The 67,716-nt window shown below is 39.1% G+C and overlaps 3 protein-coding genes across 4 annotated transcripts in view; 2 read left to right on the plus strand and 1 right to left on the minus strand.

Annotated features, from left to right (window-relative positions):
• Window positions 1-6,202: 6,202 nt before the first annotated feature.
• LOC131532375 (uncharacterized) lies at window positions 6,203-32,976 on the minus strand. 2 transcript variants are annotated; one of them, XM_058763957.1, is made up of 8 exons: window positions 32,889-32,976; window positions 31,287-31,331; window positions 30,538-30,867; window positions 15,407-15,451; window positions 14,657-14,985; window positions 7,630-7,674; window positions 6,879-7,208; window positions 6,203-6,327 (listed from the first exon to the last, which is right to left on the minus strand). In XM_058763957.1, exons 1-5 carry the CDS (start codon window positions 32,953-32,955, stop codon window positions 14,759-14,761), a joined length of 714 nt encoding a protein of 237 aa, XP_058619940.1. In that variant the 5' UTR covers window positions 32,956-32,976; the 3' UTR covers window positions 6,203-6,327; window positions 6,879-7,208; window positions 7,630-7,674; window positions 14,657-14,758. The 2 variants fall into 2 exon arrangements, with proteins under 2 accessions (XP_058619940.1, XP_058619941.1); XM_058763958.1 differs by lacking the exons at window positions 6,203-6,327; window positions 6,879-7,208; window positions 7,630-7,674; window positions 14,657-14,985; window positions 15,407-15,451 and adding an exon at window positions 20,298-20,947.
• Window positions 32,977-46,657: 13,681 nt separating this feature from the next.
• syap1 (synapse associated protein 1) lies at window positions 46,658-57,876 on the plus strand. Its single transcript, XM_058764400.1, has 9 exons — window positions 46,658-46,928; window positions 48,147-48,265; window positions 49,267-49,333; window positions 49,426-49,499; window positions 51,231-51,370; window positions 51,455-51,609; window positions 52,659-52,717; window positions 53,354-53,480; window positions 57,077-57,876. The coding sequence occupies exons 1-9, from the start codon at window positions 46,796-46,798 to the stop codon at window positions 57,202-57,204; spliced, it is 1,002 nt and encodes a 333-aa protein (XP_058620383.1). The 5' UTR covers window positions 46,658-46,795; the 3' UTR covers window positions 57,205-57,876.
• Window positions 57,877-59,269: 1,393 nt separating this feature from the next.
• The window catches only part of fbxl5 (F-box and leucine-rich repeat protein 5), an 18,941-nt gene continuing 10,494 nt past the window's right edge, over window positions 59,270-67,716 (plus strand). Inside the window, exons 1-4 of the mRNA XM_058763679.1 lie at window positions 59,270-59,420; window positions 61,837-62,052; window positions 63,994-64,089; window positions 66,567-66,750. Of these exons, the coding sequence (XP_058619662.1) occupies window positions 59,337-59,420; window positions 61,837-62,052; window positions 63,994-64,089; window positions 66,567-66,750 (580 nt within the window). The 5' untranslated portion in view covers window positions 59,270-59,336. The remainder of the gene's footprint in view (window positions 59,421-61,836; window positions 62,053-63,993; window positions 64,090-66,566; window positions 66,751-67,716) is intronic.

Consider the following 67,716-nt stretch of genomic DNA (forward strand, 5'->3'; position numbering starts at 1 on the left):
TTTGAGCCCACTGAGTCTGGGTTACCTGAAGGGTTGTTAGCTTCCCCTGCCTTGGTGCGAGTGATTGGTGGTTCAGTTTACGTGCCGGTGGTCAACCTAGGCACATCTGACGCCCCTACTCTTTCCACGCAGGGTACTAGGTAGTCTGGGTAGAGTGCACGTCGTTAGCTTGCCAGCAGGTGTTACTGAAATTAGACCCACTATAGCAAATGCTTATTCTCAAGCCACCCTAGCAGCTAGTTCTACAATTTCAGAGAAGATTGCAGCGGTAGATCTGACTGCAGTGCCAGAGTTGGAACAGGGCAAGGTAAAGGCCTTACTTAGGAAGTATCAGACAGTGTTCTCTGAACATGATGGTGATTTGGGATGTACAAGTCTCATCTCTCATGATATCCCATTGTTAGATAATGTGCCAGTGCGACAACGACATCGCCGTGTACCCCCCTCGGAGTATGAGGTTGTCAGGGCCCACATTAATCAACTGCTGGAGTCTCAGGTAATCAGGGAAAGTTGTAGCCCGTACGCTTCTCCAATTGTGTTGGTAAAGAAGGACGGTAGTCTACGCCAGCATTGACTACCGCCAGTTAAATGCCAAGACTAGACGGGATGCATTTCCTTTGCCTCGGATTGAGGAGTCACTGGATGTGTTGACAGGGGCCTGTTGGTTTTCCACCATGGATCTAGCTAGTGGGTATAACCAGGTCCCTGTCACAGAGAGGGATAAGCAGAAGACCGCTTTTTGCACCCCATTTGGCCTGTTCGAATGGAACAGAATGCCTTTTGGGTTGTGCAATGCACCCTCTACCTTCCAGCGACTTATGGAGAGGTTATTTGGGGACCAGCAGTGCCAGTCGTTACTTTTATATCTAGACGATATTGTGGTGTTCTCCACCTCTATCGCTCAGCATATGGAGAGGTTGGAGGTTGTTCTAGGTCGCCTGGAAAGGGAAGGGCTAAAAGCTAGGTTGGAGAAGTGTGCCTTTCTCCAGCAAGAGGTGAGGTATTTGGGTCATGTTATTTCTTCCAGGGGAGTGGCAACCGATCCTAGTAAGATCGAGGCTGTGGCCCAGTGGCCTTGTCCCTCTAGTGTCACCGAGTTACGATCCTTCCTGGGTTTCGCCAGCTATTACCGGCGGTTTGTAGCAGGGTTTGCCACGTTGGCTGCCCTCTACATAAGCTGGTAGGGAGTTTGCTGGTGTAAAGGGTAAGCAGACCGGTAGAAGCTTTGCCTGTGCCTGGAGTGAAAGATGTCAGGTGAGCTTTGAGGGGTTAAAAGGAAAACTTACCACTGCCCCAGTGCTTGCATATGCAGACTTTTCTAAACCCTTCATCCTGGAGGTGGACGCCAGCCATCAAGGTCTAGGGGCAGTCCTTTCCCAGGAAAATGAAGGTAAGGTACGACCAGTGGCATATGCCAGTCGCAGTTTAAGGCCCACTGAGCGCAATATGTCCAACTATAGCTCTATGAAGCTGGAATTCGTTGCGCTCAAGTGGGCCATGACAGAGAAATTCTGTGAATATCTGTTGGGCAATAAGTGTGTGGTATTTACAGACAATAACCCCCTTAGCCACCTGACCTCCGCAAAGCTTGGTGCGACTGAGCAGCATTGGGCTTCTCAGCTGGCGGCCTTCGATTTTGAGATAAAGTACCGGTCAGGTAAGAGTAATAAAAATGCAGATGCACTTTCACGGAGGGACCCCCGGGAACCTAGTGTGTTGGATGGGTTGGCCCCAGGCACTGCCATTCCTGAGTCATTATGGCCGTTAACTGGGGTGGATCCTGCTGGAATAGTGACCCAATGTGCAGTGTCTACGCTTCCTGGTTATTCAGTCGATGAATTGGGTTCGTTGCAGGCAGCTGACCTAGTTATCCAGGAAGTTTGGAATTTTTGGAGACGGGGTACCCGTCCGGGTCCTGATGAACGGTGCCGAATGACTAAGGCAGCCTTAATATTGCTCCGTCAGTGGGATCGTTTGGTGGAGCGAGATGGTATGCTTTATCGCCGGGTCCATTGCCCTAATGCTAAAGAGGAAGTGTTGCAAGTAGTATTGCCTGTGGTCTTGAGGTCAGAGGTGTTAAGGCAATTGCACCAGCAACACGGACATCAGGGCAGAGAGCGCACCATCGAATTGGTGAGGCAGAGGTGTTATTGGCCAGGAATGTCCTCGGATGTGGCAAGTTGGTGTCAGGAGTGTGCTCGGTGCCAGCAAGCTAAGGACACCCAGCCGCTGGCTCGGGGTTTTATGGGGCGGTTATTGTCCTCTAGGCCAAATGACATTCTTGCGGTGGACTTCACTGTTTTGGAGCCCACAAGCTCTGGCATCGAAAATGTTTTGGTGATGACCGACGTTTTCAGTAAGTATACCCTGGCTGTTCCGACAAGGGATCAGCGGGCCGAAACGGTGGCCCAAGCCCTGGTGACAGAATGGTTTTACAGGTTCGGTGTTCCGGGCCGTCTCCATTCTGACCAGGGTAGGAATTTTGAATCCTCGTTAATACGGCAGTTGTGTGAGTTCTACGGTGTGGAGAAGTCCCGTACTACTCCTTATCACCCGGCCGGTAACGGCCAGTGTGAACGTTTTAACCGCACTTTACATAATCTGTTGCGCACTCTGCCAGTGTCCAGGAAACGAGATTGGGTGGCTAGTCTTCCCCAGGTGGTGTTCAGTTATAATAGTACTCCTCATCAGGCCACAGGGGAATCGCCACACTTTTTGATGTTTGGTCAGGAGCCACGACTGCCCATTGACTTCCTTTTGGGGAGAGACCCCCAGCTAAGGGAGGGTAGTGTGCATGATTGGGTCCTGGAGCATCAAACGAGGCTACAGGTGGCCTTTGCAGGTGCACGTGAACGGTTGCAGGTCATGGCTGATAGGCGCAAGGCCCATCATGAACAGCTTGTCAGAGATGAACCACTGGTGGAGGGCCAGCTGGTATACCTCCGTAATTATGGGGTAAGGGGCTGCCATAAAATCCAGGACTTGTGGAGCCCAGTGGTTTATCAAGTGACGAGGGCACCCAAGGAGGGTGGTGTGGTGTACGCCATTGCACCTGTAGCTGACTTGGCCAAGGTAAGGAATGTGCATCGTTCACTGCTGAAGAGTCGAGTCTGTAAGGATACTGTGGCCACTAACCAGGGCAGTCCCTTACATAACCAAATTGTGGACACATCCTTATTGGCTGAAGAAGAGGATGAGGAAGACCTGCTAGCTTGGGTACAAGAGCGGGACCAAGTCGATGTTGATCTAGGACTTGGTGGGCTGGCATTGGAGATGGAACTTGGTCCACAGGAGGGGGTGAGTGGCACGGGACCAGTTCCTGCTATTGGGCCAGGACGACAGATTCCAGCTAGAGATATAGCCAGTTCACCGGAGTTGCGGCCTGAAGGCCTGTTTAGGGCCGACGAGGTTGCTTTACGTAGGCCGAGACGTGCAAATGCGGGGCAGCATCCAAATTTATACCACCTGCCCCGGTCAGTGGGGGACGGGGGTGGGGCCTCTCTGCAGCAAATGCATGGTATGGTGGCAGGCATCTTCAGGCCTTGGGATTAGGTAAGGACGATCTAATATTAGGATCATCGGGGCGACGATCCGTGAGTGGGGGGGTAGATTGTAGTGGGATGAACAGTGGATGCGTTGTTTCTTTAAATATGTCACAAATGCATGAGTTGTTCAATCAAATACTTTCACGGGTGTATAAAAGGGGGCTTTTAAGGCACCGTTGTGTTCGAGCACCGATTGTGCGTCACTGCCCTAGACCCGCCCATTCCGGTTTTTGACTCTTCCTGTCTCATAGGTATGTGTTTGCTAATTAGTCAGCATTGAGAGGTGCGCTTGAGGTAATGTTTTCTTTTTATTTAGACCTTAGTTTTCCGACGGATAAATGTCATAGTGGTTGGTTGGCGGCTGCCCTTCTCATTCAACGTGCTTTTGTTGTACTCTGGTGCCTGTTCGCCGTGTTGTCCGTCTGTGTGCGCGACCGGACTCGTGGCTATAGCAACAACATGAAGGTGGGTGTAACAACCGTAGTTGATGCGTGGTATTTTATGTGGTAAATAATTTTGCTTATTCCTTTTAGGAGGAATAGTTTAGTTACGCGGTCCCGCGCTGATCTAGGATTCACTTCTTTCAGTGCAGCCTGCGGGGCAACAGTCCTTGATGCTGCTGCTTTGTTGACGTTACGTTACTGCTGGAGATTTAATCCTGCTCTTCGGGGCGGCGTTGTTTATCGCTCCCCTTCGATAGACCAGTTTTTCTGCGTGTAGTTCTCATTGTTGTTGTCTTATTCATTTCTGTTGGTATTTGTTCGTTGCTGCATATTTGTTGAAGTTATTTTTCTAGTTAGTAATTTATATATTGTTTTGTTGTTCTTTATTTTGTATTCACTTTTTGTTTTGTATAATTGTGTTATGATTAACTTGGTTTTGCTTGGATTTATTGTTTACTTTGTGTAAAGTTGGATTAAACATCCGCTTTTCATTGGATGGTATATTTTTACCTCATAGTAGGTGTTTTTTTGGTTTTCTTTTATCATTAATTGAGCAATTGTATAATTTGTTATCATTATTTGGTTAATTTTGTCTTTTGTTGCAGGAACCGAGGCTTTCAGGCAGGCCGCTAGTTGGCCCTTGTGTGCGGTGGTGGGACCATCACGGAGTGTAGTGTGTTTGTGTGGTTTTGTAGTGTGTGTGTGTGTGTGGTGTAGTGAGATTTGGGCACTCGGTGGTAAGCCTCGGTTTCCTCTTTCATGTTTTTGGTTCTTTTGTTTGTGTAATATATTCTGGTCTGTAGCTAAAAGTTTTTAAGGTTAAACCTTTAATGTTGAATATTAATATTTAATGTTGATATTGAGAGTGCTTGAATATTGTGAAATAAAGCTTTTGTACCTTTGGTATCCACATCTCCGGCCTCGGTTTCTGGAACCACATTCCTGTGTGCCCTTTGTAGGTGATAAATTCGTAAATTTTCCCTGTTTTACAGGGTGGCGTAGTCAGCTAAATTTAAAGTGTTCCTTTCCAATACGCTTCTGCCACAATTAGTTAACAACATTAGTAAACATGAACTAAGAATGAACAATACTTCTACAGCATTTATTAATCTTAGTTAATGTTAATTTCAGCATTTACTAATGCATTATTAAAATCACAAGATGTGTTTGTTAACATTAGTTAATGCACTGTGAACTAACATGAATAAACAATGAACAAATGTATTTTCATTAACTAACATTAACAAAGATTAATAAATAGTGTAATAAATGCATTGTTCATTGATTGTTCATGTTAGTTAATACATTAACTAATGTTAAGAAATGACCCCTTATTGTAAAGTGTTACCATTTTTTTTCCAATGTTACACCTGCTACTTTCAAGTATCTCTCAGCTGCTTTTATTATGATTTTAATTCTCTCCGTTCTGCTTTCTGTTTGAGCAGAGCACAGACACCAGACTGAGGGAACACAGGGCTTATAAACAGGAGTAAACTAGGTGATTAATAACACACGGCTGGGGACTAATGATCCTAAACGAGGACAGGAACAAACCAAATATGGGCACGAGAGGAGGAGAAACACAAGACACAGGAAGACAGGACTGACAGAACCGAACTCATATTTAAACACGGTCTCCATGCTATGCTACACATATCTATCCTTACAAGTACAATTTTGGCTGTATTATTTGTGTCCCCTTCAAAAATCCCCCCCTACTGTTCAAATCAACATTTGTCCAGGTTGTAAAATGTCAAATCCCTAAGAAACGTAATAATATTTGTTCGTGATACAAAACCCAGAGTCATCTACTGGACTGGCTGCTGAGAGGAATGTCCACTGATCCCTGACCTGCACCATCACCAGCATTATTTCACTTCCTCTGTAGGGAGATGAGAACGCTGAGATTTAAATCACAATCAACAACCATTGCACATAAAAGTATCATATAAACCAAAAAAGAGAATGGGCTTCTTAAACCAATCAACGTTAATAATTATTATATTTATAATGAGTGAAACATTAATGATCTACTTTGACTTTAAATGAAGTCCTTTCTGAGCTAAATATCTCAAGGAAACTTTCACAAGTCTTTCACAAATTCCCCAAAAACAAAACTGGATTGTAAAATGCAAAGCCTTAACTGATAAATAAGTGTTACAATATTAATACAAAAATAGAAGTGTTGCCCAGTTTTCCTGTGATAATACTTGCCTTTGTGATGACACCGATGATGGCCTAAATCACTGCTGCAGTCAACAATACAATGGCCACTGCGATTATGATCAAATATTTTAAGCTGATTGTCCGGGAAGTCTCTTTGCCTTCGTTAGGAGTGTCTTCAGGATTTTCCAGTGATCCCACAGGCAATAAAACAGATATGACAAATGAATGAACATATGGAGATTCTTGGCTAATGGTACTGGACAGTTGCTCTGTATATAACAAAAACTACAAAAACAACTAGAGACACTAAGTTCTTCACAAATTTTGAATCTCATTTTATTAGATTAGTATTAGGAGTAGGATCTTGTGATGGGCTTGTGGTTTCACTCTAGTTTAGAGGGTTTAATGCGTTTAATCATTTAATAATTTCTATTCTATTCTATTCTGTTATTATACTGTCTTAAAGATATGGCCAAGTTTGCTCATATTTATATTTAGAAGTTTGGTGAACTCTGACACAGTTCAAAGATTAGTCAACATTCATTGAATTGTATATACTCCTCAACAATTGCGTTAGACTGTAAGATCTTTCAAAAACAAAGTATTTTTTTACTGGTACTTGTTACATTCACCCATCAGTAGCCTACTAACCAAATTGGGTTCTACTATCATATCAGTACTTTTTTTTTTAACAACACTGTAGATTGTATAGAAACACACTAACCGTGGACCGTGACGTTGAACAATTTCTCCTTTGCGTTGTCATCGACGTCGATATATGAGACAACGTAACATCCCTCATCACTGACTCTGGCATCAACGAAGGTTACGGACAAACCCTGCGTGTCAGTTTTGATGGAGAATCTTTCAGATTCCTTGGCGGAGCAGCCTCTGTTCTTCTCTTCGGGGGAACAGTAGCGGATAATGGGATCTTCTGGCTCGTTTTCGCAGCTTTTTTGTAATTTCACTTTGCTCACATTCCCAGGTGTTTTGACGAATAGGGTGACGTGTTCTCCACTTTTTACCTCCACTCTCTCACTGTCACGCACAACACCTGATAAAAACAATGATACTTTGTACTTTAAAAAACTGATTGACACATATATTCACACAGTGGTGTAGTCTAGTTTTTTGTAGTGAGCATACCGTGATTTTTCCCTCCCTCACCCGTCCCAAAGCGACACCCCATAAACACTACTCACTAATGTGTACAGAATGCATCTACATGTAACTGACAGCATTCTGAAAGACTGCTTATGTGATATCAACATGTCAATTTATTATAAGCAACACAATACAGCCAATAACATTTACAGCTGGGGAGGCTGGACTGATTTTCTACTGTGTTAATCATCTAAATCAGCCAGTTAAGAGCTACATTTTTCCTGAATATGGTCCCTTGAGCACAGGTTTTATCAGCTGGCAATTTTCAATGCACATTTAAGAGTGCCTGTTTTTAAATTCCCAAGCCTCACCTTCAGTCCATGAGGCTGTCCAGGAGTCCTCATCTCTCTCATCATCTGAAACAAGGAGATATTCAGTTTAACTGCTGTACACAGACACACACATATCTGTGTTATCGCTCCCTTCTCCTGCATTCATTGATCTGCACACTAATGTTACTGAAGTTATTAGCTAGTTATGTTGACCTGAGAAAGTCTCTGTGAAAGATGCTTGGGACAGTTGACTGATCTGTCGCTGCTCCCCGGGCCGTAGCTGGGGTTTGCGGGGCCCCGGTGCAGGTTGTAGGCTACCTGTGGGCCCTGTTTGAAATAGTTTAAAATGTGTTTGTTCTATACATTTATTTGTGCTATTTACACAACGTTTAAGTTTTTTCAAGTTTGAAGGTGTCCAGGTACAGAAACTGAATAATCAAATATAAAATAGCATTCCATAGTCCTCACTGTATAAATTAAATATAGATCAATTCTTGTTAAACTACAAAGTAGTTCAGTAAAGGGCTGTGAGTGATTTTCTCTGATTAAGGACACCGACAGCAGCTAGTAAATTAGACGCGATCACTTTAAGAGACAATGCATCCACTATAATACACATCCGATTGTTTTCTCAACTGTTTATGTTCACTTAAGTTTACGTTTGCTCTCTATGTGCTGTTGTAATGTTTGTGCAAGTCAATGAAGAGGCATTGTGTTCAGACACCAAACCAACACCTGGACAGTGTAGATGATGAGTATTCCCGCATTAAGTCAAGTGTTTCCTAACGGATGGAGAGTCGGACTTGTAACCCGAAGGTTGTGGGTTTGAGTCTCAGGTCCGGCAAGGATTGTTGGTGGGGGGAGTGAATAACCAGTGCTCTCTCCACTCTCTATACCATGACCGAGGTGAGACCCTTGAGCAAGGCACTGAACCCCCAACTGCTCCCTGGGCACCGCAGCATTGGCTGCCCACTGCTCCAGGTGTGTGTTCACTACTGTGTGTGTGCATGCGTGCACTTGGATGGGTTATATGCAGAGCACAAATTCCGAGTATGGGTCACCATACTTGGCCACACAGCACTTCCCTTTCCCCTTCTTTGCATTATGAGTAATTTGGTAATTAATTTCTACATATCAGGTAAGTGCTACATTGTAACTACATTTGACATTGATAGTTTACAATAGGGGTGGGCGGATCGATCCTAATATCAATACCAACATTGGTATCGGTATCGGATCGATACTAACCTGATTAGATCGATACTTTAGGTTAATTTTCTCTTCTCTACACTTCATACATTGCTTAATACATTCAACAACAAAAAAAGACATATCTTTGTGTTTATATACCGCTCTTTTCACATCTCGTATGCAAACATTACTGATCCTCCCCTGCTTTAATGTTTTGTTATGCCATTACGTGACTCATCGGCTCCAAGCGCAAGTGGATATTATTGGCTACAGCGAGAGATGGAACTGTAGAAATTCGCTACTGTGGCAACAGCACCAAACTTATTCATTTTTTTCAATGTGGAAGTAAGCTTTTTTCATAGACTGAATGTGCGTGACTTCCACTTCATTAGGCACGGTAAAGAAATCATGAGAAAAATAACAGTGTAATAAACGGTCAAATTGTTTGTGCTATCCACCGTGTGTTTATAATTATGACAATTCAATAAAATAATATGGTAAGAAACACTAGTTTGCAATACAAGCAACCCATTAAATTTAGGAAAACGCTTAACATGCATGCACGTTGCGTTCATATCCTGGGCTGCTTGCCTGCATATAGTTTGCATCATCAGTATACTGAGTTGGCCTTTCAATATTAATTTCTTAATGCATTAGGTCACATTAAAACTCTTTTCTATGGGAGGAAAATGATTAACATGAAACTTTATGCATTGCTTTCATATTCTGGGCTCCTCTGCTTGCAAACTCCTTTCAGAAAGGCAAATAATATCCACATAGCTTTAAGGTGAATGTAATATTTTAGTCATATCAACATAAGTTATTGTTCATTTTCAAAATGTAATTGGTCATTTAAATGTATGTTATCGGCGATACTTGCCCTGTATTTACTTGGTATCGGATCGATACCAAAATTTGCAGCATCGCACACCCCTAGTTAACAAGTTTTTATGCCTTAAAGGGATAGTTCACCCAAAAATGAAAATTCTGTCACCGTGCCCTCACATCGTTTCAACCCTGACTTTCTTCTGTGCAACATGAAATATAATATTTTGAAGAATGTTGGTGACCAAACAGTTTTGGTGATTATTCACTTCTGTTGTCCAAAATGGGGGGAAAACACTGATATTTCTCATATCTTCTTTTATGTTTCACAGAAGGAGGTTTGGAATGACATGGGGGTGAGTTAAGTTTTTAACCATCAGGCATTTTAGATGCACTCACAAATACAAATACAAATACAAATAACAAAATGAATGTATCACTGTTTAAAGATTATTTCCACTTTACATATATAACCCTAACTGTGAAGTGACTGACAGTAGGTCAAATCTAAACTAATGTAAACACTGCTGCAATGCTTTGTAACACACAAATTACCAAAACGTATAACAGTAAAAACACAAAGCACTAACCTGCACTTGCAACAAAGTTGCTGAGACAAAGAACAACCAACAATAAGATGATTTGCAGAGACCTCATTGTTATTGCCTTCAGTGTATCTTAATCAGGGTTCAACACAGGAAATAAGACAACTTCTGTCTGCACAAATTATATATGAGGTCCAGCCCACAACTTCTGGTATCACTGAGTTCTTAGTCAGCAAACCTCAAATGAGTGAAGTCATACCAATACTTTCAAAAGACATTTCCAAGAGTTGCTCTTTTTAATTGTGCAAATTGTTACAAACAGGTACAAACAGTCCTCAGGATCAATCAGGCTTCAGCTGACAGTGATGGATTCACTATAAATATTAGGTGGCAGGAGAGAATGTAAAGCATGCATCATCAAATAGACTTAGGTGAATATAGGACCACCACATATTCAAGTCAGGGTCAATTAAACAGCACAGTCTTGTCAAACACCTGTCATCGGGCCTGTACAATAGGGCTTTGGGATTTTTTTCAAGTAGCCTAATCTTCACCTGAACAAGAAGGCCATAGACCCTAAAGACAACTGGCCCATGCATCTTGACAGCTCCATTGCAGTTGATTTAGGATTCAAGGAACTTTTATTGTCATACCAGCTCACATTTTACATGTTATGGTACGAAATTAGGACTCAAGTCCCGGTTTAAAAGCCACAATAATATTAATATATAATAATTAAATAATATCGCACCTACAATGAGTAAAGTATTGCACTTAAGGTGGATAAAATGTTTGTAGTGCAGGTCAGTGTGCGTGCGTGTGTGTGTGTGATGAATAGCAATCCATGTTGTAATACACAGCTCACTGTTGCTTGTGCCATTAAACCAAACTGGGTCCAGAAAGTAAAGTAAATGGCAGGATGTCTTCAAATTTTGATGTAGATATGGACCATTAATGTAGACAAAATGACCAAAATAACCTGATTCGAATCTGTGAACAATGATGACTCACAAGAAAGACCAAGCTTCACTTCTCTGTTTGATGTTATGTTTTGGTGATCAACAGCATAACCACAGATGTCTTCCACTCGTCTTTGAATAAACATAAGAAATGTTTTGGATCGAGTCTGGCCACTTTATATTTCATTGATGCTTCACACAATCTCATTTACATGACTGTCTCTGAAAGTGAGCTCTGTCTTTAATGTTATCTTTTGTTGTTGTTGTTGTTGGTCTACAGAAAAGCAAACACTTCCGATCACTGTGTCAGTGTATAAGTACATGGCCATGGCCAACTGGACCACAAAACCTGTCGTAAGGGTCAATGCAAATTACTTTCCATTGATGTATGTGGTTTGTTGTGATAGGAGAATATTTGGCCGAGATACAACTATGTGAAAATCTGGAATATTGAGAAAATCACCTTTAAAGTTGTCCAAATTAAGTTCTTAGCAATGCATATTACTAATCAAAAATTAAGTTTTGATATATTTACGGTAGGAAATTTACAAAATATCTTCATGGAACATGATCTTTACTTAATATCCTAATGATTTTTGGCATAAAAGAAAAATGGATAATTTTGACCCATACAATGTATTGTTGGCTATTGCTACAAATATAGCTGTGCTGCTTATGACTGCTTTTGTGTTCCAGGCTCACATATATATGAGCTATTAATATAATACACCAGTGTAACGCTACAGTAGGTTTTGTGAGGGTTATGATCGCTACATAATGCGATTGAAGCCTCTTGTGTTCACCAAGCCTGCATTTATTTGATCCAAAATACAACAAAAGCAGAAATATTGTGAAATAGTTTTTACTATTTAAATTAACTGCTTTCTATTTGAATATATTTTAAAAAGCAATTTATTTCTGTGATCAAAGCTGAATTTTCAGCATCATTACTCCAGTCTTCAGTGTCACATGAACTTCAGAAATCATTCTAATATGCTGATTTGCTGCTCAAGAAACATTATTATTATTATTATAAATTTTTAAAACAGTTGATTACATTTTTTTTTTTTTTTTTCAGGATTCTTTGGTGAATAGGAAGATCCAAAGATCAGCATTTATCTGAAATAAAAAGCTTCACACACTGGCGAATAAAATCTGAACATTTATTAGCCAGTGGCTAATATTATACACTATTTAGTCTCCCAGGGTGAAGATTTAGTCGCATATGCGAGTGATTTACTGGCAATGTGCTACCAAGTTCGTATTTATTCTTCGCTGCTCTAAATAGTGGTTGCTTGTGGTAACACAGCACAACTTCCTGTGTTTGCATTCTGAGCAGAGAAGAATTGATTTCCGATTTGCAGTGTTAAGCAAGCGCGTATAACTACAGGTGCTGGTCATATAATTAGAATATCATTAAAAAGTTGATTTATTTCACTAATTCCATTCAAAAAGTGAAACTCGTATATTATATTCATTCATTACACACAGACTGATATATTTCAAATGTTTATTTCTTTTAATTTTGATGATTAGAGCTTACAGCTCATGAAAGTCAAAAATCATCTCAAAATATTAGAATATTACTTAAGAGCAATACAAAGAAAGGATTTTTAGAAATCTTGGCCAACTGAAAAGTATGAAAATGAAAAGTATGAGCATGTACAGCACTCAATACTTAGTTGGGGCTCCTTTTGGCTGAATTACTGCAGCAATGCGGCGTGGCATGGAGTCGATCAGTCTGTGGCACTGCTCAGGTGTTATGAGAGCCCAGGTTGCTCTGATAGTGGCCTTCAGCTCTTCTGCATTGTTGGGTCTGGTGTCTCTCATCTTCCTCTTGACAATACCCCATAGATTCTCTCTGGGGTTCAGGTCAGGCGAGTTTGCTGGCCAATCAAGCACAGTAACACTATGGTCATTGAACCAGCTTTTGGTACCTTTGGCAGTGTGGGCAGGTGCCAAGTCCTGCTGGAAAATGAAATCAGCATCTCCATAAAGCTTGTCAACAGAAGGAAGCATGAAGTGCTCTAAAATTTCCTGGTAGATGGCTGCGTTGACTGTGGACTTCAGAAAACACAGTGGACCAACACCAGCAGATGACATGGCAGCCCAAATCATCACTGACTGTGGAAACTTCACACTGGACTTCAAGCAACATGGATTCTGTGCCTCTCCACTCTTCCTTCAGACTCTGGGACCTTGATTTCCAAATGAAATGTAAAATTTACTTTCATCTGAAAAGAGGACTTTGGACCACTGAGCAACAGTCCAGTTCTTTTTCTCCACAGCCCAGTTAAGATGCTTCTGACGTTGTCTCTGGTTCAGAAGTGGCTTGTTAGCCCTTTTCCTGAAGACGTCTGAGCGTGGTGACTCTTGATGCACTGACTCCAGCTTCAGTTCTCTCCTTGTGAAGCTCTCACAAGTGTTTGAATCGGCTTTGCTTGACTGTATTCTCAAGCTTGCGGTCATCCCTGTTGCTTGTGCACCTTTTCCTACCCAAATTCTTCCTTCCAGTCAACTTTGCATTTAATATGCTTTGATACAGCACTCTGTAAACAGCCACACCTTTCAGTAATGACCCTCTGTGACTTACCCTCTTTGTGGAGGGTGTCAATGTTCGTCTTCTGGATCATTGCCAAGTCAGCAGTCTTCCCCATTATTGTGGTTTCAAAGAACAAGAGATACCCAGAATTTACACTGTAGGGATGGTCATTTATTCAAACTCAAATGTAAATATTCTAATATTTGGAGATACTGATTTTTGACTTTCATGAGCTGTAAGCTCTAATCATCAAAATTAAAAGAAATAAACATTTGAAATATATCAGTCTGTGTGTAATGAATGAATATAATATACAAGTTTCACTTTTTGAATGGAATTAGTGAAATAAATCAACTTTTTGATGATATTCTAATTATATGACCAGCACCTGTATAGGTCTTGTTTAAAAATGGTATCGGGTCACTACATGGGTTCAAGTACTCGCCGATACCGATGCCAGCATTTTTTGTGGTATTGGTGGAATTTCTGATTAAGGAAGACAATTAATAGCAGACACCAGACTCAGGGAACACAGGGCTTATAAACAGGAGTAAACTAGATTATTAATAACGCACGGCTGGGGACTAATGACCTAATGATCCTAAACGAGGACAGGAACAAACCAAATATGGGAACGAGAGGAGGAGAAACACAAGACACGACTGACAGAACCGAACTCATATTTAAACACGGTCTCCATGCTATGCTACACATATCTATCCTTACAAGTACAATTTTGGCTGTATTATTTGTGTGCGTTTAATCATTTAATCATTTCTATTCTATTATATTCTGTTATTATACTGTCTTAAAGATATGACCAAGTTTGCTCATATTTATATTTAGAAGTTTGGTGAACTCTGACACAGTTCAAAGATTAGTCAACATTCATTGAATTGTATATACTCCTCAACAATTGCGTTAGACTGTAAGATCTTTCAAAAACAAAACAAAGTATTTTTTTTTACTGGTACTTGTTACATTCACCCATCAAACACACTAACCGTGGACCGTGACGTTGAACAATTTCTCCTTTGCGTTGTCATCGACGTCGATATATGAGACAACGTAACATCCCTCATCACTGACTCTGGCATCAACGAAGGTTACGGACAAACCCTGCGTGTCAATTTTGATGGAGAATCTTTCAGATTCCTTGGCGGAGCAGCCTCTGTTCTTCTCTTCGGGGGAACAGTAGCGGATAATGGGATCTTCTGGCTCGTTTTCGCAGCTTTTTGTAATTTCACTTTGCTCACATTCCCAGGTGTTTTGACGAATAGGGTGACGTGTTCTCCACTTCTTACCTCCACTCTCTCACTGTCACGCACAGCACCTGATAAAAACAATGATACTTTGTACTTTAAAAAACTGATTGACACATATATTCACACAGTGGTGTAGTCTAGTTTTTTGTAGTGAGCATACCGTGATTTTTCCCTCCCTCACCCGTCCCAAAGCGACACCCCATAAACACTACTCACTAATGTGTACAGAATGCATCTACATGTAACTGACAGCATTCTGAAAGACTGCTTATGTGATATCAACATGTCAATTTATTATAAGCAACACAATACAGCCAATAACATTTACAGCTGGGGAGGCTGGACTGATTTTCTACTGTGTTAATCATCTAAATCAGCCAGTTAAGAGCTACATTTTTCCTGAATATGGTCCCTTGAGCACAGGTTTTATCAGCTGGCAATTTTCAATGCACATTTAAGAGTGCCTGTTTTTAAATTCCCAAGCCTCACCTTCAGTCCATGAGGCTGTCCAGGAGTCCTCATCTCTCTCATCATCTGAAACAAGGAGATATTCAGTTTAACTGCTGTACACAGACACACACATATCTGTGTTATCGCTCCCTTCTCCTGCATTCATTGATCCGCACACTAATGTTACTGAAGTTATTAGCTAGTTATGTTGACCTGAGAAAGTCTCTGTGAAAGATGCTTGGGACAGTTGACTGATCTGTCGCTGCTCCCCGGGCCGTAGCTGGGGTTTGCGGGGCCCCGGTGCAGGTTGTAGGCTACCTGTGGGCCCTGTTTGAAATAGTTTAAAATGTGTTTGTTCTATACATTTATTTGTGCTATTTACACAACGTTTAAGTTTTTTCAAGTTTGAAGGTGTCCAGGTACAGAAACTGAATAATCAAATATAAAATAGCATTCCATAGTCCTCACTGTATAAATTAAATATAGATTAATTCTTGTTAAACTACAAAGTAGTTCAGTAAAGGGCTGTGAGTGATTTTCTCTGATTAAGGACACCCACAGCAGCTAGTAAATTAGGCACGATCACTTTAAGAGACAATGCATCCACTATAATACACATCCGATTTTTTTCTCAACTGTTTATGTTCACTTAAGTTTACGTTTGCTCTCTATGTGCTGTTGTAATGTTTGTGCAAGTCAATGAAGAGGCATTCTGTTCTGACACCAAACCAACACCTGGACAGTGTAGATGATGAGTATTCCCGCATTAAGTCAAGTGTTTCCTAACGGATAGAGAGTCGGACTTGTAACCCGAAGGTTGTGGGTTTGAGTCTCAGGTCCGGCAAGGATTGTTGGTGGGGGGAGTGAATAACCAGTGCTCTCTCCACTCTCTATACCATGACCGAGGTGAGACCCTTGAGCAAGGCACTGAACCCCCAACTGCTCCCTGGGCACCGCAGCATTGGCTGCCCACTGCTCCAGGTGTGTGTTCACTACTGTGTGTGTGCATGCGTGCACTTGGATGGGTTATATGCAGAGCACAAATTCCAGTATGGGTCACCATACTTGGCCACACAGCACTTCCCTTTCCCCTTCTTTGCATTATGAGTAATTTGGTAATTAATTTCTACATATCAGGTAAGTGCTACATTGTAACTACATTTGACATTGATAGTTTACAATAGGGGTGGGCGGATCGATCCTAATATCAATACCAACATTGGTATCGGTATCGGATCGATACTAACCTGATTAGATCGATACTTTAGGTTAATTTTCTCTTCTCTACACTTCATACATTGCTTAATACATTCAACAACAAAAAAAGACATATCTTTGTGTTTATATACCGCTCTTTTCACGTCTCGTATGCAAACATTACTGATCCTCCCCTGCTTTAATGTTTTGTTATGCCATTACGTGACTCATCGGCTCCAAGCGCAAGTGGATATTATTGGCTACAGCGAGAGATGGAACTGTAGAAATTCGCTACTGTGGCTACAGCACCAAACTTATTCACTTTTTTCAATGTGGAAGTAAGCTTTTTTCATAGACTGAATGTGCGTGACTTCCACTTCATTAGGCACAGTAAAGAAATCATGAGAAAAATAACAGTGTAATAAACGGTCAAATTGTTTGTGCTATCCACCGTGTGTTTATAATTATGACAATTCAATAAAATAATATGGTAAGAAACACTAGTTTGCAATACAAGCAACCCATTAAATTTAGGAAAACGCTTAACATGCATGCACTTTATGCTCATATCCTGGGCTGCTTGCCTGCATATAGTTTGCATCATCAGTATACTGAGTTGGCCTTTCAATATTACTTTCTTAATGCATTAGGTCACATTAAAACTCTTTTCTATGGGAGGAAAATGATTAACATGAAACTTTATGCATTGCTTTCATATTCTGGGCTCCTCTGCTTGCAAACTCCTTTCAGAAAGGCAAATAATATCCACATAGCTTTAAGGTGAATGTAATATTTTAGTCATATCAACATAAGTTATTGTTCATTTTCAAAATGTAATTGGTCATTTAAATGTATGTTATCGGCGATACTTGCCCTGTATTTACTTGGTATCGGATCGATACCAAAATTTGCAGCATCGCACACCCCTAGTTAACAAGTTTTTATGCCTTAAAGGGATAGTTCACCCAAAAATGAAAATTCTGTCACCGTGCCCTCACATCGTTTCAACCCTGACTTTCTTCTGTGCAACATGAAATATAATATTTTGAAGAATGTTGGTGATTATTCACTTCTGTTGTCCAAAATGGGGGGAAAACACTGATATTTCTCATATCTTCTTTTATGTTTCACAGAAGGAGGTTTGGAATGACATGGGGGTGAGTTAAGTTTTTAACCATCATCAGGCATTTTAGATGCACTCACAAATACAAATACAAATACAAATAACAAAATGAATGTATCACTGTTTAAAGATTATTTCCACTTTACATATATAACCCTAACTGTGAAGTGACTGACAGTAGGTCAAATCTAAACTAATGTAAACACTGCTGCAATGCTTTGTAACACACAAATTACCAAAACGTATAACAGTAAAAACACAAAGCACTAACCTGCACTTGCAACAAAGTTGCTGAGACAAAGAACAACCAACAATAAGATGATTTGCAGAGACCTCATTGTTATTGCCTTCAGTGTATCTTAATCAGGGTTCAACACAGGAAATAAGACAACTTCTGTCTGCACAAATTATATATGAGGTCCAGCCCACAACTTCTGGTATCACTGAGTTCTTAGTCAGCAAACCTCAAATGAGTGAAGTCATACCAATACTTTCAAAAGACATTTCCAAGAGTTGCTCTTTTTAATTGTGCAAATTGTTACAAACAGGTACAAACAGTCCTCAGGATCAATCAGGCTTCAGCTGACAGTGATGGATTCACTATAAATATTAGGTGGCAGGAGAGAATGTAAAGCATGCATCATCAAATAGACTTAGGTGAATATAGGACCACCACATATTCAAGTCAGGGTCAATTAAACAGCACAGTCTTGTCAAACACCTGTCATCGGGCCTGTACAATAGGGCTTTGGGATTTTTTTCAAGTAGCCTAATCTTCACCTGAACAAGAAGGCCATAGACCCTAAAGACAACTGGCCCATGCATCTTGACAGCTCCATTGCAGTTGATTTAGGATTCAAGGATTCAAGGAACTTTTATTGTCATACCAGCTCACATTTTACATGTTATGGTACGAAATTAGGACTCAAGTCCCGGTTTAAAAGCCACAATAATATTAATATATAATAATTAAATAATATTGCACCTACAATGAGTAAAGTATTGCACTTAAGGTGGATAAAATGTTTGTAGTGCAGGTCAGTGTGCGTGCGTGTGTGTGTGTGAGTGTGATGAATAGCAATCTATGTTGTAATACACAGCTCACTGTTGCTTGTGCCATTAAACCAAACTGGGTCCAGAAAGTAAAGTAAATGGCAGGATGTCTTCAAATTTTGATGTAGATATGGACCATTAATGTAGACAAAATGACCAAAATAACCTGATTCGAATCTGTGAACAATGATGACTCACAAGAAAGACCAAGCTTCACTTCTCTGTTTGATGTTATGTTTTGGTGATCAACAGCATAACCACAAATGTCTTCCACTTGTCTTTGAATAAACATAAGAAATGTTTTGGATCGAGTCTGGCCACTTTATATTTCATTGATGCTTCACGCAATCTCATTTACATGACTGTCTCTGAAAGTGAGCTCTGTCTTTAATGTTATCTTTTGTTGTTGTTGTTGGTCTACAGAGAAGCAAACACTTCCGATCACCGTGTCAGTGTATAAGTACATGGCCATGGCCAACTGGACCACAAAACCTGTCGTAAGGGTCAATGCAAATTGCTTTCCATTGATGTATGTGGTTTGTTATGATAGGAGAATATTTGGCCGAGATACAACTATGTGAAAATCTGGAATATTGAGAAAATCACCTTTAAAGTTGTCCAAATGAAGTTCTTAGCAATGCATATTACTAATCAAAAATTAAGATTTGATATATTTACAGTAGGAAATTTACGAAATATCTTCATTGAACGTGATCTTTACTTAATATCTTAATGATTTTTGGCATAAAAGAAAAATGTATAATTTTGACCCATGCAATGTATTGTTGGCTATTGCTACAAATATAGCTGTGCTGCTTATGACTGCTTTTGTGCTCCAGGCTCACATATATATGAGCTGATAATATAATACACCAGTGTAAAGCTACAGTAGGTTTTGTGAGGGTTATGATCGCTACATAATGCGATTGAAGTCTCTTGTGTTCACCAAGCCTGCATTTATTTGATCCAAAATACAACAAAAGCAGAAATATTGTGAAATAGTTTTTACTATTTAAATTAACTGCTTTCTATTTGAATATATTTTAAAAAGTAATTTATTTCTGTGATCAAAGATGACTTTTCAGCATCATTACTCCAGTCTTCAGTGTCACATGATCTTCAGAAATCATTATAATATGCTGATTTGCTGCTCAAGAAACATTATTATTATAAATTTTTAAAACAGTTGAGTACATTTTTTTTTTCCAGGATTCTTTGATGGATGATCCAAAGATCAGCATTTATCTGAAATAAAAAGCTTTTGTAACATTATAAACACTATACCATTCAAAAGCTTGGAGTCAGTATAATCTTTTTATGGGGGGGGATTATAGAAATATTATATACTTTTATTCATCAAGGATGCTTTAAATTGATCAAAAGTGATGATAAAGACAGTTATATGTTACGGATGGACTCGGACACGAAGGTGAGTGATTAACAAATATAGATTTATTAAAACAGGTGAGGCACACTGGTGAAAAGGTAATCTTGTGAATAGGTGAATAGATGATCTGGAGGTGAGCTTTTCGTGGATGGGTGATATGGTGCTGATATATCTTTCTTATCCACAGCGTTGCTAGAAGACAGACGGGGGAATCCACAAAGACACTCAACCACTCTGAAGACGGGCACTCTAGGAGAAGAGGATGACACAAGGAGGAAGAGATACAGCAGGTAAGTCAAACAAGGTAAGTTAATGCTCTTGGAAGGATATAGCTTTTGATCTTGGATACAGCGATGTCGGAGTCCACGTTGCATGAACGAGATCGGACAGTGTAGTGAGTGCTTGATGATCCTTTAGTAGTGAGTGATGATGAGGTCGTGATTTGGTGCAGGTGTGCGTGATCAGAACTCAGGTGAGGTGGAACGCTGCGATTGGTGGAGTGAAGGGCCTGACTGATCCGTGACAGTACCCCCCTCTCCACGGCCCGCTCCTGAGGGCCTACCTCGGCGTCGTGGTGGTCTACCCCTGCCTCAGGGTGCTGGGCGATCTGGGTGCGCAGTATGGAACTCTTCAAGTAGTGATGGATCTAAGATGTCTTCTCTGGGTACCCAAGAGCGTTCCTTAGGGCCGTAGCCCTCCCAGTCAACGAGGTACTCTAGTCGGCCACCACGACGCCGGGATTCCAGGATTTCTTTGACTTGGTAGACTGCGCCTTCGTCTAAGATTTGTGGGAGAGGGGACTCATTCTCGAAGTCAGGCCCTGCGGAGAGAGGTGGAGAGAAGGGTTTTAGTAGTGAGACATGGAACGTAGGGTGAATTTTGTAGTGAGGTGGCAATTGGAGGCAGGGTTGATACGTTCCTGGATAGTGAAGGGGCCAACGAGTCTGGGACTAAGCTTTGTAAGGAATTAAATTATTTCCTTTATGAAAATAACTCCTCGTGAAGCCAAAACTTAGGAACTCTTACAATGCAAATGTCAGGCCACAAAACAAACTCTTCAATCAGGCTTTGATCTCTTTGTGAAGCCAAACACCCAGAAACCCTTACAATGCAAATGTCATGCCGCAAGACAATAAACTCTCTAATCAGACAAGAAGATCTGAGAGAAAGACCATTTGGTCCACTCACCCATCCTTCCCCCCTGGACTCATGGTACTGGTCACTGAAAGAACTCAAGTTGCTACTCTTACATAAATATTTACTATATCTTAAGAATTAATGATCTTAACCCTTTCATGTTTGGTATCATTTTAAAGGTCTCGGTGCGATGGGTAAACTGGTCTCAATTTCACAGTAGTCACTTATATCATGGGAAATATTGGAAACTTAAGTTAATTCTGTACCTCTGTTGTGGGCGGTCTCCTTTCAAAACTTGATAAACATTGCTCTACAGGTGTGACCATTTGGGGCACGAGAACAGCTCCTACTGAGGCTTCTCATCCCCCATGCACAGATGGAATCTGTTTTGGGGCAGAGAATAAATGTTTATGGGCCTTTTGTTCTGGTAGTAGTTAAGGGAAAGTTGCAAATCAGTCAGGGCGATTTGTAGCCAGATCAGCCCGTAGTGTGGAGGGTATTTAATATGTTCCATACTATGTATCTTCTTCTTGAAGCCAGGTAAACATTTTATTCTTAGATTCATCTTTGAACAACTGTTATGCATTTTCTTATTTTTGAATTGGCTACTTATTGTTTTATTATGTAATTGGCAAGATACGTTTACCTGACTAATAATAAATTGTTATATTTGATTTATTCTGATCTCTTCTGAAATCATTTTTTCCAGTAGATTAATGGTAGAGGTATTTCCGCAAATCTGCGTTCAGGACAGATCACACCAAAGCACTGATGGATGAACCATGGGGAGCACCATGAAGGAAACTTTGGATTTCTGACTGTCGCTGGCTTAACACAGTGTAGCTCTCGTGGTTATAGGGAAAAATACACTTTTTGTAATGAGCATCCAGGCGCAGCTCACTTAAAGGTACTATAACCACTCTGCACCCTCTGAGTAAGTTCAGAACTGACGAGTTTGTGTCGTGGATTCACAAAAAAATAAAATAAAAAAATAATAATAAATAAATCGGCCGAAGTGTAATTCCTATGCGATACCTAGTCCCTAATGAACGAATAATTGAAAGTATGGGATTTTCAGAATAATCAAATATCTAAGTTAATGTACAATCGATATCTGTGATCAGTTTAATTATAAATATTGTCTAAACTTAATGATCACTTGAAATTGGAGTCAGATCAAGCACGGAGTTAAATTAAAATTGAAACTAAATCCTAATAAATTCAAAAGCGCAAGTAAAAGACCGAATATGCATTAAACCTTTGACCAGGCCGCTGGATTCCGTTGTTTGGACTAGCGGGTGGATCCTTACAGCTTCCTACAAGGCAGGCGCAGCCTGATGTCCCTGGTGGACAGCCAGACCTTTTCCCCAGGTTGGTAATTTGGGGTTTCCGATCTTCGGGCGTCGGCTGTCACTCTTTGTCTGCGCACTGCCTGTTGGAGTTGGTGGTGAGCTGCGTCCCTTGACTCTCTTGCTCTCCCGGAACCAGTGATCGATGGCGGGGACGTCTGAGGGTTCACCTGACCAGGGAAACAGGGGAGGCTGGAAACCGAGTACGCACTGGAAAGGCGCGAGTCCCGTGGATTGTTGGCGCAGCGAGTTTTGGGCGTACTCGGCCCAGCCTAGGAACTGGTTCCAGGAGTTCTGGCGACTATGGCAGAAGGTTCTCAGGAAACGTCCTATTTCTTGAATTTTGCGCTCGGTCTGCCCATTAGACTGTGGATGATATCCGGAGGAAAGACTGACGGTCACACCTAGGAGAGAGAAGGCCTTCCACAAAATATACATGTGTTTCCGTCTGATGTGGACAGGCCAGTGATGAAATCCACTCCTAGGTGTGACCACGGACGTTGAGGAATGGGCAATGGGTGGAGTTTACCGGCTGGGAGATGACGGGAGCTTTTGGATATGGCACAGTCTGGGCAGCCTTGCACGAACCTCCTTACGTCCCTGGCCATGTTGGGCCACCAGAAGCGATTTCGTAGCAGCGAGAGAGTTGCGTTGGCCCCTGGGTGGCCAGTACCAAGTGACGTGTGAGTGGTATGGATTAGTGGGGTCCGTTGTGTTCTGGGTACATACTGGAGGTTAGGTGGACAGCCCGGCGGATTGGCGGGTGGTGTGGATGAGGCAACTGGCGGAGAGGTCCACTGGATGGGGCTGGAAATGATTGTTGGAGGTAGGATATTGTCAGGTTCCTGGTTATTGCTCTCTGGTGCATGGATCCTAGATAGGGTATCTGCCTTGATGTTTTTGGTTCCGGGTCTGTAGGAGATTGTAAAATGAAATCTGGTAAAGAATAAAGCCCATCTAGCTTGTCTGGGGTTGAGGCGTTTTGCGTCACGAAGGTACTGGAGGTTTTTGTGATCTATGAGAACGATGAATGGGTGTTTTGCCCCCTCCAGCCAGTGCCTCCATTCCTCAAGGGCTAGCTTGACAGCCAATAGTTCCCGGTTTCCGATGTCATAATTCCTTTCCGCCGGGCTGAGTTTCTTTGAGAAATAGGTGCATGGATGGAGTTTGGGAGGCTTCCCCTGCTGCTGGGACAGGACGGCTCCTACGCCCGTGGCGGATGCATCCACTTCCAGAACTCCCATTCTGGGTCTGGATGAGTAAGGAGCGGTGCATTGGTGAAGGCAGTCTTGAGGTCTTCAAAAGCCTTTTGGGCTTTCGGGTTCCAATTGAGTGTCTTGGCCTTTTCTTTCAGGAGGTCTGTGAGTGGACTGGTGGTTGTACTGTAACCGGGTATGAACCGTCGATAGAAATTTGAGAATCCAAGGAATCGTTGAAGTTCTTTGACTGTGGTTGGAGTTGGCCAGGAGGTTACCGCTTCCACCTTCCCCTTGTCCATGCGGACGCCACGATGGTCAATGTTGTATCCGAGGAAATGTACAGCGGATTGATGGAAGGTGCATTTTTCAGCCTTGAGATATAATTGGAACTGCCGGAGTTTCTGAAGGACCTCCGCAACCTGATGGCGATGGTCGGCCAGGCTCCGGGAGTAGATGAGGATGTCATCAATATACACGATTACAAAGCGATGTAGGAACTCCTGGAGCACCTCATGCATAAACCCCTGGAAGACAGAAGGGGTGTTTACAAGCCCATACGGCATCACTCTATATTCATAATGACCAGTAGGGGTTATGAAGGCTGTCTTCCATTCATCTCCTTTCCTTATGTGAATGAGGTTGTAGGCGCTGCGGAGGTCCAACTTAGTGAAGATGGTGGCGCCGCGTAGTTGTTCCAGAGCTGCTGGGACAAGAGGAAGGGGATACCGGTATTTAACTGTTATGTCGTTGAGTTTCCGGTAGTCGATACAAGGGTGTAGGCCGCCGTTCTTCTTTGCCACGAAGAAGAAGCTGGATGCAGCAGGGGAGGTAGATGGTACAATATATCCCTGTTGTAAAGCCTCCGCAATGTACTCCTCCATGGCCTGTTGTTCTGGTGGTGACAGGGGGTAAATCTTCCCCCGTGGTACTGGCTCACCCGGGAAGGAGGTCAATTGCGCAGTCCCATGGCCGATGTGGTGGTAGCTGGGCAGCCCTCTTCGGACAGAAGACGTCACTAAAGTGGGTATAACATGAAGGAATCTTGACGGATAAGTTTTCTTGAGGGCTTTCAATGGAGGTGGTACCAATGGGGATCTGTGGCGATCTTCGACGATTCGGTTGAGGTAAGTTGGGAAAACAATGAGGGAAACACTTCTCACCCCACTTTAGGACTTCTCCTGTCCTCCAAGATAGGTGTGGATCATGCTGCACCAGCCACGGGCAACCCAAAATGATGTCCACAGTTGAACCCTCCAGAACCAGCAATTGGATGTCCCCTCGATGTAAGCACCCAATCTGCAACTGTACCGGTTCGGTGCAACGATGGATGGAATCCTTGGTGAGGGATTGGTCTGTTATGGATTGGGCTTCATAGGTCTTCGGGGTGTTGGTGGTAGGGATGCGGAGCTGCTGGAGGAGGTTCCCCGAGATGAAGTTCCCTGCTGAACCAGAGTCGAGGAGGATGGCGACTGCAACGCCATGTGAGTAGGCAGTAAGCAGGGCTCGAGTTGAGAGGTTTGAGTTTTGGCATTGTGGTAAGTACTGAACTCACCAGGATGCGTGGCGGTCTTAGGGGACATTCCAGCACGCGATGTCCATCATCCCTGCAATATAAACACAGCCTCTGGGAAATTCGTCTTTTTTCGTTCTGACAGGGGTAGACGAGTGGAGTTTGTTTGCATGGGTTCTGGAGGGTCAATTGTCTCTGGTCGGCGTGGTGGGAGAGGAGGAGTAGCGATGGCTGAGGATGGATCCGGATTGATCCGGATTGCAAGACTGAATGCGATTAGCACAGCGAATGTTGTGTGAACATTCTAGTTGTATGAACTTCTCCAGACCATAGTTGTCGTCATATGCGCTGAGATGTAACCGCAAGCGGGGGTTCAATCCTTGGCGGGAAGCCGTGATGAGCGATGGCTCATTCCAACCGCTGGCGGCTGCCAGTGTTCTGAACTGCAAGGCATATTGGTGAATTGGATTTGCACCCTGACGAAGTTGGTAAAGTTGCTCACCCACAGTCGAATCTCCGGGCGATACGCTGAATACCTCTTTGAAATGGTGGATGAAGTTGACAAAAGTGTGAGTAGCAGGTCCTGCCTGATTAAGGATCGTCTCAGCCCACTTTAAAGCAGGTCCGGTGAGTGAGGTAACTACATACGCAATTTTAGCCTGGTCTGTGGTGAAGACGTGGGGATGCAAGTTGATCGTCAGGGTGCATTGAAAAATGAAGCCATCGCATTCCTCCGCCGAACCAGAGAAGGGCGCTGGTCGGGCCATGGGACTGGCGAAGACGATCGGTGAGGAAGTGCTCACGGTGGTGTTTGTTGACTGTGGTGGTGGTGGAGCTGGTGGTGCCGTTGGTGTGGGCGCTTGCAACAGTCCACCAGCTCCTGGAAGGGATCCGCGGTGCTCATCCTGTATGTGGCGGTGTTCGGTCCGATCTTCTGTTACGGATGGACTCGGACACGAAGGTGAGTGATTAACAAATATAGATTTATTAAAACAGGTGAGGCACACTGGTGAAAAGGTAATCTTGTGAATAGATGATCTGGAGGTGAGCTTTTTGTGGATGGGTGATATGGTGCTGATATATCTTTCTTATCCACAGCGTTGCTAGAAGACAGACGGGGGAATCCACAAAGACACTCAACCACTCTGAAGACGGGCACTCTAGGAGAAGAGGATGACACAAGGAGGAAGAGATACAGCAGGTAAGTCAAACAAGGTAAGTTAATGCTCTTGAAAGGCTATAGCTTTTGATCTTGGATACAGCGATGTCCGAGTCCACGTTGCATGAACGAGATCGGACAGTGTAGTGAGTGCTTGATGATCCTTTAGTAGTGAGTGATGATGAGGTCGTGATTTGGTGCAGGTGTGCGTGATCAGAACTCAGGGGAGGTGGAACGCTGCGATTGGTGGAGTGAAGGGCCTGACTGATCCGTGATATTATAATGTTACTAAAGATTTCTATTTCAGGTAAATGCTGTTCTTCTGAAACCTTTATTTATCAAAGAAACCTGAAAAAAATCTACTCAGCTGTTCTCTATTATATTAATATAATAATAATAATAATAATAATAAATGTTTCGTGAGCAGCAAATCAGCATATCAGAATGATTTCTGAAGATCATGTGACACTGAAGACTGGAGTAATGATGCTGAAAATACAGCTTTGATCACAGAAATAAATGACAGTTTAACAGATATTCACATAGAATGTTAAAGAGTAAAAACATTTCTATTTTTGCTGTACTTCAGATCAAATAAATGCAGGTTTGATGAGCAGAAGAGACGTCTTTAAAAACATTAAAAATCTTACTGTTCAAAAACTTTTGACTGGTAGTATATATCAAACTTTACCGTGTTACAGTGTATTTTCTGATGCAGAACTCTCAGTATATTTATGTAATGTCAAATGATAATTATATCATCATATGTGATAGGAGGGCTGTTTATTTTCAGGAAATGTAAACATGAGTTTTGTTATGAGTCTGATGTTTGCTAGAAGAAATGCAATCAACTGTGTTGTTATGTATGTGTTTTATGCAGAGTTTAATGTGTGTTTTATACTCGCTTCTCTGTCAGGCTTCATTCTGAACTTTGCAATTCACTGTCACGGGCCAGGGTGCCTCCCTGGCTCCCTCTGCTGTCCGTGTTGTCATGTCCTTTTCGGCAGCTCGTGACAGGTGCAATCAGCGCTGATCTGGTGGTGGGCCTGCGCATGTCACGAGCTGCTTCTATTCCACCTGTTGCCCATTACCCTTTCCTTTATATTTCTCTTCTGACTAGTTCATGTTGTTAGTAGATTGTTTTGTGTTCTGTGTTTTGGTGTACACTCACGTCTGTCTGTTTGCACCCCAGGACGCATAGAGAGAAGGACTGCCACTCTCTGCCTCACTCCACTCTTTAGTGGTTGGTCCTGTGCGAGCGCTGGGTCTTGGGCAGTGATCCGCTCGTTGGGTCCGCATCTCACTGCCGACCGTAGCTGGATTACCCCAGAGACTTGCTCGCTGAGTTTTGTTACAGTTTTATTTGTTTTGTTCACCTTTGGTAAAAAACCTTGTGCTTGCATCTCTCCTCTGCCTTTGAGTCCTCTGTTCTCCTCGTGCCGTCAGATTCACTTTTGCATGGTGTTTCAACTTAAATGTGTGTTGGCACTTGGCAGTGTGTGTACACAACCACCCTATGATAAGAATCCACCCAGTGCTTTTTAAAAAAAAATCCCCACAAGACATAAGCACTTTCTCAGATCAAGCCGTTCTCAGATTCTTGGCAAAGTGACGTCACACAGACCCAGGCCCCTCCCATGACTGTTGACCAACACTGCTGTTTCAGCACAGACCCGCCCTGAGTGAGCTGCAAACACAGTCCACCACTGTTTCGACGCCGGAGCAGGGGTAGACAAGAATGAAACTTACCTACTTGTGGAAAATGGGCATCCAATGACCCCATAGGCATAGATCCCGGGGGGACAGGACCCCCCTATCTGAGGGTTGTCCCCCCAAAAATATCATTACAAAGCGACTCAGTGTATTGAAAATAATATAATGGACATATACTTAAAATAATTGTGTGAATAGTAAAACAAAATAAACGCAAAAAAGCGTTTTAAGTTCAGAAATGTTTTGATTCCCCCTCCCTTGCCTCACAGTGGTTTGGTCCACTGCCTGCTTTCCTCTTTTACCGATACACACACACGAGTCCGGTGGGAGACAGCAAAGTTCCTCAGTAACAGTTAATTAAGTCAAGGCTATTTTATTCTCTTTAAACATCGGGTGAAATGATTCTTTCTCTTTAATACAGATGATGCTGGATCATTAATAAATTAGTAATGACAAAAAAAAATGATGATATCCGATGTATTTTCTATGAGCAATTATAAGGTTAGCAAGTTTCATACCGTAGCTTGTCACCCACTACAACTAACACGGCGATAAGCCTGTGTGTGAACTGATATTAGGCTAATATTGTAGACCTACCGATGTGTTGGGTTTTGCACAATATGATGTTAAGTGGCAGGTCAGTGGGCTTAATGCGGTTGAATATCTAAAGAGACGTACGATAAAATAATAATTCTAATATGACCGCGTGGTGAACCATATGAACCTGTCACGATCCTTTGGAGCAAGGGAACGAGGAGACAAGGGAATCTTTCCAATACATAGACTTTTATTCAACCAATACTTCAAACATAGGAGCCGCAGGAGACACGGGACACGGAATACAGGAAGACAATTAACAGCAGACACCAGACTGAGGGAACACAGGGCTTATAAACAGGAGTAAACTAGGTGATTAATAACACACGGCTGGGGACTAATGACCTAATGATCCTAAACGAGGACAGGAACAAACCAAATATGGGTACGAGAGGAGGAGAAACACAAGACACAGGAAGACAGGACTGACAGAACCGAACTCATATTTAAACACGGTCTCCATGCTATGCTACACATATCTATCCTTACAAGTACAATTTTGGCTGTATTATTTGTGTCCCCTTCAAAAATTGCTCTTGAAAAATTGTATGTTTACTGTCCCCCCCTACTGTTCAAATCAACATTTGTCCAGGTTGTAAAATGTCAAATCCCTAAGAAACGTAATAATATTTGTTTGTGATACAAAACCCAGAGTCATCTACTGGACTGGCTGCTGAGAGGAATGTCCACTGATCCCTGACCTGCACCATCACCAGCATTATTTCACTTCCTCTGTAGGGAGATGAGAACGCTGAGATTTAAATCACAATCAACAACCATTGCACATAAAAGTATCATATAAACCAAAAAAGAGAATGGGCTTCTTAAACCAATCAACGTTAATAATTACTATATTTATAATGAGTGAAACATTAATGATCTACTTTGACTTTAAATGAAGTCCTTTCTGAGCTAAATATCTCAAGGAAACTTTCACAAGTCTTTCACAAATACTTGTACAAATTCCCCAAAAACAAAACTGGATTGTAAAATGCAAAGCCTTAACTGATAAATAAGTGTTACAATATTAATACAAGAATAGAAGTGTTGCCCAGTTTTCCTGTGATAATACTTGCCTTTGTGATGACACCGATGATGGCCTAAATCACTGCTGCAGTCAACAATACAATGGCCACTGCGATTATGATCAAATATTTTAAGCTGATTGTCCGGGAAGTCTCTTTGCCTTCGTTAGGAGTGTCTTCAGGATTTTCCAGTGATCCCACAGGCAATAAAACAGATATGACAAATGAATGAACATATGGAGATTCTTGGCTAATGGTACTGGACAGTTGCTCTGTATATAACAAAAACTACAAAAACAACTAGAGACACTAAGTTCTTCACAAATTTTGAATCTCATTTTATTAGATTAGAGTAGGATCTTGTGATGGGCTTGTGGTTTCACTCTAGTTTAGAGGGTTTAATGCGTTTAATCATTTAATAATTTCTATTCTATTCTATTCTGTTATTATACTGTCTTAAAGATATGGCCAAGTTTGCTCATATTTATATTTAGAAGTTTGGTGAACTCTGACACAGTTCAAAGATTAGTCAACATTCATTGAATTGTATATACTCCTCAACAATTGCGTTAGACTGTAAGATCTTTCAAAAACAAAGTATTTTTTTACTGGTACTTGTTACATTCACCCATCAGTAGCCTACTAACCAAATTGGGTTCTACTATCATATCAGTACTTTTTTTTTTTAACAACACTGTAGATTGTATAGAAACACACTAACCGTGGACCGTGACGTTGAACAATTTCTTCTTTGCGTTGTCATCGACGTCGATATATGAGACAACGTAACATCCCTCATCACTGACTCTGGCATCAACGAAGGTTACGGACAAACCCTGCGTGTCAGTTTTGATGGAGAATCTTTCAGATTCCTTGGCGGAGCAGCCTCTGTTCTTCTCTTCGGGGGAACAGTAGCGGATAATGGGATCTTCTGGCTCGTTTTCGCAGCTTTTTTGTAATTTCACTTTGCTCAAATTCCCAGGTGTTTTGACGAATAGGGTGACGTGTTCTCCACTTCTTACCGCCACTCTCTCACTGTCACGCACAACACCTGATAAAAACAATGATACTTTGTACTTTAAAAAACTGATTGAGACATATATTCACACAGTGGTGTAGTCTAGTTTTTTGTAGTGAGCATACCGTGTTTTTCCCTCCTCACCCGTCCCAAAGCGACACCCCATAAACACTACTCACTAATGTGTACAGACTGCATCTACATGTAACTGACAGCATTCTGAAAGACTGCTTATGTGATATCAACATGTCAATTTATTATAAGCAACACAATACAGCCAATAACATTTACAGCTGGGGAGGCTGGACTGATTTTCTACTGTGTTAATCATCTAAATCAGCCAGTTAAGAGCTACATTTTTCCTGAATATGGTCCCTTGAGCACAGGTTTTATCAGCTGGCAATTTTCAATGCACATTTAAGAGTGCCTGTTTTTAAATTCCCAAGCCTCACCTTCAGTCCATGAGGCTGTCCAGGAGTCCTCATCTCTCTCATCATCTGAAACAAGGAGATATTCAGTTTAACTGCTGTACACAGACACACACATATCTGTGTTATCGCTCCCCTTCTCCTGCATTCATTGATCCGCACACTAATGTTACTGAAGTTATTAGCTAGTTATGTTGACCTGAGAAAGTCTCTGTGAAAGATGCTTGGGACAGTTGACTGATCTGTCGCTGCTCCCCGGGCCGTAGCTGGGGTTTGCGGGGCCCCGGTGCAGGTTGTAGGCTACCTGTGGGCCCTGTTTGAAATAGTTTAAAATGTGTTTGTTCTATACATTTATTTGTGCTATTTACACAACGTTTAAGTTTTTTCAAGTTTGAAGGTGTCCAGGTACAGAAACTGAATAATCAAATATAAAATAGCATTCCATAGTCCTCACTGTATAAGTTAAATATAGATCAATTCTTGTTAAACTACAAAGTAGTTCAGTAAAGAGCTGTGAGTGATTTTCTCTGATTAAGGACACCGACAGCAGCTAGTAAATTAGGCGCGATCACTTTAAGAGACAATGCATCCACTATAATACACATCCGATTATTTTCTCAACTGTTTATGTTCACTTAAGTTTACTTTGCTCTCTATGTGCTGTTGTAATGTTTGTGCAAGTCAATGAAGAGGCATTGTGTTCAGAGACCAAACCAACACCTGGACAGTGTAGATGATGAGTATTCCTGCATTAAGTCAAGTGTTTCCTAACGGATAGAGAGTCGGACTTGTAACCCGAAGGTTGTGGGTTCGAGTCTCAGGTCCGGGAAGGATTGTAGGTGGGGGTAGTGAATAACCAGTGCTCTCTCCACCCTCAATACCATGACCGAGGTGAGACCCTTGAGCAAGTCACTGAACCCCCAACTGCTCCCTGGGCGCCGCAGCATTGGCTGCCCACTGCTCCAGGTGTGTGTTCACTACTGTGTGTGTGCATGCGTGCACTTGGATGGGTTATATGCAGAGCACAAATTCCGAGTATGGGTCACCATACTTGGCCACACACCACTTCCCTTTCCCCTACTTTGCATTATGAGTAATTTGGCTTATTTCTACATATCAGGTAAGTGCTACATTGTAACTACATTTCACATTGATAGTTTACAAGTTTTTATGCCTTAAAGGGATAGTTCACCCAAAAATAAAAATTCTGTCATCGTGCCCTCACATCGTTTCAAACCTGACTTTCTTCTGTGTAACATAAATTTGATATTTTGAAGAATGTTGTTGACCAAACAGTTTTGGTGATTATTCACTTCTGTTGTCCAAAATGGGGGGGAAAACACTGATATTTCTCATATCTTCTTTTATGTTTCACAGAAGGAGGTTTGGAATGACATGGGGGTGAGTTAAGTTTTTAACCAACATCAGGCATTTTAGATGCACTCACAAATACAAATAACAAAATGAATGTATCACTGTTTAAAGATTATTTCCACTTTACATATATAACCCTAACTGTGAAGTGACGGAAAGTAGGTCAAATCTAAACTAATGTAAACACTGCTGCAATGCTTTGTAACACACAAATTACCAAAACGTATAACAGTAAAAACACAAAGCACTAACCTGCACTTGCAACAAAGTTGCTGAGACAAAGAACAACCAACAATAAGATGATTTGCAGAGACCTCATTGTTATTGCCTTCAGTGTATCTTAATCAGGGTTCAACACAGGAAATAAGACAACTTCTGTCTGCACAAATTATATATGAGGTCCAGCCCACAACTTCTGGTATCACTGAGTTCTTAGTCAGCAAACCTCAAATGAGTGAAGTTGTACCAATAATTTCAAAAAAACATTTCCAAGAGTTGCCCTTTTTAATTGTGCAAATTGTTACAAACAGTTACAAACAGTCCTCAGGATCAATCAGGCTTCAGCTGACAGTGATGGATTCACTATAAATATTAGGTGGCAGGAGAGAATGTAAAGCATGCATCATCAAATAGACTTAGGTGAATATAGGACCACCACATATTCAAGTCAGGGTCAATTAAACAGCACAGTCTTGTCAAACACCTGTCATCGGGCCTGTGCAATAGGGCTTTGGGATTTTTTTCAAGTAGCCTAATCTTCACCTGAACAAGAAGGCCATAGACCCTAAAGACAACTGGCCCATAAATCTTGACAGCTCCAATGTTCCATCTCCAAATCTTACTGTTCAAAAACTTGAAGTATAAGTTGGTAGTATATATCAAACTTTACCGTGTTACAGTGTATTTTCTGATGCAGAACATCTCCGTATATTTATGTAATGTCAAATGATAATTATATCATCACATGTGATAGGAGGGCTGTTTATTTTCAGGAAATGTAAACATGAGTTTTGTTATGAGTCTGATGTTTGCTAGAAGAAATGCAATCAACTGTCTTGTTATGTATCGACTTGTCACGACTGCACTGTCAAGTCCAGCTCCAACCACATCATCAAGTTTGGTGATCACACAACTGTGGTAGGCCTCATCAGCAACAACGATGAAACGCACTACAGAGAGGAAGTGGCACAGCTGGCTGAATGGTGTGGTGCTAACAACCTGTTCCTCAATGTGGGTAAGACAAAAGAGGTTGTGATGGACTTCAGGAGAAACTCTGTTGACCAACCCCCACTGACCATCGACGGCTCAACCGCGGAGAGAGTCGGTAGCACTAAATTCCTGGGGGTGCACATCACAAAGGATCTCACCTGGACCACCAACGTCACGTCACTCAACAAGAAGGGACAACAGCGCCTCTACTTTCTCCGTCGGCTGAAAAGGGCAAGTCTCCCTCCACCTATCCTCACCACCTTTTACAGGGGCACCATTGAGAGTGTGCTGACCAGCTGAATCACTGTCTGGTATGGGAACTGCAGTGCTGCTGACCGTAAGACCCTACAACGGACAGTGAACACTGCCGCAAAGATCATTGGTACCCCTCTCCCCTCCATCCCGGACATTTTTCTTGCACGATGCTCCAGCAAGGCCTCCAGCATCGTGAAGGACCCCACCCACCCCTCCCACAACCTCTTCCAGCTCCTGCCATCAGGAAAAAGGTACCGGATCAAGACTCGTTCTGTCAGATTGCTCAACAGCTTCTTTCCCCAGGCTGTGAGAGCTCTTAACTCCAATCTCCCTGTCCCCTCTCTGAAACCATGAACACCTCAGCCCCCCAACTCATAAATAACTATTGACAATTTTCCTAAGTGCAATTCTGAGTGTGCAAACCACCTGTAGTAACACATTCGTCCCACTATATGCACACTAGACACTTTCTACAAACACTCCCTGCTACAAAGACTCAATAAGATAATATATGTTTACTTGAGCATTGCACTACAAAATAATGTTTACTTGAGCATTGCACTACTAAATCTTTTGCACTATGCGCCGCATCCCACAAGATGGTTGGGACTGCTCTTCAGGAGGTGGTGACTGCACCGCTCCTTCCTCCGGAGGAGGACCGGGTGGTAAATCCTTTGTTTCCTTTTCTTTCTGAAAGTCGTGGAGGGAGCCCTTGTTCCCATGAGAGAACAGGGTGTTCGCATCCTCAACTATCTCGACGACTGGCTCATTCTTGCTCAGTCTCGGGAGCAGTTGTGCGAACACAGGGATTTGGTGCTTGGTCATCTCAGCCAGTTGGGCCTTCAGGTCAACTGGGAAAAGAGCAAACTCACCCCAGCGCAGAGGATCTCTTTTCTCGGTATGGAGTTGGATTCGGTCGAACAGTCAGCACGCCTCACAGAGGAACGTGCTCAGTCGGTGTTGAACTGCCTGAATACATTCAGAGGCAGGACAGCGGTCCCACTGAAACTTTTTCAGAGGCTCCGGGGGCATATGGCAGCCGCAGCGGCAGTAACCCCGCTCGGTTTGCTTCATATGAGACCGCTTCAGCACTGCCTTCACGGCCGAGTCCCGAGATGGGCGTGGCAACGCGGCACGTACCGAGTGGCAATCACTCTGGAATGCCGCCAAGCCTTCAGCCCGTGGTCAGACCCCTTGTTTCTTCGGGCAGGAGTGCCCCTAGAGCAGGTGTCCCGGCATGCCGTGGTCTTCACGGATGCCTCTGCCACCGGCTTGGGTGCTACGTACAACGGGAATGCAGTGTCAGGGGTGTGGACGGGCCCCCAACTGCATTGGCATGTCAACTGCCTCGAGTTGCTAGCAGTACACCTTGCCCTGAGCCACCTGAAGGGGCCGTTACGGGGCAAACATGTGCTGGTCCGGACGGACAACACTGCGACCGTTGCGTACATCAACCATCAAGGGGGTTTGCGCTCCCGTCGCATGTCGCAACTCGCCCGCCATCTCGTGTTCCGGGTGTGCTCAATCGTGCGGCCGACGAGCTCTCACGAGCTGCGCTACCGGGAGAGTGGCGACTCCATCCCCAGGTGGTCCAGCTGATTTGGGGAGAGTTCGGCGAGGCTCAGGTAGACCTGTTTGCCTCGCCAGAAACCTCTCATTGCCAGTTGTTCTACTCCCTGTCCGGGGGGACACTCGGTACAGATGCACTGGCACACAGCTGGCCCCGGGGCCTTCGCAAATATGCGTTTCCCCCAGTGAGCCTACTTGCACAGACCTTGTGCAAAGTCAGGGAGGACAAGGAGCAGGTCCTGCTAGTTGCGCCTTATTGGCCCAACCGGACCTGGTTCCCGGAACTCACACTCCTCGCGACAGCCCCTCCCTGGCGAATTCCTCTGAGGAAGGATCTGCTTTCTCAGAGACGGGGCACCGGAGGTTTTAGGTGACTTACCCCCTGAGGTACTTAACACCATCGCTTCGGCACGTGCACCGTCTACGAGACGTGCTTACGCCTTGAAGTGGAACCTGTTCGTCGAGTGGTGTGCTTCTCGCTGAGAAGACCCCCGAAGATGTTCGATCGGTGTCGTGCTTTCCTTCTTGCAGCATGGGTTGGAGCGTAGGCTGTCCCCCTCCACCCTCAAAGTTCATGTTGCCGCTATTTCCGCATGCCACGACCTCATCGATGGTAAGTCTGTGGGTAAGCACGACCTGGTCGTCAGGTTCCTTAGGGGGGCGAGACGGTTAAATCCTCCTCGACCTCCCTCCATACCCTCTTGGGACCTTGCTCTGGTGCTTCGAGCACTCCAGATTGCTCCCTTCGAGCCTTTGCAGTCAGCAGACTTAAAGATTCTGTCTATGAAGACTTTGTTGCTGGTTGCATTGGCCTCCATCAAGAGGGTAGGGGACCTGCAGGCATTTTCGGTCGACGAATCGTGCCTAGAGTTCGGGCCGGGTGACAACCACATGGTACTGAGACCCCGGCCTGGCTATGTGCCCAAGGTTCCTACCACTCCCTTCAGGGATCAGGTAGTGAGCCTGCAAGGGCTGCCCCCGGAGGAGGCAGACCCAGCCCTGGCTTTGCTCTGTCCAGTTCGTGCCTTACGACTGTACATAGACAGAACTCGAAGCCTCAGGACCTCAGACCAGCTTTTTGTCTGTTATGGAGGCCAGTAGAAGGGAAAGGCTGTCTCCAAGCAGAGGATGGCCCACTGGATAGTGGATACCATCGCCTTGGCTTACCAAGCACAAGGCGTGCCCTGCCCGCTCAGGTTGCATGCCCACTCCACGAGAGGCGTGGCATCCTCCTGGGCTGGGCGACACCTAACACGTTCGCTAGGTTTTATAGCCTTCGTGTCGAGCCGGTCTCCTCACGTGTTCTCACCTCAGGTCAGAGGCACGGAGAGGTCCCGGCTTAGTGTCGGCTTGCTGCGTTACATACGCTTATTGCTCCAGAGAGTCCCTACAAGGCAGACCCTGTTGAGTCCTCCGATCACCCTTCGGCAGCCAGACGTGGCGGAGCGTCCGGCGCCAGGCCTTTACTCCGCTGTATCCTTGAGAACCGGATTTAGGCTAGGGTCCATATGTGTGACCCTACGGGGATCCCATATGGGTTATTCCACGGGTTGCTCCTAGACAAACCCATGTCTTTCCCTCTGGGAGAACCCACCTCTCGTCAGGTTGGAGTCACCCCAGTACTTCCATATGTAGTACAGCCCTATGGGGTTAGTCCATATGTACTTCTCCACATAACTCCTTCGGGGAAGGATGTGGCTTCCGCAGCGTTCCTTTCCAGTGAAAGGGTACGCTTTCCCAGTGTTATCCAAAAGTCTCACTGAATGGGTTTTGGGAACAGCAGTGATCGACACTCTCTGTGGTTGCCCTGTCCCACCGTCCTTAAGCAAGGGGGTACAGGGGGCTGGCTACAGAGCGCTGGAAGGGGGCAGCTCCTGTGGCGCTTTGGTAGGGATTCCTATTCGTCGGTCAGTCTGACGTACGTCGAACGTGACCGACTGAATGGGAACGTCTCGGTTACATAGGTAACCCTCGTTCCCTGAAGGAGGGAACGGAGACATACGTCCCGTCGCCACAGTCGCTGGACCCCGCTGATGCTGCCGCCTTACCTGTTCGGCTCCTCAGCGAAAACCTAAAGATGCAACGCACCTGCTGCTCATTATATACCCGCGCTGCGAGGTGAGCAGCTGCTGCATATGATTGCATGCCAATGTGCATTGGCTCGTTTTAGTTACACTCGAAGTAGATTGGCCTCTCTAGCGAGATTCCTATTCGTCGGTCAGTCCGACGTACGTCTCCGTTCCCTCCTTCAGGGAATGAGGGTTAACTATGTAACCGAGACGTTATAGTAGTTATAGTATTTAGTATATTTATAGTCAGATGGTTAGAGTTAGAGTTAAAGTTATACTTTATTGTCCTTTACAGGAAATTTGTCTTGGACTCAAAGCTGCAGGAATACACACAACAACAACAACAACACTTGTTAATTAACACAGTTACTACAATTTACCATTTAAAATCCTAATGGATACCGGTATAAAAGAATTCTTATAGCGATTACTTCTACATAATGGAACTCTATAACGCCTCCCTGATGGCAGTAATTGATATGTTGAAAATAAAACATGGCTTGAATCACTTACTATTGCTTGCGCGTTCTTAAAAACCAACGACTCATAAATAGACTGAAGTGATGTATACTCTCTTACACCTATGACTTTCATGGCAACTTTAACAAGACGTACAAGCTGTGATTTTGATTGAACTGTAAGATTGCCGTATCAAGCTGGCATTCCATAGTTGAATAAACTTCCCAAAACTGCTTGATAAAACAACAACATGATTTCTTTACTTACTCCGACCAACCTAAGTCTTCTTAAAAAATATAGTCTTTTCTGGAATCTTGAGCAGAGATAATAATCAATGTGGGCTTTCCAAGTCAATGAACGGTCAATGACCACCCCAAGATACTTGAATGTATCCACTTGTTCAATAGTGTTATCTTGAATAATTACTGGACTGTAATCACCCAAACTTTTTGGGTCCACTATCATTTCCTTAGTTTTTCCAACATTGACAATAAGATGATTTACATTACAGCACTGCACAAAGTTCCTAATTTCAGAGTGATATTCTGTTATGTCCTGATTCTTTCCTAAAAGACTTAGTATTACAGTGTCATCAGAGTATTTTATAAAATAGTTGTTCTTATTTCTACTAAAACAATCATTTGTATATAAAGTGAACAGAATGGGAGAGCATACGCAACCTTGAGGAGCACCTATACTAACTGATTTAACATCAGATAGTATATCGTTTACTTTAACACATTGAGTATGATTTGTTAAGAAGGAAAAAAGCCACTTAATAATAAAAGGATCAACGTTAATTTTTACAAGCTTGTCCAAGAGTAACTCTGGCTGAAGCGTATTAAAAGCTGAACTAAAGTCCACAAAAAGTAACCGTGCATAAGCATTAAGGTTCTCTAAATGTTGTAAAGTCAAGTGAACAACAGTATTGACAGCATCAACAGTCCCTCTTCTCTCATTATAAGCAAACTGGAAAGGATCCAACAATAAATTTACATTACTTTTCAGTCTAGACACAACATATTTCTCCAAGCATTTCATAACTACAGATGTTATAGCAACTGGTCTAAAATCATTATTATCGGAAGCACCAGATTTTTTGGGAACAGGTGTTACAATAGACTTTTTCCATAACAGTGGAACCATATGATTGTCAAGTGAAAAATCGGACACCATGCCAGGGTTAACTCCTCCGCACACACCCACAAAAGATGCGGCGAAACACCATCCGGCCCAGTTGATTTCTTAGTACAAACTTTACGAAAAAGTGAAGTAACTTCTTGAGGGTTCACAAATAATCTGGCTTCCATACCACATTCAACAGTTTGTAAAATCACTTCACATTCACGGACAGGATCATTATTATCGAACCGTACAAAAAACTCATTCAGCTCATTTGCTTTCTTAAAATCATCAATTGTTACAAAGCATTGTTTTTTAGAATCCATGTTAGAAATTGTCCTCAAAGATTCCCACAATCTCCTATTGTTCATAGATAAAAATATTTTGTTCAATGTAGTCCCTTTTGCGTTTCCTAGCTTCCGATAATAATTTATTCAGTTCCTTTTGGACGATCTTCAACTCAACCCAGTCCTTCTTCATAAAAGCTACTTTTTTCTTATTGATGCAGGCTTTCACCTCTTTTGTTATATGAGGCTTGTTATTTGGGAACATCCTGACTTCCTTTTTAGGAAGTATTGTATCCACACAGAAACGAATATAATCAGTGGTCATCTCTGTCATTGTGTTCAAATCTGCATCATAAAATACTGACCAATCCGTACATAAAAAACACCCTCTTAATGCTTCCACATTTCCTTCATTCAATACGGTTACAGTCTTAACCAAAGGCTTATTCCTTTTCAAAACAGTCTTATATGTTGGTATGAAATGAACTATATTGTGGTCCGATGTTGATAAAGGGGGTTTAATTTTGGCCTTGTAAGCCTCCCTGATGTTACCATAACATTTATCCAGAATATTACTGTTCCTTGTCGCACTTTTAACATACTGGAAGAAGCCTGGTAAGAATGACTCAAGTTTACACTGGTTAAAGTCACCCATGATAAGACCTGGAGCACCCGGGGTTCACTGTAGTTGTTTTTGAATACAGTCTGATATGCATGAGGCAGCTCTGGATGCATTGCCGTTAGGAGGGATATATGCTACACACAATAAAATACTGCCAAACTCTCTCGGGAGATAAAAAGGTCTCTTCTATCTCCACAACTGAACTAGGAATATCCTTATGAAGCCAGGTCTCTGTAAATGCCAATAAACTTGAGTCTCGATACTCAAAGCACGACCTGGTGTTAATACGAAGTTCGTCCATCTTAGTTCTAAGTGATCTCACATTTCCAAAGATGATGGAAGGAAGAGGGGGCCCGTCGACCTCTTCTCCGGTGTTGCCGCTGTTGATCTGAATTCCGTTTCAGCTCCTCCGGCAAGTCCACCATCGGATTTAGATCGACAGATCGAGATGAAAGCAGGAAGAGGGCTTCTCTTGTGTATGAAATGAGAGTTTGGGTCTCCCCGCACATAGTAGTTGATAGAGGCCATGGCGATAAAAGATTCCAAATAATAAATATCCAAACAATAATATGTGCAAATGTCGACATTGTGTGGCTTGCTGACGTGCCACCATCCGAAGTAAAAATAAATGATTAAGAAAAACAAACAGACAACATTAAACAGCGTAGACACGTGCAGCCAACGAGTCCGGGTCGCAGCTGAGCAGCGCCACCGGAAGGGAGTAAGTTAGGTGCTCTAGGTTAAAGTTAGGTTAAACTGTTGTATAGATCTATTGTTTTTCCTATATTTGCACTGTTGTATGTTTATCTTATATTTAACTAGTATGTAGCACCGTGGTCCTGCGAGACACGACATTTCGTTCCACTATATGTCCACACATGTAGCAGAGTGACAATAAAGCTCAACTTGAACTTAAACTTGTATGTGTTTTATGCAGAGTTTAATGTGTGTTTTATACTCGCTTCTCTGTCAGGCTTCATTCTGAACTTTGCAATTCACTTTTGCATGGTGTTTCAACTTAAATGTGTGTTGGCACTTGGCAGTGTGTGTACACAACCACCCTATGATAAAAATGCACCCAGTGCTTTTTTTAAATCCCCACAAGAAAGACATAAGCACTTTCTCAGATCAAGCCGTTCTCAGATTCTTGGCAAAGTGACGTCACACAGACCCAGGCCCCTCCCACGACTGTTGACCAACACTGCTGTTTTAGCACAGACCCGCCCTGAGTGAGCTGCAAACACAGTCCACCATTGTTTCGACGCCGGAGCAGGGGTAGACAAGAATGGTTCCTAAGCGATTGAGATCTTTTGTTGTTGTTGGATGTAATAATGAACATAGCAGTCGTTATTTACTCCCGACGTCTGAGCCGCTGAAGACACAGTGGATTACTTTTGTTTTTGAAGCGAATGCGCCCTTCAAAATGTGAGCAAAGCTCATTAGCATTTAAAGAGCAATGCACCGAAACGGCTCGCTATGAACACAGCTGTTTTTGACAAGGTAAAAAGGGTGTTTAACAAAAACCCACCAATTCACTATCTCAACGAATTAGAATACTTCATAAGACCAATAAAAAAAACTAAAAAAATCATTTTAGTGAATTGTTGGCCTTCTGGAAAGTATGTTCATTTACTGTATATGTACTCAATACTTGGTAGGGGCTCCTTTTGCTTTAATTACTGCCTCAATTCGGCGTGGCATGGAGGTGATCAGTTTGTGGCACTGCTGAGGTGGTATGGAAGCCCAGGTTTCTTTGACAGTGGCCTTCAGCTCGTCTGCATTTTTTGGTCTCTTGTTTCTTATTTTCCTCTTGACAATACTCCATAGATTCTCTCTGGGGTTCAGGTCTGGTGAGTTTTCTGGCCAGTCAAGCACACCGACACCATGGTCATTTAACCAACTTTTGGTGTTTTTGGCAGTGTGGGCAGGTGCCAAATCCTGCTGGAAAATGAAATCAGCATCTTTAAAAAGCTGGTCAGCAGAAGGAAGCATGAAGTGCTCCAAAATTTCTTGGTAAACGGGTGCAGTGGCTTTGGTTTTCAAAAAACACAATGGACCAACACCAGCAGATGACATTGCACCCCAAATCATCACAGACTGTGGAAACTTAACACTGGACTTCAAGCAACTTGGGCTATGAGCTTCTCCACCCTTCCTCCAGACTCTAGGACCTTGGTTTCCAAATGAAATACAAAACTTGCTCTCATCTGAAAAGAGGACTTTGGACCACTGGGCAACAGTCCAGTTCTTCTTCTCCTTAGCCCAGGTAAGACGCCTCTGACGCTGTCTGTGGTTCAGGAGTGGCTTAACAAGAGGAATACGACAACTGTAGCCAAATTCCTCGACACGTCTGTGTGTGGTGGCTCTTGATGCCTTGACCCCAGCCTCAGTCCATTCCTTGTGAAGTTCACACAAATTCTTGAATTGATTTTGCTTGACAATCTTCATAAGGCTGCGGTTCTCTCGGTTGGTTGTGCATCTTTTTCTTCCACACTTTTTCCATCCACTCAACTTTCTGTTAACATGCTTGGATACAGCACTCTGTGAACAGCCAGCTTCTTTGGCAATGAATGTTTGTGGCTTACCCTCCTTGTGAAGGGTGTCAATGATTGTCTTCTGGACAACTGTCAGATCAGCAGTCTTCCGTATGATTGTGTAGCCTAGTGAACCAAACTGAGACACCATTTGAAGGCTCAGGAAACCTTTGCAGGTATTTTGAGTTGATCAGCTGATTGGCATGTCACCATATTCTAATTTGTTGAGATAGTGAATTGGTGGGTTTTTTTTAAATATGAGCCAAAATCATCACAATTAAAAGAACCAAAAACATAAACTTCAGTCTGTGTGCATTGAATTTATTTAATACACAAGTTTCACAATTTGAGATGAATTACTGAAATAAATGAACTTTTCCACGACATTCTAATTTATTGAGATGCACCTGTATGTGTTGGGTTTTGCTCAATATGATGTTAAGTGGCAGATCAGTGGGCTTAATGCAGTTGAATATCTAAAGAGACGTACGGTTCCAGACGAAACCTAAAATACTATGGAGGACGCAAAATAATAATTATAATATGACCGCTTGGTGAACCATATGAACTTGTCACGATCCTTTGGAGCAAGGGAACGAGGAGACAAGGGAATCTTTCCAATACATAGATTTTTATTCATCCAATACTTCAAACATAGGAGACATGGAACACAGGAAGACAATTAACAGCGAGATACCAGACTCAGAGAACACAGGGCTTATGCTGCCTTCACGTGCTATCGGAATTATCGTAAATACGAGTTTCCTAATCGGAAATTGGACGTGAACGGCCTCTCAAGTCGTATTTACTACTGGGAAATTCGGAAATAATTTTGATACCCGAGTTTCCGAGTTGGGCGGGTCATAAACTTTAAACATGGTGGAGGGAACATTGCTGCTGTCAATGCTGTTCTCACAACAACTACATCCCTTTGTCTTGTCGCTAAAGTATTGTATTTATAGGCTAGATATTAACGATCATTCGAAGCATATTGTATGTTTTATATGCAGTGAAATCAGCATGTATTTGACCGAAATTCCAGAATTGTCAGCAAACTGCATGTATAGCGCGGTGAATGTTTATATGATTGTCAACCAATGGGATGCTACATTTTATTTTTTCCAACATTAAAGCACTTGAATACGACAAGCTCGTAATCACGACTTCATAAGTGGGAAATAGGAAATTTCTGATAGCACGTGAAGGCAGCATTATAAACAGAAGTAAACTAGATGATTAATAACACACGGCTGGGGACTAATGACCTAATGAACCTAAACGAGGACAAGAACAAACCAAATATGGGCACGAGAGGAGGAGAAACACAAGACACAGGAAGACAGGACTGACAGAACCGAACTCGTATTTAAACATTTAAACAAGCCTCACCATCAGTCGACGAGGCTATCCAGGAGTCCTCATCTCTCTCATCATCTGAAACAAGGAGATATTCAGTTTAACTGCTGTACACAGACACGCACATATCTGTGTTATCGCTCCCCTTCTCCTGCATTCATTGATCCGCACACTAATGTTACTGAAGTTATTAGCTAGTTATGTTGACCTGAGAAAGTCTCTGTGAAAGATGCTTGGGACAGTTGACTGATCTGTCGCTGCTCCCGGGCAGGTAGCTGGTTATGAAATAGTTTAAAATGTGTTTGTTCTATACATTTATTTGTGCTATTTACACAACGTTTAAGTTTTTTCAAGTTTGAAGGTGTCCAGGTACAGAAACTGAATAATCAAATATAAAATGGCATTCCATAGTCCTCACTGTATAAATTAAATATAGATCAATTCTTGTTAAACTACAAAGTAGTTCAGTAAAGAGCTGTGAGTGATTTTCTCTGATTAAGGACACCGACAGCAGCTAGTAAATTAGGCGCGATCACTTTAAGAGACAATGCATCCACTATAATACACATCCGATGGTTTTGGTGATTATTCACTTCTGTTGTCCAAAATGAGGGGAAAAACACTGATATTTCTCATATCTTCTTTTATGTTTCACAGAAGGAGGTTTGGAATGACATGGGGGTGAGTAAAGTTTTTAACCATTATCAGGCATTTTAGATGCACTCAAATACAAATACAAATACAAATAACAAAATGAATGTATCACTGTTTAAAGATTATTTCCACTTTACATATATAACCCTAACTGTGAAATGACGGAAAGTAGGTCAAATCTAAACTAATGTAAACACTGCTGCAATGCTTTGTAACACACAAATGACCAAAACGTATAACAGTAAAAACACAAAGCACTAACCTGCACTTGCAACAAAGTTGCTGAGACAAAGAACAACCAACAATAAGATGATTTGCAGAGACCTCATTGTTATTGCCTTCAGTGTATCTTAATCAGGGTTCAACACAGGAAATAAGACAACTTCTGTCTGCACAAATTATATATGAGGTCCAGCCCACAACTTCTGGTATCACTGAGTTCTTAGTCAGCAAACCTCAAATGAGTGAATTTGTACCAATGATTTCAAAAAAACATTTCCAAGAGTTGCCCTTTTTAATTGTGCAAATTGTTACAAACAGTTACAAACAGTCCTCAGGATCAATCAGGCTTCAGCTGACAGTGATGGATTCACTATAAATATTAGGTGGCAGGAGAGAATGTAAAGCATGCATCATCAAATAGACTTAGGTGAATATAGGACCACCACATATTCAAGTCAGGGTCAATTAAACAGCACAGTCTTGTCAAACACCTGTCATCGGGCCTGTACAATAGGGCTTTGGGATTTTTTTCAAGTAGCCTAATCTTCACCTGAACAAGAAGGCCATAGACCCTAAAGACAACTGGCCCATGCATCTTGACAGCTCCATTGCAGTTGATTTAGGATTCAAGGATTCAAGGAACTTTTATTGTCAAACCAGCTCACATTTTACATGTTATGGTACGAAATTAAGACTCAAGTCCCGGTTTAAAAGCCACAATAATATTAATATATAATAATTAAATAATATCGCACCTATAATGAGTAAAGTATTGCACTTAAGGTGGATAAAATGTTTGTAGTGCAGGTCAGTGTGTGTGTGTGTGTGTGTGTGTGTGAGTGTGTGAGTGTGATGAATAGCAATCTATGTTGTAATACACAGCTCACTGCTGCTTATGCCATTAAACCAAACTGGGTCCAGAACTTAAAGTAAATGGCAGGATGTCTTCAAATTTTGATGTAGATATGGACCATTAATGTAGACAAAACGACCAAAATAACCTGATTCGAATCTGTGAACAATGATGACTCACAAGAAAGACCAAGCTTCACTTCTCTGTTTGATGTTATGTTTTGGTGATCAACAGCATAACCACAGATGTCTTCCACTCGTCTTTGAATAAACATAAGAAATGTTTTGGATCGAGTCTGGCCACTTTATATTTCATTGATGCTTCACACAATCTCATTTACATGACTGTCTCTGAAAGTGAGCTCTGTCTTTAATGTTATCTTTTGTTGTTGTTGTTGTTGGTCTACAGAAAAGCAAACACTTCCGATCACCGTGTCAGTGTATAAGTACATGGCCGTGGAAATGTAATATCTAGCAACAGAAAAGACACACCAGAGGGAATGGCGATGAAAAATTCGCACAGAATCGTTTCGAAACTTTGAATCAATTGAACCGATTGCGTCGCGAAATGATTCGGTGTTTCGAAGCGGCGACGCCTGCTGGTCAGAACGGTGTAAGTGCAAAGAAAACTCCGCCAAACGTTCATAAAAACAGCTTTTACAAACACTTAGAAACATTTAATTGAAAGTGTACAATATTAAAAGCAATCAACACATCATCTAACGCCAATCAGATGCGAAGCGTCAGTGTAACTGTGCCGTTCCTCCCGCGCTGCAGGGGGCGCTGCGGAGCGCTGCTGTGTGTTTGACGGCGGAAGCGCTCTGTTGTTGTTGTTGATGTTGATGTGGCCCATTGCGGATGCGAATCATGGTGTAAAGTGCTCATGATTAAAACCATCAGAGATCGTTAAATTCACCGCGGAGACACGGACAGACGGAGCGCCGGCAGCATGTTTAAGGGCTGGAGCTCATGGCTGGGCGCAGAGTCCGAGAATGAAGAGAAAACGGACAAACAGGAGAAAAACATCAACACAGAGACCGAAGAAACACAACACATCCTAGAGCAGGCCAAAGGACTCAGCGGTGACACACAGATGATATTATCATATAATCACTAGATGTGAACCTGGACCGCAAAAAACGTGTCGTAAGGGTCAATGCAAATTGCTTTCCATTGATGTATGGTTTGTTATGATAGGAGGATATTTGGCCGAGATACAACTATTTGAAAATCTGTAATATTGAGAAAATCACCTTTAAAGTTGTCCAAATTAAGTTCTTAGCAATGCATATTACTAATCAAAAATTAAGATTTTATATATTTACGGTAGGAAATTTACAAAATATCTTCATGGAAGTTGATCTTTACTTAATATCCTAATGATTTTTGGCATAAAAGAAAAATCTATAATTTTGACCCATGCAATGTATTGTTGGCTATTGCTACAAATATAGCTGTGCTGCTTATGACTGCTTTTGTGCTCCAGGCTCACATATATATGAGCTGATAATATAATACACCAGTGTAAAGCTACAGTAGGTTTTGTGAGGGTTATGATCGCTACATAATGCGATTGAAGTCTCTTGTGTTCACCAAGCCTGCATTTATTTGATCCAAAATACAACAAAAGCAGAAATATTGTGAAATAGTTTTTACTATTTAAATCAACTGCTTTATATTTTAAAAAGTAATTTATTTCTGTGATCAAAGATGACTTTTCAGCATCATTTCAGATAAATGCTGTTCTTCTGAACTTTATATTCATCAAAGAAACCTGAATAAAATCTACTCAGCTGTTCTCAATATTATAATAATAATAATTTTTTTTTTTTTTAGCAGTAAATCAGCATATCAGAATGATTTCTGAAGATCATGTGACACTGAAGACTGGAGTAATGATGCTGAAAATACAGCTTTGATCACAGAAATAAATGACAGTTTAACAGATATTCACATAGAATGTTAAAGAGTAAAAATATTTATATTTTTGCTGTACTTCAGATCAAATAAATGCAGGTTTGATGAGCAGAAGAGACTTCTTTAAAAACATTAAAAATCTTACTTTTCATAAACTTTTGACTGGTAGTATATATCAAACTTTACCGTGTTACAGTGTATTTTCTGATGCAGAACTCTCCAGTATATTTATGTAATGTCAAATGATAATTATATCATCATATGTGATAGGAGGGCTGTTTATTTTCAGGAAATGTAAACATGAGTTTTGTTATGAGTCTGATGTCTTATGTATGTGTTTTATGCAGAGTTTAATGTGTGTTTTATACTCGCGTCTCTGTCAGGCTTCATTCTGAACTTTGCAAGTAGCGCCAGTAAGAAGATCTCAGATTCTGTGGCGGAGACGGCACAAACTATCAAGAAAACGGTGGAGGAGAGCAACATCGACGGCATCATCGACAAGGTACATCATGGAGAAATAAAGAGTTACTCTTTTCAGGACTTAAATTGTCCAAGATGGTGAAATAAAACAGTATTGTTTGAAATACTAATGACATGTTCTTAGAAATTTAATTTGAAAAACTGTATGATGAACTGTATAATTTTTATTGTGTGATTTAAGAAAAGAAAGTATAGCTTTATTATACAACCTTAGATTTTTCATGTTAAATTTAAGAGTGACTATTAATCTTGCTGTGTCATTGCCATTGAATTTAAAAATGTAAAATGTTTATCAATGATGAAGTGTATTTTAGTCTCAGTCTGGATGAAAAGCATTTTACTTTGATTTTAAAATTAAGGACTAAATCCTGACCAGTGTAATTATAGTATCATTGATTTACTTTTATATATTTTTGTTAATATTTTGTATGTTTTAGTAATTTTTTGTGTGTGTTTTTGTCACTTTTATTAGTTTTTTTAATGTCTGTATACTTTTTATATATATATATATATTTTTTTTTTCATTTTAGTTAGTTTTTGAGTCATTTTTGTTGTGCTTTTTTCATTTTATTAGTTTATTTATAATTTATTTATAATTCTAAGTTTGTTTATAATTATTTATTTATAAGTTGTATAAGTTTATTTAAAGTTTATTAGTTTTTTTTTAATTTTTATAATTTCATTTTAGTTTGTTAGTTTCAGTAATATAGATTTAGATTTTATTTTTCTGTCCTCATTAATTTTAGTTATATTTTTGGTACTTTTTTTTTGTGGCTGTTTGTTTTTAAATGTCTATATTTATTATTTTTTATTTATTACTTCTAGTTATTTTAGTACTACAACTTCATTATTGCCTTGGCTGCTAGATTAAATAAAATACATTTCAGTTAAAGTTTATTTTATTTCAATTAATGATTTATTTGTTTATTTTTATTTACAGTTTTAGTTTTACTTAAGGATAATAACTCTGTTTCAGACCAATAAATATGAGCTTATCGCATCTCTGACTCAATTCTCTTTCAGACCATTTTGGGAGATTTTCAGAAGGAGCAAGAAAAATTTGTCCAAGAGAAAAATGCAAGGAAAACAGGTATGGACATAAATGCATGAATCTGTGACTTTGTTCAGCTATTTCAAAGAAAAATCTGTTTATGCACTCTTTTCTCAATCTTTTGTCCACAGACGCCGCGGTGCCGCCCTGGGTCGGATACAACGAGGAGGAAACCATTCAACAGCAGATGCTCGCTTTATCCGCTGTGAGCTTTGTCCATATTTAAATGATTAGTACACTAAAATTGAAGATGTTTTTTTTTTATTGAAATATTGTTTTAATAATTTACCCTCAGATAGGGCTGCAACTAATGATTATTTTGATAATCGATTAGTTGGCCGATTATTTTTTCGATTAATCAGATTTTTTTTTTTTTTAAAGCCAAATTTTCTTTTAATTTTATCGACAAAAAACACACTATTCCACATTCTGCCCAACGTCCTTCAAACAAACGAGCCAACTGAATGCTATGAAAACATACAGTGCTTAATAATTTATTAGACCACCTGTCATGATAAAGAGAAAACACAAATATTTTAGGAATCTGTCAAAAAACTGTTTAAATCTAAAAATGTTATTGTCATTTATTGGGCAAATAACTAGTATTTATTCACATAATAACAAAAATGGCCTCCTATGCCTTTCATAACAGCTTGCATTCTTGCTGGCATTGTTAAGGTACTTTTTGAATGTAATCAGGCATCCGGAAAAGAGAAAGATCAGCAGTGGCACAAACTTACATTTGTTAAAAACCTTACATAAAGTTGGTTTAAGGTTAAAAACACATTATTTTCTACATACATTATTGTTGCTCCTCTATACCCCGCCTTTCTGAAACACGTCAATTCAAAACGTGCATTAAGAAATGAAATGCCGCTGTGTGTTGCTCAAAGACGAACAGTTCTGCTTCGTCCTTATATTTTTGTTGGCAAAATTGAGCAAAACAGACAACATTGTGTCTTAAATAACACACTATTGATGGTTTTCACGTGACGTCACACGCTTATAGGAACGCCCCCCTGGAGGGCAAAACTAAGCTTTGCTCCACTGACCGCCAGTTATTTTTACGCAGTTTACATTAAGTAGTAATGTCGTAAAACGCAGATATTAAAAGGCGAAATTCAGTAAACACCTTATTGATTATGTATATTTTGTTCAGGCAAGCAGGTGAACCCAGAATAAAAACACAATGTGCAAAGTTCCACGTTAAATGGTTTCATTATAAGGAAAACACTGAACTATTAAGCGGATTGTGTTCATATTCCGGCCTCATCTGCTTGCCTATGTAATGCATCATTAATATAGAGAATATTACTGTTTTAAATATATTAAGGCACTTTAGAATGTTTTGTCACACTGTTTAATGATTGAAATATTGGTGCTTAATATGGATTGCAAAACTTACATTTTGTTCACATACCTTTGTTTTATTCTTTTGAGAAGTGATCTAAATATTTGCGGCTGTGAAACAGATGGAAATTGAAAGGCTTGTACTGCAGTTCTGTGGATGTTTTGCCCTCCAAGTCTTGACTGAAAGCTATGAATTAACTTCTTACTTACTGAACTGTTGTATAAGATCAGTATCACATTTGCACTCGTGTGATATTGCTTAACTATATGATGTAAATATGAGACAAAAACTCAAACAGAGGCATTTTTGCCCCATATCTTGAATTTTTTGGGACATTCTAAGCAGGTTCTCTAGGCTCCATCACGCAGTGAGTTGTTGCCCTGCATCATATTTGTCATCAATCATGAAATGTCAGATGACCACGTAGGTTTGGGGCGGGGAAAGTGCGTTAAATGCATTAATAATTTTAACTCGTTATTTTTCACTGTAGTTAATTAACGCGTTAAATTACCAGCCCTACTTTAAACCAAAACCGCATGACTGATTTTTAGTTTTTTATTATTATTATTATTTTTTGTCGTTCAGGACAAGAGGAACTTCCTGCGCGACCCTCCGGCCGGAGTACAGTTCCAGTTCGACTTTGATCAGATGTACCCCGTGGCTCTGGTGATGTTACAGGAAGACGAACTGCTCAACAGGATGCGCTTTGACCTCGTCCCCAAACAGTGAGAGTCAGCTCCGTTAATGCCCTGTTTATTCATGCCTGGACTGTGAGAGCAGATGAGTCTGAGTGTGTGTGTGTGTTTCAGGGTGAAGGAGGACGTGTTCTGGAGGAATTATTTCTACCGCGTGTCTCTGATCAAGCAGTCGGCTCAGCTCACGGCTCTCGCGGCTCACCAACAGGCGGCAGAAAAGAGAGAAGAGGAGAAGAACGCAGCGCCGCCGCTGAACGAGAACATCTCAGGTGTTCATGCACTTACTGCAAGAAGGGTTGTGATACGTCAGATATAATTCCTAAAACCATTTAGGGTTATTATAGATAACTGAAACCACTAAAAACATTTTTATTACATTAAATACTGTAGACATTCACTGAAATAAAATACAATATAAAATAAACTTGAACTTACTTTAAATACTCTTGTTGTAGCTTAATATACTAAAATAGACTTAAACTTAAATAATAATGAATAAAAACTATGTAGACATTTAAAAAAAAAAAAAAACTAATAAAAATGACAAAAATACAACAAAACAGTGTTTTTTTAGTGTTATCAGTATTACTAATATTGTTTTTGGTAATATTTTGAAATAGATGTTATTTTAATATTTTCTGTTTTCAATCTAATTTTAGCTAATGTTTTATTAATTTCGTTGTGTTGGATTTTTTTAAATTATTTTTATTATGCTTTGGTTTATTACATTTGAGTTATTTCCTGATTTACTGTAATACTAAAAGAAAATGAGAAATATTGCCTTGGCAATAAATAAAATAAAATAAGTTTTAAGGTTTTTTTATTGTTATTTTATTTCAATTCATAAGTCATGAAAATGTTTTTTTTATTTTTTTTTATGGTTTAGTTTTAGTTAGCAATAATAACCATGCAACAAAATGAATTAACTTTAAAAATAACTAAAAGTAAAAATTTAAATTTAATTAAAAAAACTGCATAGACTTATAAAAAAAAAAAAAAAAGCTATTAAAAATGACAAATAACACAACAAAATTAAAGATAAAGATAAAAACTAATTGGATGCATTAATATTAATAATAACTATAACAGAATCTCATAACATTGATACAATATAATGAAATATAAAGGAAATGAAATTTACATCAAAAGCTAAAGCGATTTATTTGAAATCTACACAATATTTACTCATTTCAAATCATGATTATATGTGTATATCCATTCATGAGGCTGTGGATAGATTTTGACACTCGTCATAAATAGTAAAGTCATTGTTTAGACTCTTGGAAAAGGAAATAAACATGTATTTTCCTGTTCACAGAAACCATCAGACCGAAAACTCCGCCTGTGGCCATCAGTGCTAAAGCTAAGAGCAATGAGGTAGCGTCTCGGCCTCAGATCTGCATTCTCTTCCCAGGCTTCTCACGATGTGTTTCAATGTGTTTCTTCTGTTTCAGTGTGTCAGAAGGAAAGAAATGAGTCGTTTTACAATTATGATTGACCAAAAGGCAATAGAAACTTTACATTTTTTAGGTCTTATTTTGGATTCTCAATTAAAATTCGCTGTGCATGTAAAGAGGCTTTGTGAAACCATCAGAACAAACCTGAATTGCTTTTATACGATCAGACCGTATCTATCACTTGAAGCAGCCAAGTTATGAATGCATGCAATGGTCTTCTCTTATATGTCTTGACTATCAAACCTGTTAGATCCCTATATAAACAAACCTTAAGAATTTTAGACAAGAAATCAATCAGATGGCATCATTGTAACATTTTACAAAAATACAGTTTGCTTAGTTTTAACAATTTTATGAATCTGTCTCTTATTAAAATGGTTTTTAAATGTGTCAATAAGCTTGCTCCAGATATTATATGCTAATTAATAGTAAAACAGAATAGTTGAGGGATCACTACAAGATGTGCAACTACACAGAACTGTAAATATCAAATATCAAATATCAAAACATGGTTCAAATAAAATAAAAATGAAGTGACTGTTCTCTGTGCTTGCAGGAGGAGGAGGACATCTCCACCAGCCCCGGCGTGTCTGAGTTCGTGAGCGACGCGTTTGACGCCTGTGACATAAACCAGGAGGATCTGAGGAAAGAGATGGAGCAGCTGGTGCTGGATAAGAAAGACGGTGAGTTTGACGACTGTTACACGGCCTGCTGTAGCTTTAACACGCAGCTGTTTCAAAATCCTGCTGTCCAAGAAAACACTTCAGTATTTCTGTTGTTATCGGTCACTATTTTGTTATGCCCTTATATTTTGAATTATATTTTAACTTTAAATCTTCTGTTTTTGTTTTTCTTATTAATTTTTACAAATATTGATATAGTTTTTTTTTTTTTAAGTTTGAATTTGTGTATTAAGTTTTATTTATTTTTTTTTACTTAAAGGGGTGGTTTACTGGGTTTTTTTCTAGGCTTGATTGTGTTTATGGGGTGCAGTCTAACATGTGTTCATGCTTCATTTTTTTAAAAACAACCGCCTGACAAACGCCTCGATTACTTCCTGTTTTTATGAAGCCCCTCCCTCAGAAATACGTGATGGGCTCTGATTGGTTAGCTGGCTCAGTGTGATGTGATTCACTAAACCGCCGAGCATGCGTTTAAATGTCCCGCCCCTCGCTCAGCTGCATGTGCTCCGGTTGTATTGTAAACAATGATTTATAACAATATAGAAACGTCTATATTGCTTAACATTTTGAGCCCGATTGAGACGCAGAGGATATTAGTGAAGAGGATGGCGCAGAACCTGTGCAAGCACGGCTCTTAATGGTATGCTTGTTTGTTTGTTGTCTCATACCTTTAGATACGCTGTTATTATGCTACTGCTTATGTTAGCTTTTAATATACGGTTTTATTCTGATTAAAGTTTTAATACAGTACAGCAACCGCACATGCGTCCATGTATAACGTTTCTCATTGCTATGTGAAAATGTATAATTGGAACAGTTTGTTGGAGCTGATCTGACGATCTGAATGAGAGAGAGAGATGCAGAGCAGGGCGACGTGAGGAACAGTATTAAGAGGCTGTTTTAGAACATTAATTTTGAAACTTGTGAATCCATTAGAATCGTTAGAAGACAGAATCGCGATTCATATATGAATAGATTTTTACGTGCACCCCTAGTTTTCTCTTCCTCTTCTCTAAAGCAGCACAGCATGGCCCCGCCCCCTTCCTTACATGTTCCCGAGGGCGGGGTTTATCTGGGTCAGTGACATATCAGACCCGGGAAGTAGTTCGTTGTAGTCCCTTACCCGCTGTTTTTGTAGGCATTAAACTTCCAGAATTTTAAAAGACGATATCTCTGTTTGCATTGAACTTTGCAGATGTTGTTTATGCTCAAACCGCAACATTACACACTAACTAACATTAAAAAAGTGAAATTGCAATAAACCACCCCTTTAAACTAAACAAAAATTACAAAATTGCTGATATGTTTTTATCTTTGTAGGTGTTTAGTGCAGAAACATTATTTATTTTCTTTTCAGAAACATTTATTTAATTCTGTGTACCACTTTTTTAATAATACCAGGGTGATAATGCTATAATAGTAATCATGTTTTGCATTGTAATGACTTTTATAACAAATTTTATTACAAAGCCTTCTTTTAGCATAACGACTTTTTCTTTCTTTCTTTTTTTGATGAGACTAAATATTAGTTTCCCCCACGCTATTCAAGTATCGTTGATACAGGGCTCGAAATTAACTTTTTTACTTGGTAGCTCTGGTGCTCCCAACTTCAAGAAGTTACGAGCACCAACAAAAATTTAGGAGCACCCACTGAATATTAAGGAGCATCACACTGCCAACTGAGAGGAAGGTCAAAAATGGTCTGACTTTAGCTTTGTGAATTTATGCTACATAAAACATGTGCACGAAACAAACAGCGGGCGAGCTGAATGAGATGCAAATTCACTCTCTGACAGCAGGTGGCGCTTATGGAACAGCATTATAGTGTTTCCTTGCTTACCGTTTACAGCGCTGCACTGCTTTGTTTAGAAAATGTCATTTAAACTTCTCAAGAAGTCAGTTCCCCTCAGAAATACATTCATATAAACCCCCACTCCCAATTCAGTATTTAAGATTTTCTTTCTATATTTCACGCATAGTGAATTTTCACGCATTTTGCCAGCTACAGTATTTTTTTCTCTTTGCGTCTGTCTTCAGTGTCTCTGTCTTCTGTTAATGGCCGTTTACAGACTAATAAGTATTTAGTCTGTATTTAAATATGTATTAAATATTTGGAAAATTATTTCATAATATAGCCAATCTAAAATATGCAAGAATGTAAAGATGAAGCTTAATTGGTTATGTAACGTTGGTTAGCTCATTGTATCAGCTCACAGCGCAAACGTTTTGCAGAGAAATGAAGACAGGTCACACCACAACAATTATTTGCACTCGCACAAATGCTCCCAAATATATTTTGGGGTTGCACAGATTACATTTCGGGAGCATATGCGACCAAAACAGTCGCAGTTTTGAGCCCTGTGATATACTGCTATATTGTTTGTTAATATTATGAATTAGATTTTATTTTTGGATTATGTTTTTATTTTTATTTAAGTTAACGATATAAAAATTATATTGTTTTTGTCATTTTTATTCGTTTTTTATGTCTCTATATAATTTTTTATTAAGTAAAATTTTTTAGTTTTAGTTATTGAAGTACTTTAACTTAAACTAAAAAAATTGAAATTGATGAAATGTTTAAATTTTTTTAATGCTGAAAGGATGTTTATATTAAAGCAATAAAGCCCCGTTCACACCAAGAACAATAACTATAAAGATAACGATATTAGCGTCCACACCAGTGAACAATATTGCGCATCTGCCGCTTTAAATTCTCGAGCTCGTTATAGCAGGATGGATTCTGATTGGCTGTCAATGTTTGTATCGTTCATCAACTGGAAAAAAATAGTACTGAAAATGATTCCAATGATATAGTTTCTCTGTGCCTTTATCGTTATAGTTGTGGTGTGGACTCTGCTATTCTTTAATATTTAGATCAATTTTTAGAACTATATCTTTATCGTTATCTTTAAAGTTATCGTGCTTGGTGTGAACAGGCCTTTAGCTCCTAGAAGCCGTGGTTTACAGTGAATTTATAACTAAGCAGAGTGCCTAAAACCTCCTTAGAGCTGTTATAAATTCACTGTAAACCACAGCTTCACGGGGATTATTGCTTTTATAAAACGGTTATTCCATACGAGTAGTAAGTTTTCACAAAATAAAACAGAGCAAATAAAGTGTAATGATATTATTAATAAAAACAGCATTCTTCCGCCAAACAATGTAGTTCCTCAGAAACGGTTGTGGTTGCAACAAAGTGGTTGCCGAGCAACACACAAACGTAAACAAAGGTGTATGTTTGTAGAGTAATTTACAACAGCTTCGAATGAGGCTCAACCAATCAGAATCAAGGACCGGAACTCTGCGTTTTATAAATGCCACTTTTTAAATACTAGTACTATTAATGTTTTGCATTGTAACACTGCTTTGTAATTATTTGTCTTATTGCGTAATGATTTTTTAATTTATTTTTTCTAATGATTTTTTTTATATGCCGTAATGATTTTTCTTTTTGCTGAGGCTTTTAAAGAGTTTTTTTTCTTCCCCAGAGGAAGATGTTTATTGTACCTTTAAGACCTCTCTATTTTGAAATCCCGCTCTCCAAGAAAAAGTCTTTAATATTTCTCTTGTTTTCCCCATTCGTTGTCTGATAGAAGAGACGGCCGACTGGGAGAAGGAGCTGCAGCAGGAGCTTCAGGAGTACGAGGTAGTCGTCGACCCAGAAAATCGCGACGATAACTGGGACCGTGAGATTGAGGAGATGCTGCAGGACGACAGCTAAAGCGTGACAGCGCCTCCTCTGGTGTGGAGGACACACTGCTGCGCTCAAATGAAGAAATCAGCAGGACGTTTCTACTATTTCGTCAATCTGACTGGACTGAAATATCAGGATTTCCTATAAGAATGTTTAATAAATGTGATGTTTAGCAATAGAGGGATTCGGTGAGGTGCCAACATGCACAGAACTAAGATCGTAATTAGTGAGAACACATAAATCAGATGTAGTTTGCTGATTTATCTTTTATTTCTGACTAATTTCTGCCATGAAGACCTTCTTCTTTCAGAGGTGTACAAGCAAACCAAAGCTCAAAAAGCTGAACGGTTGTAGTGCTCAAACACTATAAGCACACATATCGAGTCCATAAACACTTTAGCATTGCGTTTTAATGGCTTCTCATTCCTTTATTTGTTTTTGATTGTTGATTCGATATTTGTATTCTGATCATCTCTGGCAGGTTTTGGTGAAGTTATTGTTTGGTTTCTCTGGAACATCTGAAATAAAATTGAATTCCGTACCTGTTTATTCATACTATATAACCATATATTTGTAAGGTGAGAGGTTTAATATAACTTTTTGTTTGTTTTTTGTTGTTTTTCAACTTGCACCTTGTCTTATTACTTTGAAGATAAATAATCATGATTTTGCTGCAATAAAGTCTAAAATTCTCTCTTTCTTGGTTTCTCGTTTAGTTTAATACACTACGCTACATTTACAGTCAGTTTATACTATAATAATGAAGTTAAAAGAGACGTTTTATTGTACACCAAGTAACATTTAATATTTTTACTATTATTCTATAGGCATATACCCGTTATTTAACGACATGTTTGCACGCATTTGAGTTATTTAATGGCGCGTGTGCATGTGTTTTACAAGTCATTTGTTCGTCTTGAACGTGTCACTGTGCACGTAGACGTAATGGCGTCATTCGGGTTGCCAAGTATTTTTGGCATCCAGTGAATTCGCCTTCGCTTCACAATATAAACCCAATAGAAACGAGAGGTACATGCGTCAATATTTAGACGACAGTCGCTGAAATGTGTTTTTTTATGATGTTCGTGTTTTGCGTAGAAACTTTAAATTTCATTCAGTGTTCATTTGTTGATAATACAATTTAAAATTGTATAAATATTTTTCTTATTGTATAATGTTTTTTATTATTTTATTTTTTTTGTACGTTATTTTTAATATTATTTCTGTTTTTGTTTTGTTAATGTATATATATTTTTGTGTGTGTTGTGGAGTGTTATGTTAACATTGTAACACTGTTTTAATACATTTCAGGGTTATTATAGTTAACTAAAACGACAACTAAAACCATAAATAAAAAAGCTTTACTTCAAGGCAACATTTCTTATTTTAATTTACTTTTAACTTCTTGTACTAAAATAACTCAAATAAAAATGAATAAACTATAAACACACACACATATAAAGCACAACTACTAAAAATGACAAAAACAAACAACGAAAATGACTAAAACTTTAACTAAAAAAAATGAAAAACAGAAATTACATTTAAAAAAAAAACATAATTATAATAGTGCTGTCAAACGATTAAAAACATCCAAAATATTTTTTGTTTACATAATATATGTGTGTGTGTACTGTGTATATTTGTTATGTATATATAAATAAATACACACACATGCATGTATGCATTTAAGAAAAATGTTCTTTATATAATAAAAATATTTAAATTAATATGTATTATGATATATTATAATATTTAATATGTAAATTATATGAATATAAATATATACATGTAAATATTTTCAAAATATATACTGTATGTGCGTGTATTTATATATACATAATAAATATACACATCACACATTATATAAACAAAAACTTTTATTTTGGATGCGATTAATCGATTAATAATAAAAATTGTTTATTTTTTTAAATGTTTATTTTTAATATTACATATATTTTGATATTTTGTTTATTACATTTTATTTTGTTTAAGCTGTTCTGTGTGGTGGGATTTTATTTAATTTTGATTTATTTTTTTGATTTGTATTTATGTAATTAGTTTGTTTTGTTGTTCGTCTGCGAGGAGGGTTTTTACCGCGAGGATCTGGCCTCCCGCGCGCCGCTCAGTCCGCGGTGGGAGCTGATGGAGGCGCGATCATGGCTCCGTTTCCCGACGAGGTGGATGTTTTTACCGGGCCTCACTGGCGCATGAAGCAGCTGGTGGGGCTCTACAGCGAGAAGGTTCGTGTCTGATCCGTTCTATGTGTTATTTTATCCACCGAAGGAGTTTTTAAGTCGTTTGATGGCGTGTTTGAGGAGCGCTAATGCTAGCCAGACGGCTAACGTTAATAGACAGACATCAGAGTTTAATGTGAACGTCTGATAACCGTCTGATCTCACATCAGCACAAACACTTTATTTCACTTTTATTTTTATATATTATGCACATTTGATCCCATTCGTATCCATAGACAGAGGCTATGAGAGTTTAATAAGAATGTCTGATCTCAGACCTGTACAAAACACGTTATGAAATGCAATATAAACATCTAAAATAATCATAACTTCCTTACGGTTGTAATTAATGTGAATTTCTGAACTCAGAAATGTTTAAAAACACGTGATTTGTATTGAATAATAATAACACAAACACTCAAACTCCTCCTAACTCACATGACATATGGAAATACGCAGTGTCTGATAATATTGCATATTGTAATATATTGAATTTATTTTTTATTTTTTGATCGATTTAATGATTTACTAACACAATATAATCCTCTATATGCCTTGTGATCTGTGTGTTAATAAGTTACACAGATGTGAATTACGCCACATTCAGTGTGTCTGATCTACAATCAGATCATTTCTAGATTGAAACACTTTAAATGTACTTTATGCATTGCAGATATCACATTAAACTGAATAAACCACTAAAATGAGATGTGAAAGTGTCATGCAGTGACCTGGTTTAAGATAAACGGCTTTAGTCTGATTCAGTCTGATTATGTTAATTACTCTAAACAAGTTTTGCATGGAGATTCTGATGGTTTTAATGGCTTTTAGTGGGTGTGTAGCTTTAAAACCTGGGCTGGTGTTTGGGTTTGGACATCACACACCTGATTATGTAAGATGACGTGATAGTGTGTGTGTGTTTGCTGTGTCAGTAGGTTTGTTGTGTTTAGTTCATCCACACACACACACACACACACACTCTCTCGTATCTCAGCTGCGTCTGAACTCTTGTAACGTATGACACACATTCAGTGTTATATAACACTAATGCTCCTCTGATAGGAGTTAGTAACGGCCGGCGCTGATGCCGTAATCTAGAGCTGAGGTTTTCAATCGTTTCGATGCTACATATCCATAAATATGATTGTCCTCGTGTGAGGGACCGCCATCCTGCAAAGGCAGCTATATATTTTCATGTGTGAAATATTATTTGGAAAATATTTAGTTTCTAATATATATTTTTTTGCCAATTTACGACTCTACTGTTATGCTCTATGTATTCAACTTTTATTTATTTATTTTAATTTGTTGATTTTAATATTTTTTTAGTGAGTCAAGTCTTTAAATTTTTGTAAAATGTATTTTAGTATTTTTGTGTATTTAGATCTTTAGTTATTTCCATGTTTGTTTTTATTTGTATTTTTTAAATTTGACTTTTTATCTTTTTTTTTTTTTAGTTAGCTAGATTATATTTTTCATTAATTATCCTTTTTATTTATTTTAATCATTTTCATTAGTTTATTTTAGTCGTTTTAATTATTTTAGTTAATTAGATTACATTTTTATCTATTTAATTTTTTTAATTAGGTGTTTATTTATTTTAATAATTTTTAAACTTCTTTTAGTCTTAATTTATTTAGTTATTTCATTTTTATTTGTTTAAGTTAATTTTTTTATGTTCAGTTAGATTTAATGTTTTATCTATTTTCATTTTTATTTTAATCTTTTATCAACATTTTTAAAATTTATTGTTGTCATTTTTAAGTTGAATACTTTTTAGTTAAAATTTAATTTGTACTATATCTATTTTATTTGTCTGTTTTATTCAAGTTATTTATTTTATAATTTTTAAATGTATCTGAGTCATTTTTAAATTTTAATATTCATATTAAAATACACTTTTAATATTAATATGATTGTATATTCATTTTAAGTTTTTTAGATTTGATGTATTTTCCATTGTTTATTTTAATCAAATTTTTATATAATATTTAATATTTATACTCTCTTGCCCTCTATAATTTTTTAAAAATTCATTTTATATTATCTTTTTTAATTTATTTTAATCTATCTCTTCATTTAGTTGCTTTGTTAGTTAGATCTTTTTATTATTTATTTATTTTCATCCCTAGACCTCAGTTTGAAAACCCCTGGTCTAGAGAGGATGATAGCCAGTATAATGGCAATATTTTACAATCATTTCCGAGTCCTACATAAAATCTCAATATCATAACCTCAAAATGGCCAGAATCCCTCAGATGTATAAGCCTGAGTGACTGATATATCAGTCTATCTCTGCTGTATACAAACCTGCATCCAGTCAATAACTGGATCATCTTTTATATGAAACGGATGGCAGAGATGTTCTGGATTATTATTATGTCATATTTCATTGCTTTGTTTCGTGTGTTTCCGTCCACAGCTGTCCAACACCAACTTCTCCAACAACAGGGACTTCCGCTCGTTTCTGCAGTCGCTCCTGGCCACGTTTAAGGAGTTCAAGATGCACGAGCAGATCGAGAACGAGTGCATCATGGAGCTGCTGCAGGAGCGCAGTCAGACCGTGTATCACGTGCACGCCGACAACAAGCTCTCCGAGATGCTGTCGCTCTTCGAGAAGGGGCTGCGCAGCGTCAAGGTGTGTGTGAGTGTGTGTGTCACGCCGCAGCAGAAATGACACACTGATAATTACTGATATACTGTTGTGGACATTCAGTGGTCAGACCTGACGTGACACAGACCTTGTTTAAGTGACCCTGGACCTCAAAACCAGTCATAAGACATAATCTTTCCATTGATGTATGGTTTGTTATGATCGGACAATATTTGTCTGAGATACAACTATTTGAAAATCTGGAATCTGAGGGTGCAAAAAAATCAAAATATTGAGAAAATCGCCTTTAAAGTTGTTCAAATGAAGTTCTTAGCAATGCATATTAATAATCAAAAATTAAGTTTTGATATATTTACGGTAGTACATTTATAAAATATCTTCATGGAACATGATCTTTACTTAAATCCTCATTATTTTTGGCATAAAAGAAAAATCTATAATTTTGACCGATACAATGTATTGTTGACTATTGCTACAAATATAGCTGTGCTGCTTATGACTGCTTTTGTGCTCCAGAGTCACTAGTTAAATAAAGCTAAACCCATAGTAATAAAAAAAATTGGTTACTTGGAATAGAATAGAGTATAAAAAAAAAAAAAAGGCAACAATTCTCATTGTCATTTAGTTTTTGGTGTACTAAAATAAACTAAAACTGAAATAAAAATGTATAATAACTACATAGACTTATTTAGATTCAATTCAATTGTTTATTTTAATCATCTTATATATAGTTAGTTAAATTTTATTTTTATTATTTATCTATTTTTGTTTTATCTATTTTTTTAATTTAATGTTAAATGTTTTAAATTTATTTTAGTCATTTTTAAAATGTATTTTAATCTATTTATTCATTTTGTTAGTTTCCTAAAAATCATTTTAGTTTAGTTTAACCTGGTGTGCTAAAATAACAAACATAAAAGGTATGTATTAAAAACATAGATATATTTAAAAATGTCAATTTTAAAAAATATTTTTTATTTGGTTAGATTTAATTATTTAATTATCCATTTTATTAGTTTGTTATAATCATGTCATTTTAATCTATTTCAATCTATTTATCCAATTAGTTATATTTACTGTTTTATCTTATTTCTTATCTTGTTTTTATTTATATTTTTCTATATAAACATATTTAAACAAATATTTTAGTCAATTATTTTAATTGTTTTATTTAGTTCTTTATTTTTATTTTCTGTTTTTATTTGTTGGTTTTAATCAAGCTTTTATTGATTTAATGTATATTTTTAATTTATTTTAGTATTTTTTATTTTGTTTTAATCTATTCATTCAATTAGTTTTTTTATTCTTTATGCATGTTAATCTTATTTTTAAATTTAGTTTACCATATAATCATTTTAAAAAAACTAACAAAAATGACGAAAACAAATGACAAAATACTAAAAACTGATGCAGTATTTCAAAGACACGATGGCACTAAAATGACACATTAATAAAAAATTAATCGGAGAAGTTTAGCAGCATCAGAAACAGACGTTCATTTATAATGGCCAGAGAAAAGCTGAAAAAATGGTAACAGAAACTTTTACAATTATTATAAGAAACTATATTATGTATACTTTAAGTGGGAATCAAGATAAAATACTACTATTTTATTTTATTTTTTTCAATTTTAAACAAAACTGCCGTACAGAATCATCCAAAAGGTTTTTGTCTTCGATGACAAAGTCCATTTCGACATGTCAGGCCAAACTTGCCAAATTTTGGGAATTTTCCACTCGATTATTTACAGGGCATTGGGAAATCCTGCTCCGAGTTCCTGTCCGGAAAATGGAAAGAATGAAGATATCGAGTGTCTGTAAACAGCAGGCTTATAATAACTGCAGTTATGAGATCAATTCTCACGTGAGCATCAGCTTATCGAAGCAATGGGTTTTGACTCTGTTTGAGTGTGAACCCTCTTCAGTCTTCAGTCGTGATGATGGTTTGTTATGAAATGTGTTTCAGAGCGAGTACGAACAGCTGAATTACGCGCAGCAGCTGAAGGAGAGGCTGGAGGCCTTCACTCAGGACTTCCTTCCTCATATGAAGGAGGAAGAGGAGGTGAGACTCACGTCAGCACACTCATATTACATCAGACCAAAACAACAGTATTAACAATATTAGTGTTTACAAATTTACACAAAATACGTGTCCAAAAATTGAAATTGGTCAGGACTTCTTTAAGGTGTACCATACAATTCTGTAAGCCGAATAGGGATGGCTCGATACCATAATTTTGGCTTCGGTACGATACCAGAATATAATACCTCGGTATCGATACTAAATCGATACCATAGGTGACAAATATCCAGCCTCAAAAGATAAGTGAATTGAAAACTATTTTATTAAAATAATAATAATAAAAACAGATTCATATCTTAATACCTTTGTATCAAACTGTAACAAAAAACCTACAAGGAACATAGGCTACATTTTGATGTTGGAGAAAAAAAAAATATATAACTGAAGTAATAAAATGAAAATATATTCAAATCTTCTTATATTTTCAGTTCAAACAGTGCAAACAAAATGTCTCAAAATGTAACAAACCTACCGGGAATATAGGTTACATTTTGACTGAGTTTGAAGGAAAAAAAAATACAACTAAAGTAACGCAATTAATGCAACAAATGTTGCTTTATTGTAAAGTGTTATTCTAACAGTCAAAGCAATATTCAAAATCACGTTATTATTTCTCTCTCTCTCAGATTGTTTTCAGATTTCAGCCTCAGATAGCCAAAGAAAAAGCATTAAATATAAATCTCACTCGCTCTCTCGGCTGCTTCATATTAGCAGAAACATTCCCTTCATATTATTGATACTAAAATGAATATAGCAAAACTCTTGCTTAATTCAAATTCAAGTAATATTCGATTGTATGAAATGCAAGTGCATATGTTACGTGACCAAAACTTCTGTTCTAGCGTGTCACACACACACATTTGAGCTTACTGTATCACATCTGTATGTGCGTTGATCAGTTGTAAATAAAAGTTCAAATTAAATCTGAATTTATGAATGATGCACTCACCTGTCGATCTCTTAATTCTCTGAAAAGATCAGGATGAGCAAGCGACAAATGCATAAAAAATGTGATATGTTGCCTCCTGTGGCAACACATTATTTACAGCAATGCTTGCATACAGGTGCAGTAAGCTCAGTTTATTCACCTTTGTCATATAAATGCAAAGTAATGCCATATTTCACTTCTACTGTTCTGTTTATTTATTAATTTTGGGTGCGTTGATAGTTTCATCTGTTTGATCGCTTTGTTCTGTTGTCACGTTTACCGGGTGAATTTGGGAAGCACTGCCACCTACAGGTGCACTTCACAACAGCAGAGTATGAAATACCGAATTGAGCAAAATTATAATATCGTACCGTTTGAAACATAATATATACCGGTAATTTTCCTGTACCGGTATACCGCGCATCCCTAAAGCCGAATCCCTGTGTTTTGTTTGATTTTCATTTATTTTATTATTTTGTTATTTTATTTTAAAGTATCTCCTGAGATTCAATTAATAGTACTTTATAATACTTTATAGGTGTACCATTTGATTCTGTAAGCTGAGTCCCTGTTTTTATTTTTTATTTTATTTTAATAATATTTAATAATGCTAATATTAAAAAAAAAAATACTAATAATACTTTATAGGCATATCACACGATTCTGTAATTTTATTTTATTAGTATCAATTATTAATTAAACTTTCAGCAAAAATAATGAGCCTTTAAGTTTTATTGTAAATTTATTAGTCATGTTTGCATTAGTGCGTATATATACATACACACACATATAGTATATATTTTGAAAATATTTACATGTATTTACATTTAATTTAATATCATTTATATTATAAATAAATGTATTTAATAAATGCATTTAAGTATATATAAATACACACACATGCATTGTATATGTTTTAGAAAAATGTTATGTTTATATATTAAATATATTTATATATAATATAAATTATATGAACATAAATATATACATGTAAATATTTTCAAAATATATTCTGTATGTGTGTGTAATATTTATATATAATAAATGTACACAGTACAAACGCATATATTATGTAAACAACACATTTTATTTTGGATGCGATTAATCATTTGACAGCTCTAGTTTGTATATAATACCAGAGAGAAGTGTTGTATTGTTTTAATTTGAATTTTTATAAAAAAAAAATTAAAGTCTCTTCTGCTCACAAAGGCTGCATTTATTTGATCGAAAATACAGTAAAAATTATGAAATATTATTACAATTTAAAACCGCTGTTTTCTATGTGCTGCACAATATTTTTGTGGAAACTGATGCATTTTATTTTTCAGGATTCACAGATGAATAGAAAGTTCAAAAGAACAGCATTCGTTTGAAACACAAATCTTTTGTTTACTTAACTTATACGATATAATTTACTTTAACTGTGCAGTAGCCCCCTGCTGGATCTGGTGACTGCTGTAGCTCAGAGTGCATTATCTGTCAGTGGTGTGTGTGGTGGTCGGTCTGATGTTTCTGCGTGTATCCTCAGGTGTATCAGCCCATGCTGATGGAGTACTTCACGTACGAGGAGCTGAAGGCCATCAAGCGGCAGGTGATGCTGCAGCACTCGTGGAGCTCCGCCGCAGATGTGCTCAAGGGCCTGAGCCTCTGGAGTCACGCCGAGGAGCTGCACAAGGCCTTCAAATACTCCGACCACGAGAAGACCGGCGACGGTGAGAGTCAGCGGACGAGCCAACCGCACACACACCAGTCACAGCACCACACATTCATCCGCAGGAGGGAAACTCCATCAGATTAGTCCCAGTGTTGGAAAAATCATTTTCTAAGCGCTGGGACCAGATTGTTTGTACCCGCTGTAGAATAGTTCATTCCAGGATGACACACACAAGTTTTTAATATTGGGGGAAGATCCTCCAAGCATGTCCATTGTGCTGGTTTTAACTCTTTGAGACAACTTTTTTTAATTCATTTAACTCTTTTGAAAAGATTTTTAACACAGCTAAGCCAAATACTAACAGTTCTATTGTATAAAAACAATATTTTTTTATTATTTATTAATAATAATAGTTATATTTTCTATAGACTTTTATAGTAATATAGACTTTATAGTTTATAGACTTTTATAGTAATATTTCTTATTTTGTTGAATGTTTTATTCCGTAAAATCAACAACAATAATTTTAATAATAATAACATTATTATTATTATGATTATTATTATCATCAGTATGACTATTTTTTATTTTATTTTATAGTTATATTGATATATGATCAAAATGTTTTGGGGCAAGCAAACAAGCCCAGCAAACCTTATTCATTTTGATCTTATTTATGTTCATTTACTAGTTTTAGATTATTTATTTAAATAAATATTATATTTATAGTTATCTCATTTATATTGCTTAATTATATTTAATTCAAATAAATGCATGTTTCCAAAATCAGTGATTAAATAAAATTGTGACTTCAATATTGACAAGAATAACCATAATTATGATTAATTTTGTTTTATTTTAATTAGTTTTGTCTTTGTTTTTGTTTTTTTCATATGATTATGTAAGCCAAATCCCTTTTATTTATTTTTTTATTTTTTTATTTATAGTGTCCCCTAACATTAAATTAATAATCTAACCTTTCGAAATAAATTTAATGAGCTGGCATTACATTTCATTATGAATT

Source organism: Onychostoma macrolepis, chromosome 23 (genome assembly GCF_012432095.1).
Source record: "Onychostoma macrolepis isolate SWU-2019 chromosome 23, ASM1243209v1, whole genome shotgun sequence".
Lineage (NCBI taxonomy): Eukaryota > Metazoa > Chordata > Actinopteri > Cypriniformes > Cyprinidae > Onychostoma > Onychostoma macrolepis.

Excerpts from the sequence above, each read along its gene's own strand:
- LOC131532375 (XM_058763957.1), bottom strand. The coding sequence starts at position 32,955 with ATGAGGTCTCTGCAAATCATCTTATTGTTGGTTGTTCTTTGTCTCAGC. Across the intron at positions 30,868-31,286 it reads GACAGCCTCATGGACTGAAG|GTGTTGTGCGTGACAGTGAG; the intron begins GTGAGGCTTGGG and ends TGTTTTTATCAG. Across the intron at positions 14,986-15,406 it reads GACAGCCTCATGGACTGAAG|GTGCTGTGCGTGACAGTGAG; the intron begins GTGAGGCTTGGG and ends TGTTTTTATCAG.
- syap1 (XM_058764400.1), top strand. The coding sequence starts at position 46,796 with ATGTTTAAGGGCTGGAGCTCATGGCTGGGCGCAGAGTCCGAGAATGAA. Across the intron at positions 49,334-49,425 it reads GAAAAATGCAAGGAAAACAG|ACGCCGCGGTGCCGCCCTGG; the intron begins GTATGGACATAA and ends TTTTGTCCACAG. Across the intron at positions 51,371-51,454 it reads TTTGACCTCGTCCCCAAACA|GGTGAAGGAGGACGTGTTCT; the intron begins GTGAGAGTCAGC and ends TGTGTGTTTCAG.